This window comes from Solanum dulcamara, chromosome 11, assembly GCF_947179165.1.
Source record: "Solanum dulcamara chromosome 11, daSolDulc1.2, whole genome shotgun sequence".
Classification (NCBI taxonomy): domain Eukaryota; kingdom Viridiplantae; phylum Streptophyta; class Magnoliopsida; order Solanales; family Solanaceae; genus Solanum; species Solanum dulcamara.
The window spans coordinates 30,832,933-30,905,021 of NC_077247.1; the positions used below are offsets into that span (position 1 = coordinate 30,832,933).

Below are 72,089 nucleotides of genomic sequence, written 5' to 3' on the forward strand. Positions count from 1 at the left end.
TACAATATATCATCTACAAACTAGTGGGCAGGTCGAGGTATCCAATAAATAGGTGAAGCAGATATTACAAAAAATTGTGAATGCATAAAGGAAAGATTGGTCAAAGAAGTTAGATGAAGCAATTTAGGAATACCGAACGACATACAAAACACCTATTGGAACCTCTCCATATTATATGGTATTTGGTAAATCATGTTACTTACAGTTGAGTTAGAGCACCAAGTCTATTGGACAATCAAGAAGCTGAATCTTGAGCCAGAGTTAGTAGAGAGAAAGTGGTTGGACCAATTGCATGAGTTGGAAGAGTTTAGGCTCCATGCCTATGAAAATTCCAAGCTTTACAAGGAGAAAACAAAGCTATGGCAAGATAAGCACATTATTAATCTCACTTTCGAACCAGGGAAAAAGTACTTCTTTTTAACTTTAGACTCATACTTTTTTCAAGGAAGTTAAGATCCAAGTGGAGTGGCCCTTTTGAAGTGATATGTGTGACACCTCATGGAGTTGTGGAACTGTGAAATGCATCAAAAACGTCCATATTTCTAGTTAATGAGAAAAGAGTCAAGCACTACTTTGGTAATGATATGGACCGTGAAGAGAAAGCTATAGATTTTGAGGACGAATGATGGAGGCGTTGAGTCATGCCACGACGGTAAATAAGGTGCTACACAGGAGGCAACCCAGGATTTATATTTTAACATAGACTTAAAGTTTCTAATTTTTTTTTAAAAATAAATTTTAATTGTGTGAATATTTTTTTTAAACATAGGTAAAACGTCGTACCATGACCAAAAATAAGGCGCTAGGTGGGAGGCAACCCACCGTGTTGCTTATATAACATTGTGAAGTTAATTCACAGAATGACGGGTTGCAAGGCAGAGCAAGCAAAAGCGACATGAAACGTAAAGAATAAAAATATTGGAGGAAAATCAGGTTGGCGCTATAGTGGCGCGCCGCGCCAATGTCCAAATTTTAGAAGATCTCTACAGGGGCTATAGTGGTACGCCGCGCCAGGTACTAAACTACTGAAGCTTAATCCAAGCGCTATAGTGGTTCCCCTATCCTTTATAGTGCCATGAAGAAATGCAAAATTTCAGTGAGGCGCTATACTGGCGCCTCCGTGCCACTACAGCGCTAGTAGTGGGTTCAGGCTAAAAATCATAAATTGAAGTAAAACCCCCCAAAACCCTCCAACTACCCCATTATCTCAACCTAAACTCTACCACTACCCGACCCCCACTCTCCCACAACCTTTCCCCTTCATATTCCCACTCTAATTTCTACTATAAAAAAAACCTTCCCCAACACCTACATTTTCCCACACAACATTTAAAAATCCAAAGCACCACTTAATCTTCCTTCTCTAGTCATTCACCATTTTTAAACCACCACCATTGTAAGAATTCGATTGTCTTTCTTCAAACTCTTCCTTCTTCTCTCTAATGGCACCAAAGGGAAAGCAAGTAGATAGAGAGGTGGGTAGCAAAAGGTCTCAAAAAATAGAGCTTCTACATCGGTGGAACAAGCAAGTTCAAGACTACCACCGCATTGGTTCGGCAAACTGGCGGTAGAGCAATATGGGTTAGAATGGTTTGAATCCCAAAAGGAAGCAAAGTACATGGAAGATGAGTATGTCAATAAGAGTAGGCTGTAGTCGGAATTCCCCTGAATTCATGAGATGGTATACAATCAAGGTCTTCAGTTCATCTTTGAAGACTAAGGTGAGTGAAATTTAACTCTTGTCCATGAATTTTATGCTAATTAGAAAACTGACCAGTCTAGTAGCAATAAGTTAGAGGTTAGGGGTAAGACTATACATTTTACCACTAGAGCATTGAATGAATTTTTGGGGACACCCCAGTGTGATTATTTTGAATACTTGGAAATGAAAAAACAACCACCTTATAGAGATATTCATCATACATTGTGCGGTGTTAATTCTGTTGCACGATGGGATAGGGAAAAGGACACTGGAAGTCACACTACACTTCAATATGCACATTTTAATAGTGAGGCTAAGGTGTGGTTGAAAATTGTTTATAGTGTATTCTTGCCGAGTAAGCATATGTATGATGTAACTCGAGGCAGGGTTGTCTTGGTTTACCGCTTGATGAGAGGTTTTTTGGTAAATGCTGGATCTGTAATACATCTCAATATGATGAAATTTCAAAAAAATAAGAGATGGCATTTCTATAATGGTAGTATGATAACCCAATTTTTGCGGGCTGAAGGAGTTAAAGAAGAAGTTCATGATCTAAGTGCACTGAGGGTGCCATATTTGGTTTGTAATATGGTTGATGTGACTAAAAATAGAAGCCATGATACAGCCCAAGGACAGGTGTTGTCTGCCGTAGACCGACAAGCTCACGATGAAAGTTGGATAAGTCGCATATTTGGTATGACAGAGTTGCAGCTGTGAATTAATGGTCGTCCTGTAATGGATAACGAGATGGCTGATTTGGCAGATCAATATCCTCTTATGAATAGTACTATGCATATATGCCGGATGGGGTCAGCTTTTCAAGAGCTTTTGGATGATGATGAACCCATGATAGAGGAGATGGGAGATAATGAGGAAGTTGAAGAGACAGAGGATACCGCTACGACTGCTCTTATGGTGGTAGATAACACTGCCTCCACTGTTGGCGGAGATGATGATAGAGCATTTTAGGGAGTTCCTTCTTTCAGTCTTAGAATGTGCATTATAATGGTGCATTGGGGACAGTGCTTTATTTAAGTGTGAGGTGGGAGTTGGAATTCTTATTGTATTTTTGTATAGATTCTATTTAGTGCATTTTTATTTTGGTTCTTTAGCCAAGGATAGTTCCTTTTGAACCGTACAAAAAAAATTGTCTTAGGTCTAAGTTTGTGTCTGTTTGTATATAAAGTGACTAGGCTGCGCACGTGAATGAAAGAATGGTATGAAATAAAATGACTAGTTTAAGAAAACTAAGCTCTTGTATTTGACTCAAATGATGCATGTTTAATATTGAATTCATATGATTGTGTAGTTGGTAACCATTAGTTATCATTCTTTAGTTATACATGTGCCATGTGTGTGTGAGGATTTGATGTATTCTGTGCGTACACATTAATAGCTAGAACTTTCTTGGTGTGTATGCGAAAAGAAATGAAGATTGTAGAATTTAGAAAATGAAGTAGGCATTTCTTTAATAGCTTTATTTGTGTTTCCCCTTGTTTTTTGCCTTACTCGAATGCTTAATCCCTAGTTAGCCCTGTTGAGCCTTGAAATTTTCTTTGGTAGCCTCATTATGCATCTTATTCCTATATTATCTGGAGCCATTAATCTGATCCAAAACCCTAAGCGCTTTGAAAAGAGATAAATGTGGAACAAAGGGATAAGAGAATATGAAGCTTATGAAATGGGGTATCGGTGTTTGAAATAGACTTACATCTTGTAATAAATATAAAAGAGAAAAATTTTGAGAGACAAAGTAAGAAGGGATAAGCAAGAAGGAGGGGTAAGCTTAAATAGGTGGTTGAAGTTGAGCAATTGAGAAGTGTATTGTATTGAAGAGTTTGGGAATGTTACCAGATAATAGTTCCTACCCGTCCATCATCCTACATTACAACCTATGAAGACCTAGTGATCCCAAACTATTATATTCTTGTATTGGTAGAGAAAAACACTATGGGAAAGTCTATGACAATTCTTGTGTTGCACATGAAATCGTTTGAGAGAGTGAGTGACTTTGTTGCTATATACCCACTAAGGTTAAAAATGCTAATTGGGTGCTTGTGGGTGATTTAACTATAGTGGGAGGCACATGTTCAATTGTAAGGATTTGATAATTTATATGATGTCCAACTGAATGATATATATGAGTTTGATGTGTCATAGAGTCAATCCTTAAGGTTAGGGGTGTTGAACTAGTCATGAGGATGTGAACATGCTTAGCTAGGAGCCCATTGTATGTTCGAGAAGGACTACCTTATGTTCATGTTGGGTCATGTCTATGCCTAAGTCAGGTGTTCAATCGAGGACGAACAAAAGTCTAAGTGTGGGATGGGATCTTAGGCACATTTATGAGCCCATGCGCCATGTTTGCCCATATTTGTTAGGGGTTTTGAGAAGATGTTGGAGCTAAATGGTGTGTTTTGAATGAAATACCAATCAAATGTGCACTAAGGTATGTGTTTAAGTAAATTTAGAAAGTTTGGAGAAGCACAAGACATAAGGGAGAAATTTGGACTGCAGATGCTATAGTGGCGCGCCGCGCTAGGAGGAAAACAATAAATTTCTCTGCATGCGCTATAATAGCGCGCCGCGCCACTGCAGCTCCAAGAACTTTTTATTTGTTTATTGTTCTGGGTTCGACAATAATTGAAGGAGGGCATTTAAATAGATTTTTAGGGCTTGTGAAAAAGGAGTAGCTGCATTTTGGAGCAGAAAAAAAAGAGCAAGAAGTTCACAAGCATTTTAGGTTCCTTTTCTTCTTCTTTTTCTTGTACGCATTGATTTTTATAAAATTAAATACTTGTTTTATCATTTGAATATGAGTAGCTAAGCACCCAAACTATGGGGCTATAGATACAAATGCATGGTTTAATATTATTTGAGCTTGGTTGATAATGGGTTATTGATTTTAATTACTCTTGCATTCTTGGGGTTATGATTTTAATATTTGACCAGAATTAGAATATATGTGTTGTCTACTTTGAATTCGGAAGAGGACAAGTAGATAGATCAAAGAATGGAAGAAATGTGTTCATACTAGAATAACCTAGGATGATTCGTATATAGGATGCTCGTGACACACACCTATATACCACGTTTGGTCATGATAAAGGATGATAGTTTAAATACGTCTTTATTGTTTTATGTCTATCCCTGCTCAATGATGTAGTTAGGTTGACGATAAAGATAAACAATTATAAGTCGGGAGACCATGATTGGATTAATAACCCTTTTTGACCAGTAATTAAATAATCCATCAAAGACTGAGATCGAAGAGTAGTAAGCTTGACTTCACGTTATGTTATAGCCTCAGAATTTTTCGTAATCTGATTAATATACGTAACTACTGCATTGCCTTTATTCGTAGAAAATTTTCTTACATCCAAAATTATTAACAAATTATCTCAAATCCATCACACAATCGCAATTAGTGTAGTTTGTTGAAAAGAAATAATTTACCTCATTAAGGTCCCTGTGGGTTCGACATCTGGCTTGAACGAGCGGCTTTACTACTTGAGAGACTACGTGCACTTGCGTGTGTAATTGTAGCCACAATAGAAAGCTAAACTATACTCACTACATCTTTAGTCAAAGTCAAAGGTACTTGACTTCTAACCCTATTGCTTATCTTATAGATATTTAACTCTAGGTACATGCCTCAAACAACCACCATTCTCACTATTTGGTTTCTACTTCTCTAACTCCATCTTTCTAGCTCTAGGATCATTCTAAGAATCATAGTTTACCATGCCTCAAATCATATTTCATCAGATGGCGACACTAATCATTTAGAGACATAACATTCCTCTGAAGGATAACATCTGAAGTAAGTTTTTAGAGAAGAGAATATGAAAATACATCTTGCTTTGGCTCAACGCACGATTCATATGAATGAGGGTACAACAATAAACTTAAGCACACTAATCGACTCCTCTCGAGCCTGGTGTCGTCTCTTTACTCTCTGAATATTTTATTTGAAAGTAACTCATCAATAAGAATTTGAGCTTTACTATTCCAACCATCTTGAGTATGAGGGATAGTCGGACAAATTTTAGTAACGCACAAATTAGAAGGAAAATTTTATAGAGTTAAACTTTATTGCACGAACTCAGAATATGAAAGAAGTGAAACAATTTCTAATGTCTTATAGTCTCCTGATTATAAGTGTGGTGCACAACACACCCATAAGTAAGACTATACTATACACGACTTCATAGACTACATAGTACTTTTGAACTCTGTGCTCGAATACCAAGTTTGTCACACCCCGAGAGAGTACCCTAGGTGTGGCTAGCACTCGAAGACCATTGCTAGTCCCCAAGAGAACAACTTGGTCCAATCACACATTTATTCATTCATTCAAGCACTCAGCGGAAGACTCAATATAAATTTAAAAGAAATTCAAGTGGGATAACCAAATCAATATTTCAAGAGGAATAATGTATTTAAAACAAATCTCAAATCAACTCCATATCATAAGGATAGTTTTGAAAACAAAGATATCTACTCGACATTATCATCTATTATTCTATGAAGCCTTTATCACTATCAAGAAGGTGCCAATGACAAGCTCACGGCTATCCCAAAAAATACTCAAAATAAAAGATAATAACTCAAGATTGCCTCCGGATGCAAGGAGGACTCACCAAAAGCCGAGAGTAGAAATGATCTTCAACAATGCGCCTGCTGAGGATCTCTAATACCTGTATCTGGATCATTAAAACGATGCAGGCCAAATGGCGTCAGTATATGAAATATATGAGTATTTAATATAGTTGAATGAAACTTACTCAAAGATATTCAACTCAACTCTGAAAATAACTTAACTCAATAAAGACGCAAGTTTAAAAATATGCAATGTCTTTCAATCGACTCAATCATAGTTTTTCAAATCGACTCAATCGTATGCAATCTCAATCAAATTAAATTAATCATTTTGTATTATTATTAGGGAGTTTCTCTAACTGACAACCATCACCATATGAGCGAGTGATGTACAATGAAGCAGTGTCTTTGCCACACCCATCCAATACTTTTTCAAGTTAAGGGATGAATCACTATCGTTGGATCCATAATCAATCAAAGTCCAACTTTTTGAGATTTAAGAGTTTTAACCTTCCATCCTACACTGGCTACATAGTTAATAGGATTTGAGTTGTAACTATACTCTTACCCAAATTGGTTCTCAATGCTCCTCTCAAGACTCAATATGCTCATATCTATCAGGTAAAATACTCAAATCATCTCATTTGGTCTCATTGGACCCTTTTCAAAACGTAATCTCATCTCAAATCATCATGCTTTTTCATTTAAAAAGAGTCTTTCAAACTCAATCAGATCTCCTCAAAACTCTATCTCAAACAATCATTTATACTAAAAATACTCTTGTTCAAAATAATAAAATTTAAGAACTTCTCAAACTCAACTCATTTCAAATATATGTTTTAAAAGAACATATCTAAATTTTCAACTCTTTCATACTCAAAATGGTAGTTATGGGACTCCTCAAAACTCAATTCATTCTCATCTCATGCTTATTTAAGACTTTACAAATCATGTTTTAAGACTCATTAAAATCATGAATGACGCAAGAACTCAATTCATAAGAAAACTCAAACTCATTTGAAATCAATGCTCATGCTCAAATCATCAAGTTCTTTCTGGAAAATATGCTTTCAAAATCATTCACATCCCGTCAAAACTCTTCCTCGATTTCAATCAATCATGTTCGATCTTCATACTCATCAATGCATAAAAGCCATTATTTTTACATTAAAATATGTTTGTAAAAGTTATAATTATCAAATAAATTAGGATTCATGGGAAAGTAGCCATATATTTTCTCATTTCTTTTTCGTAGTAAGAAGACGTTTGTATCTTTCTATGACCCCCAGAATACGAAGTAGGAAGAAAGCGATCGTTCACGTCAGGAATAGAGTTCGTGGGTTCCTTCATTTCTATGGTTACTTCTTAAACGAACAACAATTCCAATCAATTGAGAGATAGAAAATAAAAATAACCTCAATACATCATTATACGGAACTCAATAGGAGAAGAATTAACTCATTCCGAATTCAAGAAATTATGTTAGACTCAACTCATTCTCAGTAATCAATAAAATTAGATGTAGGGCACATGTATGAACTCAATCTAACGTTGTGGTTAACCTTACATACCTGCAGATCGAAGGAACAATCGAAACTTTGAAGGAATGGCTTGAAAACTTTGAACCCTACCTTTCTTTCTTCTCTCCAATTCTCTTCTATCAACGTTTTAAGTGTTAAATGAGAGACAATACCCTTAGGGTATTGATAAAGGAAGAATTTTAGTCCCAAAATGGTTTGGGTTAAGTTTGAAAAGGTGGAGAAAGTTCGAAATGCCCTTCCTTGAGAAAAAAATCTGAAAAATGGGGTCGGTCGCACTGCTGGCACACCGCCCAGGCCTCAAACTACTTCAGCATTAGGCTCCGATAAAATGGTCATAACATTTTACTCCGAACTTGAAATGAGGAAAATTGATGGAGTTGGAAAGAGGACTCAAAGACCTTTAATTTGATAGTTCATGAGCCACCTAACTCTTAATATTCGGAGAGTTATGATCGTTTGAAGTTGACCCATATATGATCTTATACAAAAACCCAATCGGTAAAGGATCTTTGAACTCGACTTAGTACTAGAGGTTCCCCATGACCCTAATTCACCTCTAATACACTTCAAAATCTTAGGAATTGATCCTAAAATATATATACAATTATAATTCATTGGGCTCGGGCCTATACGCGTAAGAAGAATTGCTTGGATCTTAGCTAAAAAAAATTGGGGTATAACATAAATTATCACAAAGCTATTCTAAAAAATATACGTGACATTTATTAATCAAACTTCAGTTCAATAAAAAAGTAAAATTGAACATGAATAATATTTATCTACCAACAAAAATGACATTTTTTTGTAAGGAATTACTAAAGAGACATGTGATGGAAATGATAGTTTTGTGTAACAAACAATATTTATGTTGCTGACAGTAATAGAAATATCTTATATAAATGGCTTAAATATTGGTATGAGTAATAATATTAGCTGTGACTTTTGTTTATATATGAAATAAATGGTCGGTAGATATAAAGTGGTTGATTTTTTACAAAATATAAATTTGTGGGTCAATTTTTGTATTTGAAAAGTGTAAAATCTTGATATGAAAATTCTCAAATCAAACTTTTTCGGAGAATTAGGAATTTCAAATGATGAGATGAAATCACATGTCCAAACACTTATTTCATTTCATGAGTTCAAATCACAAAATGAAATCACATGTCTAAACACTAATTTCTTTTCATGAGTTCAAATCACGAAATGAAATCGCATGTCGCCTGGTAAATTTGCAGTTGTTGTGCGTGTGTTGAAAAGTCCATAATATGAAAAAAAGTGTTTCTAAGACAGATTTTGTGCAGAGTATCTTTGATAATGGAGGAATATCATTGGCGTGTATCGAACTAACATCTTTCCTCTCGTATTTTTTCGTTCATGAATGGTCAACACTCAACTTTTTTGTTCCACATAGTTGGCAAAAATTGCGTTCAATTAGTGACACTCTGGTTCGAGCTGTAATGGTCTTTTGGTTCTTGAATTGTCTCTTTTGGGACACTTGCATCACTATTGAAAAGTGTTGTCAAAATTATTTTACAACTTTACACACCACTTCTTTTTTTACAGGAATTTATTTGATAAGAAGAATTTGAGGCAATGTATTTAATAGTAATGGATCACTTTTTTCCATAAATGTTATCCTCACTGCTAGAGTGTTTAATCTTTTGCAGATCTCCAAATTAACATCAAATTTCATTATTTTCCAGAAGGAAAAATAAGAACACTTACAGCCTATTACTTTTTGTTTACACCATAAGGTGTTTATCTCTTTTTGTCATTTGCTTACTTCAATGTTGGCAAACTTTGAAAGTGGATATAGCAAACAAGAGCCAAAAAAAATAAAAAAAAATTACAATTGAGATGATGAGATGAATGTAACAGAGTTTAAACAAAAAACAAAAATTAGCAAATGGAGAAAGGGACATGACCTTTATAGATATGAAATATTAGTGACACTCAAATGGTTGATTTGGGGCAATTGTGCAGCATGTCACTTTGCCATTGTCAATAATCAATAAGGGAAACCCAATATCTTGATAAAATGTTCCAAGAGCATGTGGATATTAATGGCATACCTTTGTTAAATGCCCATATAAAATCAATCAATAGGTAGGATATTCCTATACATATCTTGACAAAAATCATCATGTGAATTTGTCCCAAGTTGTCTCTATATAAATAGGCAGATGATCTCGTATGATTTCATTCCATAATGAGGCCTAGATGCTAACCTAGTTCTCTTCCATAGGTTGTGAAACATGTTGAGTGCAAGACCAGACCTTTGAGTGTCATAGAAAATGAAAATAATTGATTTTTGTAACGAAATATATTATGCATGTGGATATTTGCTAAGTATTGTAATTTCTCCACTACTTTTTACCATTATATTTCACCTCCTCCGTGATCTCAAATCCTTGATGCTATGTATCTCACCTCCTTTGTGATCTTTCTTCTAATGTCATGTTTATAACTACCTTTTGTATGTTTTTATGTAACACTACAAATAGAGTCATAAGAACTCATATTGTACATACTTGAAGGCACTTCGTTACTTGGAAGAAAATAAGAAAAGCTCTAATCTCTTGTCTTTACTTTATATGGTGAAAACAGTTTTGAGACATAGGTGGATATGACTAATGTGGTAACACATGGCAAGAGTGATCGGTCAAAGTATTTCAACAAAGATAGCACTGAATTACATCTTTGGTAAAAGATTGGTAAGGGCAACCCAGTTAATTTAGGAAGGATCTAGAATTGATATTGTTGTGACTCGTATTATTATGCCGATAAGGACCATCTAGCTCTGAAGACACAAGATTGGATGCCAAACCATAGCTAAATAAGATAAGGATGAGATAAAGCTTGCAAGTCCGTCTACCATGGAAGAGGTCGAGATTCTCATCATCCATTATAAAACAACTGAGGATTTCGTGATTGAGTAGAGATCTTAGGGAGGCGAGTTTGTCGAAGGATGCTCTCTAGGATTATTTCACTATAAATAGTCATGTAGTCATTTGTAATAGGGGCAATTTATGAGAAAGACCTAACATTTACTATTACTGAGGCTTAACTACAAAAGCTTCATATGACACATGCTCGTTGTTAACATATAATACATTGTTCTACTTGTTATTGTTCTTTTATTCATTCGTCATTCACTTGTTGTTATCTATTTTCTTACTATTTCATTATAAGATCAATTTAACCTGCGTGCCCTTAAATCACACTTAGAATTGGGTATTTCAAATTGTGGATGAGTCGTTTGATTTTGAGTTTTTCATGTGTACGTTCATCAAAATTAATAGAAAATTTGTGTCCAAGTATAATGGAAGAAGTATATTTAGATCAAAAATATAAACATGGAATATATTTAGATCGAAACTATATAAAAGGGTCTATTTAAGCTTCTTCTTTTTTTATAATACAAGAATATATTTGACCCTTAAATTATTTTATTTTATTTCTTTTCTCAACTTAAATGAACCCCATAAGAAATGTGAACTCACCGTCGGCTGATTTTAAGTTAATTAAAGAGACTGAGAATTAGCTAACGTTGCAACAGATCTATTTATTGCAGCCAGACTTGGATTACGAATAGGATTTCCTAAGATACCACATTACTTCAGTTTAAATAAAGGAAACCTACATAAATTCCACTAGTTTAGGAGATAATTATTTAGATATATTCTATTTTGCAATATTATGTATCTTACTAGATTTTAGTGCATCCAAATACGTTCAAATACGTCCAGATATATGTATTTCGGATAGAGGCGAATTCAGGATTTTGAATCTCGGTGCCACGCTGCTTTGAACAGTAACCTATGGGAAAAACTCCAGCATAGAGCAAGATAATACTTGATATTTTTTAGCAAATTTGCATACAAAATTTAGACTTGTTCAATTGGTTTAGTTAAAATTTTACTTACAAGAAGTCTAGGGTTCTAATCTACTTATTCACAATTCTTTTTATAATAAATTCGCTACCGTTATCTTGCATGATAAAAAGAGTCTTAAGAAAATACACCCCCACAACAAGGCTCGAAACTTGCATCACCACAAGACTTATTATTTCTAAGGGTGTCACGTTTAATTTTTATACTTTTCTTATAAATATATATATACAAATATACATGTATATACAGATTTTCAATTGAGATCACGAAGTGACGTGGCACCCCCTCCGTGCAACATAAATCTAACACTGTTCTAGATACATTGTATCCAAGTAGATTCGCATGTATCTAGGATACATACAAATCTCCCTCTGCTCTTTCCCATCTTGCTCGCTACTCTCCTATATATCTGGTATCCTAAATACATGTGAATCATATCAGATACATACAGATATATGTATCGAGTGTGTATTTAGTGATTTGCATGTATCTGAGATACATAACAAATCTCGTTCGCCTCCTCCCAATCTCGCTCGCCCCTCTCTCTATTTTAATGTATCTGATAGTAAAAATACATGTATCTAAGTGTGTTTTCTTCAATATATGGTAGAAAGCTTTTAATTAGTGATAAGATATATAATATTTTGAAAGTATAGATAATAATAATATATATACCAGTGAATTATGTATACTTATGTAGCTTTTTCTTTAATAAAACAACACATGTTTTAAAGATAAAAGGTCCAAGACCTTGAAGGATAGTTGAGCTTCTCACAATTGATTTGAGCCCAATGTATATTATACAAATTGTAGCCAAATGTAAATTGAATTGATTTCAAATTAACTTAAAATCCATATATTATATCAAGATGAAATCAAGACCATATATATAACCGCAAGTATGGTTTCACTGTTTTACGAAAATAAGCAATCGAGATATGCAAGTAGTAACACTTAACAAATTTAGCCACCATTATAAGTTAATTCATGAGTTGGATTAACGAAATAATTATGTGCTAAAATAAAATCATTAACTTCCATTTTCAAGTGAATTATATTATTTTAGCAATAAATATTCAAATTTGTCAATAATTGTAGTTGCGATTTTTAAAGGTGTCTAACATCTTCCCGGAGAATCATCAGAATCGTACCCCTATCCTTTTATATGGTTTTCAAAATAAGGTTTCCTAAACCTTTTCAAATTGATTTTATAATTTTTAAAATAATTAGGCGGTGATTCTATTTTTTATACAAATAGCCAAGTTATAGACTACTTTTAACTGAGTGTAAAAGTGGATCATAAAAAATAAAATGCAACCCTTATAGTTAGAACATTCGACATTTTTTTAAAGGAGACTGAAAATATCAAGAGATGAATATGAAAATTAAATGCAATGTTCTTTTGAATTGAGGAGTTGGATGAGTTTTTACCCCATACAAAGTCTGACTTAGAGTCTATTTGACATTCCTGCTAAAACTGCTTATTTTTAGGAGCTTTTTTTAAAAAAATAAAATAAAATAGCTTTTCATAAAGATGTTTTTGAAAAAAATAACAATTTGTGTTTGACTTATTCATTTGAAAAGTGATTTTGATAAGCAAATTGTGTTTGGTTAATCTTTTTTAAAAAGTTCTTTTGAGAGTCACATTACAAAAAACGACAAGTAACAATACATTTTTAATATTAATTATAGAGAAAAGTTATTTTAAATATCCATTATCAAATTTTTAATTAAAATTTTATTTTTATTAAATTAAAATGTACATATTTAAATTTCAAACAATATTATATATAGATAGATAGATAGATAAAAAAAATTTAGATATTGATATAATATTAACATGATGATTTTAATATATTAAGCAAAATAAATTAAAAAACCATCCCCACAAATAATCATGACATACGAAAATTCACCACAAAAATAAATAAAGTCCTTCGTATATTCCAAAAATTCTCAATGATATATCCCTAATTTTTATCACCAAATTCATAATAGTAGAAAATCTGTCTTGTATTTCTAAAGACTCCCTTTTTTAGGAACTTAAATAACCTATGTGCTGGTAAACTCCACCTAGACGGAGATTCATCAGTTGGTATACCTAAAGGTCCATCTTCTTTTTTGATCTTTGTGGTAATGTCTTCATTAGCATAATAGTTAATGTTTTATCTTGCAAAAGTATTGTTGTTAGCTTTGTTTCTAATCCTGCAAATAATACGTAAAATAATATATAAAACATAAAATATAAAATAATAATATATAAACACAAAATAATATAAAAAATTATTATATAAAAATAAAAACTAACATTTTTCAAAGAAACTTAATCAAACTTATGAGATATGCTAATTAATTAATAAGTGGTAGATATGCATATAGGGGGGGGGGGGGGATATTTTGATTTTGATTTTTTTATTTTATGTTTGTGATTTTTTAAGAAGCAGAAATTTTTAGGTTCTTCCAACCACAGAAAAACTACTTCTTCTTCTATTTAAAAGTAGTTTTATTGATTGGTCAAACACCTTAATTTTTCAAACAAAAAAGATAAAAAAAAATATCCTTAAATTATGTGAAATGAATAAAAATATTCTCAGTTGATAGTTTGGTCCATGCATTTAAACTAGTAAAATAGAAAATATTTTTAATCTTAATCTTTTCCGAATTGAACTAGGATATATGTTTTCTAATTTAAAAAATCACCATTAAAAAAATAATGTGTTTAAAAGAAAAAAAAACTTTGGGAAAGGGCATTTTTAACCAATTAAGAAAAACTAAGGGCATAATATGATCAATTTTTTTACCGCAAAGATATTTTTAGACCAAACTATCAACCGAGAACACTTTTATTTTCATTTCAGATAGTTTAAAAGCATATTTATCTCTTTTCCGTTTTCCAAAAAAAAGTTCTTTTTTCTAAGCTCTTAGATAGACCTTACATGACAATTGAACACTATGCACTTTTAGGTCAAATTTAATAGGAATTAATAGTAGAATCATTTAAAAAAAAATAAAGGGTACAGTGTACCAATTTTTGACCCATATAGTACAGTAATTTTATGCATTATAAAGGGGCCAAGGGAACCCTAACGACCATTAGGCCTAGGATGTTAGTCTGGCCCCTATACCACATGAAATTATTGTGTTAATAGGTAGATTGAATACAATTTTTCTTTTGTCCATTTGATTATTTTTTACCATTATTTAGACTCGAGGAGGCTCCTCTTTATAAAACTAAATAAATAGAGAAGAAAAAACTTTCTCCAACAATATAAAGAAAGTAAAAGGAAAGACATGCAATATATATCAACCATTTCTAGTTTCTAGAAAGAAAGGAAATAAGTATCAACTGAACTTAATTTGGGGGAAATGAATATATATTGAATCAAGGATTCGTGATTTTGAATTTCAAAGTTTTAAAATATTGATTTTTTTCCTTCCTGTTTAGTAATTATATATCTTAACATATAATTGACCAAATCCACAAAAACAAGAAGAAAAAAAAAGGAAGAAGAAGATGTTGAATCTATTCTTGAAGTAAGGGTAAAAGGAAAAAATATTTCTTGGATTTTGCTTGAGTTAAAAAAGAGACGAGTTTGCATGATTTGAGGAAAAACTAAAAAAGAAAAATAGTGATAAAAATAACGAAAAAAGGAAAAGGGATATCATATCATGTGTTTATAAAGAATGCATGTATTTATGGAAAATGTATCACAATTCTCTCTCTCTGCAGCTTGGCCCAAGAAGACTAGGAACTTTTTAGAGTATAGAATTTTTTTTCATTTTATACTAAGGTTTATAATTCTTAGTTGTGGATACCTTGTTGTTGTGTTACATTTGAAAATGGGTGAGGAACATTTAGCAATTGTCCCTTCTGATAGAGCTATTGAACAGGTTTCTACTTTTTCTCTTTAAACATATAAGTTTTTTTATCTTAGCAATGCATACATTATATATGTCTCGTATCTTTCGACATACTGCAATAACGAAAAATCCTTTCGGAGAGTTATGGTGAAGTTTACCAATATATCATGTAATCAGTGTGCTTAGCTTGCTGATTGCCTCCATCACTATTTCGTCTATCTTCTAGGGAAGTTTGAAATCTTGCAAAATGTACATGTTTGTGTGTATAAAGAAATTGCATTTTTCTTGTGTCACGTTTTTTTATTACAGGCAATAATTGCATTGAAGAAGGGCGCCCTATTGAAGTATGGTAAAAGAGGGAAGCCCAAATTCTGTCCTTTGAGGTTATCCGCGGTAAATCATTACATGAAACTTGTCAACTATTAAAGTAATGTCGTATATGGAATATACATATCCATAATAATAATTGAACAACTTGCCATTAATCTATAGGAACTTGTCATATTCCTATATGTATAGATTTAGTATGTGAGAAGACACTGGGATTATTGACAGGATGAAAAGTTTTTGATTTGGTACTCTGGTGAGAAGGAAAACCAACTGAGCTTAAGCGCAGTCACAGATATCATCCGTGGCCAAAACACTGTAAGTAGTGGAGCTGAACATTAATTCTAATCAAGATCATCCATAGTTAACATTATATGATTTCCTTCTGGTTTTTAAATCAACAGAAACAACTTAAGGCAGAGATGGATAGTCAATGCATTTCTCTAATATATGGAAATGACGACCAAACTCTTGATCTGGTAAGTTATTTCATTAGTCTCAAAGTTAATTGTGAAGGATACTGTACATGGATGTATATTCTCTTAGTCATAATTCATCGGATCAATGCAGATATGCAAGGACAAAATTCAGGCTGCGACGTGGTTTCTAGGCTTGAGAGCTGTAATATCTCGGAGTAGACATGGACTGGTGGACCATATAAAAAGCAAAAGAGGAGTGCAAAGTTGCATTAGTAGTCCAGTAGGTTATTTGCGGAGGAAACATAATCTTGGATTTTCAGTGAAGAAAAACAGATTTTCTCAGGTTCTTCATCTCCTTTGATATATCAATTTCTGAATGTTTCACCTTATTATTAAGCGCTACTTTTCCCTGTGCAATCGATCAAATTGTATTGTAGACAAGTGGACAATACCTAGTCTAGTACATATATCTTAAGTTAATTCAATTCTTCACATTTCCCCGATTGCTTGAACAAAATTATACTTTTTTCTCCTCCCTCCCTCTTATCAACAAAATTATACTTGCATCTTGTATTAATCTCCTAATTGATAAACTAAGGAAAAATTCATGTACTGTATATGGATGAATCTGGTATAATAATCCAACATCTCTTTCAAGCTAGATTTGTCATTCCAAAAGACGTTTTGGAAGACATCAATCTTTAATGGCTTGGTGAAGATATCTGTTGTCTTGTGAGCTCCAACTCCTTTATTGAATATTCCTCTACCTTGTTCACCTTCACGGCCTTTTTGATGTGTGTCACATTTTTCATTTTTGTTTCACGAGAAAGCCTTTGCTTCCAAAGTTTGTTCAATCCATTTTTTTTTCAGCTTCAGTAGGCTTTTGTCATGGAATAGCAATGATCCAGTTAGGTCTTCTATAGTCATGGAGTGCAGATCCTTGGACTCTTCAATAGTGACAATTACATGATTAATTCTTGAATATAGGGGTCTTGCAAGGTTTTCAATGACACGTTCAATCTTTATGTCTTCTCTATATCTCATTCTTCTCCTGAACCTTGTCTGTGGTGCTATCACACCATCATTATCTGTTGTCACTTTGTAAAAAAAAAGCCTTCTTTAACATCTCGTCATCCAGTATTTAGAGTCAAATGAGGATTTTTTCATCTACTTTGGCAGATGTGTCATTCAGTCCCTCTTCACTCAAGACTCCTATTTGTACATCTGCACCATAAACATGATGTAACTGTACGTAATATTACTTGATTCACTTGAATAAAGCAACTATACGTATTTTTTAATATATACCTAGTGTAGTACATGTAGCTTAAAATATTTACGCAAGTGCACCAACAAAACCATATACATCCATAAATTAATCTCCTAATTCATGACTAAGAAAAATTCATGTATCAGGGATGACTGCAGTCTATGATATCCAACACTAGTATATGCTAATGGATGATTTTCATCATTTTTGATCTCTTCCAGCTTGAGAATTATAGAAAGTAATGCATAACCTAACACCTTCACAAACTCATGTTAATCGGACCTTTTCTGTGTAATGTGTTTGTATGCTCTATTTTGTCCATATGTTTCTATTGAGTAGGAGACTTATTCCTTGAAACGGGGATTTCTATTCCCTTTGTCTCATTATATGTGGCACAGTTCGGATTTCGAGAGTCAAACCTTTTAATTTTGCTGGTGTTGTATCTTGTTATAATGTGATCTGAACTGTCTTTGTTATTTGATAGAAATGAAAAAAAATGTATAGGTGCCTTTTCGATTACTCTAAAAATGACATAGGCTTATTTGTTAGGTTCGAAGCTTCTCAAGGAGTCCCGCTCAATCATTTTCAGAAAAGCGTTACGCAGATGGCTTATCATGTTCCTCTGACATCTTTCTTCCTCTATCAAATGTGTACAACAGAAAGGATATTGTTATCGCAAATTCTTCATCAAATGATCTAAGCCGAAAAAGAGAATCTTGTGATGGCACTGCTATCCAATATGTTTTAAGGGATGTTTTTATTTGGGGAGAAGGAGCAGAAGGAGGATGCTTGGGTGATGCAGGGGAAGTAAAGATGGATGCTTTATTACCCAAACTTCTGGAGTCAACTACAACGCTTGATATACAAACAATATCATTTGGGAGTAGTCATGCTGCCTTAGTAACCAAACAAGGTGAAGTTTTTTGCTGGGGTGAAGGAAAGAATGGAAGGCTTGGACATAAACTTGATATAGACACTTCAAGTCCAAAAATCGTCCACTCCCTTAACAGGGTTCATGTAAAATCTGTCAGTTGTGGTGAATACCATACATGTGCCTTGACAACTTCAGGTGAATTATATACATGGGGAGACAATTTAGTTGGAGAAAAAAAGACGAGAAGCTATTGGCTGCCAAGCAGAGTTTGTGGTTCTTTGGATGGTGTGAAAATATCTTACGTCGCTTGTGGAGCATGGCACACAGGAATTGTGTCAACATCTGGACAACTGTTTACTTATGGAGATGGAGCTTTTGGTGTTCTTGGTCATGGAAATCTCCAATGTGTGGCTCACCCGAAAGAAGTTGAATCCCTTAGAGGTTTGCGTGTGAAATCTGTTGCTTGTGGACCGTGGCATACAGCTGCATTAGTCAAAATATCTGTTCATGATCACCTTAAATCCAATCATCACGGTGTGAAGCTTTTTACATGGGGTAATGGGGATAAAGGAAACCTTGGTCACTCCGATAATGATACAAAGCTTTTACCAACATGTGTAGCTCAACTTGTGGATCATGATTTCGTTCAAGTTACATGTGCAAGCACCTTAACCGTTGGGCTGTCAAACACCGGAGAGGTTTATACAATAGGAAGTTTGGTGGATGGGCAGGCCAAAGATAAATCAGTAGTCACGGTGCAAGAGAAACTTAAAGACAAGTTTGTTACACAGATCTCCTCAGGATCTAATCATGTTGCTGTGCTTACATCTAAGGGAAATGTCTACACGTGGGGTAAAGGTTCAAACGGACAGTTGGGACTAGGCGATACGAAAAATAGAAATTGTCCAACCTTAGTTGAGGCTCTAAGAGACAGGCAAGTGGAACATATTGCTTGTGGATCAAATTCAACATCAGCAATATGTTTGCACAAATCTATATCAAGTACTGATCAATCAGTTTGCAGGGGATGCGGCACGGCTTTTCGGATTACAAGAAAGAAGCATAATTGTTACAATTGTGGTCTTTTATTTTGCCGTGCATGCTGCAGAAAGAAAACCACAAATGCATCTCTTAGTTCAGACAAAACTAAAGCTTTTCGGGTATGTGATTCATGTTTCTGCCAACTGCAAAAGGTTGCTCAATCAAGCAGAGCTTTGAAGACGGAAAAGCATAGCCCGAGACAAGCTATTGATAACTCAGAAGAGTCTAATAGTATATCAAGTCGAATGATGTCAACAAGAAAGTATTCTAATGAGAAGAGTCAATGCTTAGATCCCATTGAATCTTTGTTGGATAATTTTCCAAGATGGGGACAAGTTCCTTGTCCTGAATTCCTCAGAAGAGGAAGAGGACACACGAGAAATTCACACGGTTCGGCTTCCCCAACCACGCTAATTATGCAGGAAAAATTGCCAGGATCAAATAAGTTCCTACTTGAAGAAGTTTCCAAGCTAAGAACTCAGGTACATTTCCCAATATTTGGTTTTCTTAAATCATAATTCTACTAGTCGCAGCAACGAGAAGTTTTCCTCTGCTGGAAAGCAGTCCTTCACGGAGCCAACCTTGTCCAAGGTCGCTAGAAAACTACAGTATATATTGTTATTGTAGGAATCATAAAATACAATGCCCTTATTAGCTTGTTTTTGATTATTATTGCAGCTCCAGACAATGTCAGAGAGTCTTTATTTTGCTACTAAGAATGAGTCTGTGGAAGATAGAAAAGTCGATAGCCTATTGGCTTCTCCAATTATATTTTCCAATAAGTTAAGATCCACATATAACAAAAAACAAAACTATGTTGATGATGATTTGGAAGTGGAATGGGTCGAAGAGTACAAGCGCGGTGTCTTCATCACTCTCACAATATCACCTACTGGAAAAAAGGGAATCAAGCAAGTCAATTTCAGGTAAATTCTTATTATGTGACACAATTGCAATTTCAAGAGTAAATCAAAATTTTCTTATCGTTGAATTCTTATAACTATTCCCTTTGGTCCCAATTTTATGGGAAATTTACCTAGCTATGCCACTCTTGAAGCTTAATTACAAGTAATAGCAATATTTGTACTTGATTACAAAAATAGCATCCCCTTGATTTTAGGCTCCAATCTTTTCTCTCTCGTGCCTCTCTTTCAACTTGGATTTTTATTTTATTTTTAATCCAATAATTTTTATCCAAAATCTGAGAGGGTAATTTAGATTTTTTATTATAAAGTATTTTTGAATTTTTTTTTTGATTGGTTATGTCGTTGTCTATTGTTCTTTTGCATTAGAGCATTGCAAGGCTATACGTTGTATAAATATATATTCATGAAATTTGTATAATGTGGTATATATATCGGGTATGTATTTTGGATATATGTTCAATACATCAGCAGACATGCAATGATATACATATAAAATACATTATAAACAATATACAACTTACATACAACATAATTTAATGTAATTGTGGAATTATTTTTTTTACCAAATTATATATTTATTGTAAAAGGAGTAATGTTACTTTTTGAAAAATAGTTTTTTCTGCGTAATATTAATTCATGTATATTTTACAATTTCGATTAATGTTTTATTTGGGTTGCATTATGCAGTAAGGAAAAGTTCACTGCGAAGGTAGCAAAAAAGTGGTGGGAAAAGAACAAGCTATTGGTCTATCGAAAATATGATGTTGAAGAATATATGAATATGAACCAAGACATGACAAATTAGAAGTTCCCTTTTCTTCGAAATGTATAATAAGTTATACCTTGATGAATAATAGTTCATGTTCATTAAAATCATTAATCCATCAGTCAAAAATTTAGATGTGTTGTGTGTACGAAGGAGGTAACTTAATCTTGTCAACAACTTCACCCATTTTATATGATGCCTTTTAAGTCTCTATTTAAAGAACTATATTTTTTTAGCTCAAAAATATTTATGAGTCGTTATAGATCATAAATTACAATTTTTTCCCCTTCAATTCTATATTAGTCAAGCATCATCACAAAAATTTGGTAACGAATAATAGTTAATTAATTACATGGTCTATATATAATCATCTTTGTACTGGGCAAATAATAACTTGCAAACATGGCAGAATAAAGAGTGGACATGTGGCGCCAACGAAATATGTTCGAGAATATTAGTTCAGTGGCATGGCTGGTTCCAAAGATGTGTTCGAAAAGGATCAATCTTGAGTCTTGACTTATTAGCGAGATTGTGGGATGATCATTTGAAAAAAGATAAGAACTTGGGGGCTCAGAGGATACATTAGATATGATCGTACAAATATCTTGTCCGCAATAGAGCTAGCACAACTAGTGATACCACATTTCACTACGTCTTTTCTTCATAGTGCCTAATATCATTGAATCTAGTGCAATTAAACACTTGTCGTCGGAGATCTACTACTCCATCCGGAAACACTCATGGAAAACGAGAACCTTCAGGAGAGTCATGCTTCGATCATAGGAAACACTTATGCTCAACTACTAGTTTGAGAATAAGAACAACTGAAAAGGTTTCTAACTTAACTATACAAAAACATAAAAGATTCTACTTTTCTGATTTGGAAAGGGTTCAATCCATCATCCATGCTATTTAATACGGGTGACAAATGAGTCATTTGGATAGTATTTGTGAGGGTCAAGATGGATTGAAGCAATAAATAAGTCATTGTCTAACTCTGTCTAAAATTATAATGGGCTAAAATTGATTGGGATAAAATGGGCTCAACAATGAGTTATAACTCAATCCGCTCACGTTGATCCATCATTTTTATATTTTTCAAACTTACATTTCATCTAATATAAAATAGGGTAAATTACCCTTTTACACATATTCCCCTAATATATTTACTTTTATTCTCATATACATCAAAAAATTTCCAAATTCCCTCTTTTTCCTTTCTCTCTCTATACCTCACTGATACATCCGCTTCTTCCTTCATCCTTGCCCTAATTTGCTCTAGTTAATTTGTTATTCTTCAACTGTTAATCAATTTCAAGGTTCCAAATAAGGTATATTTCAATCTTCCCTTATATGGAATTTTACTTCATCCTCATTCAATCTGATTTCTCCTAAAATTTGTATATTTTGATTTCTTCTGAAAATCTTTGAAAAATCTTCTAAATTTTTATCATTTGCTTTCTTCTGTAAATCTTTCTATTTTTGTTTCTCATACCTTCAATGATACATATGGAATCCGTTCATGGTCTCAAACAGTCCAATAAAAATCAACGAATTCTTGTTTCTCCTGGTTCTGATTCGTCTTGGGAAGGTTACGACGAAGTTAGATCCAAACATCGTAACGATCCAGCAGTGATGAATAAGCTACGTGAGAAATTGAAGTCGAAAGCTACAGTTAAACATGCACCCAAAGAAATAGACAACAAGATTGAAGGGGTTACAACATGCCCTAATCTCCCAAAGGTATGTGTTCAATTAAGTTTTTGTTTTAGAATGAAAATTTTGTGAAGGTTTTAATGATTCTGATACATATCATTTATGTATCAGATACATAATGTCTTTTTAAAAGGAATTTTTTTTGAAGATTTTCTATTTCTGATACATCATGTTTAAGTGTCAGTTTCTGTTGTTTTAATTTTTAATGATTCTGATACATATACATTTATGTATCAGATACATAATGTCTTTTTCAAATGTAATTTTTTGGAGATTTACTATTTCTGATACATCATATTTAAGTGTCATTTTATGTTGTTTCAAGTTTTAATGAAGCTGATACATATCATTTATGTATCAGATACATAATGTCTTTTTCAAATGCAATTATTTGAGATTTACTATTTCTGATACATTATGTTTAAGTCTCAGTTTCTGTTATTTCAAGTTTAATGATTCTGATACATCTACATTTATGTATCAGATACATAATGTCTGTTTCAAATGCAATTTTTTGAGAATTACTATTTCTGATACATCATCTTTAAGTCTCAGTATTTGTTATTTCAAGTTTTAATGATTCTGATACATATACATTTATGTATCAGATACATAATATTTTTTCAAATACAATTTTTTGGAGATTTACCATTTCTGATACATCATGTGTAAGTGTCATTTTTTGATGTTTCAAGTTTTAATGATTCTGATACTTCTACATTTATGTATCAGAATATAATATATAACTGTTTCTGATACATCTTCTGTATGTATCAGAATCTCATCTCATGGATCAGATATTTTAATGCATATGATACATCGTATTTATGTATAAAGTTCAAGTTGTATTTAACCATTTTCATGCCAATGCAGGGAATGAAATACGTCATCAAGAAGATCCCGTCCCACCCATTGAGATTCGGAACGGCATATAGGGCTAATTTTCTTGATGATTTTGAATCATCAATAGGTGAAGAAGGTATAAAGTTATTTAAGATGGAATTTCTATTCCAAATACTGGACTACATGTCGAATTCTTCCGTTCAAGATATGTCACACTATTGTGGAATTTTGGTTGTCGAAAGGCCAAGGATGGTTATGTTAGCGATACCGAAGATCCTAAAAAATCTAAGAGAGATTTCATATCTTCTAGTCAAGGAGAACCGATGGACGTCGAGTAGTTTTTTTTTTTTTGAATTTTGTATTAGAAGAATGTACAATTACCAGACTTTTAAGTTTTTCTCATGTATGAAACTCTAATATAAGATGAAAGTTTATATATCATATTATCAAGCATCAAACTTGACTGCTTCTTGATTCTGATACATACTATTAATGTATCATATTCTAATGTATAAAACTTGACTGCTTCTGATACATATTGTTAATGTATCATATTCTAATGTATAAAACTTGACTGCTTCTGATATATACTGTTAATGTATCATATTCTAATTTATCAAACTTGATTGTTTCTGATACATACTGTTAATGTATCAGATTCTAATTTATCAAACTTGAATTCTTCTGATATTGTATATGTATCAGCATCTCATGTATCAAGATTTAGTGATTCTGATACATCTTATTTATGTATCAGAATCTCATTTATCAGCTTTAATGAATCTGATTCATCTTGATTATATATCAGATTATCATGTATCAATATTTAATGTTTCTGATACATCTTGTCTATGTATCAACACCTCACGTATCAACCTTTAATGTGTCTGATACATCTTGTTTATGTATTAAAATTCTCATGTATCAAAATATAATGATTCTGATACATCATGTTTATGTATCAGATTCTGATACATCTCATGATTCTGATTGAATTGTTTTTCGCACTGATGCTCTGTTTTTAGAATTTTCCTTGATCTTCATAACTATTTTATTCTTAAAAGGATTCTTTACCTTATTTAGCACTTTAATTGATTGAAACAATCAATCATAACTTAAATTACGTTACTATCCATAAATAACTCACAAACATTAATTATTTTACACCCAAAAACTGATGTATCAGGAAGGTGAGTAATGTATCAGAAATTTGAAAAAAAAAAGGGAAATCGGGTAATTTAAGAAAAATGAGGGATGCATTGTAATTGAGCTTTTTCACTATGGGATTTAGGTAAAGTTTACTATAAAATAATGAAGTGACCATTCAAATTTTACTATTCCTTATGTAATTTTGTTGTTGCTCACAATGTTTCACTTTAAAAAATAAATATATTTACACTTTGTTAATTTTCCATCTAATGTTCAATGTCCTGCATTAAGATATTAACTTTTAAATTCGCATCTCATAACATTTACTACCATGACATTTTTTCATATTCAAAATTGAAATTCAAGACCTGATCAGCTATCTAAAACTAGAAAGAACATAAAAAAAATACCCATATGAATATTGTTCCATGGGTGAAAAAATATATATAAAGAACGGGATATTGTTACATTCTATAAAAGATCAATAATTTATGTTATCTGTAGATGATTTTTATGTTGTAGTTTTATCAACACAAACTTTGTACCTAAGTCGTCCTTTTAAATTTGTAAAAAAATTTACATTATTTTTTTCTACAAAAAGTAAGAAATAATGATATTTCACAAATAATAATTATTATAGTAACCTATATTTATAGCAGTCTATGATAATAACAAAGAAAAAATTATTCATATGAAAAAAATCGTAATCAAGAGTTGAACTTTAGAAGCTAAAATAAGCATTTTCATGAGCCAAAATTAAACATCATGATAAATTTATCTGTACGATTAATTCATGATGGATCAAGTACTTGGGCTAACCTAAATCAACTATCATTAAAATTACTTCTAACCCAATTCCATTAAAATTTGGACGAGTTAAAGCGAATTATATGAATTTGAGCTAATTTTATCTGCTACTCAAATTTAATTTCATGCGAAACTTAGAACACATTGATCCCTTTTTCACATTCCAATGCAAAATCTAGTCAAATTCTGCCCTTTATAATAACTTTTTTAATAAGAAGAGACCATATCCATTATCATAAATAATTAAAAAAAATCAGTCGAACTTTCACTTTATCAAATTGATGATACGTCCAAATTAAACCCCAAATCAGTCAATATTGATATTCTTTATCAATGATTATTACCCATTTTAAGATGAGTTGGAGAAAGTGATACTATGTAGCTTTATGCATGGGGAGATATAATAATTAATCTTTCTTAACCCCTAATACGCCTCGTTTATGCAAATCATTAATATAATACTCAAATACCTTAAAAAGAAAAGCACAAAATGCTTTGATGATTAGAAGGAAACAAGTGAATGCTTTTTTGCCTTTTTATTATAATAATAATCTCAAAACAATTCTTAAAGTACTTCTTTTTGTAACGTCCATTGTGTGCATTCAGACTAGAAAAAAGAAGAAATGTGGGGAGACATCCTTTCTAGTTGGCAAGGGAAATTAAAGTAGTATTAATTATTTTGAATACATTATTAGGAAATTAAAGCAGTATTAATTATTTTGAATACATTATTAATTAGGAGAATATCATCACGCCACTTTAAACAATGTTACAACTTACAACTCTTTTTTAATCCTTCTTTTGCTTTAGAGTTTCCAATGAGACAAAATTCAGATGTTGAGAAAAAATAAAGTGTTTAGTTCCTCAAATGTTTTAGTTAAATATGAATAATTGGGCAGAGATACCAACATGAGTCTTAATAACTATAGATATAGTGTTCATTTTTTTGGGGGTCATGATAGAGTAAGGTTTGAATGCTGGGGTATTTAATTTCCCTCCACCCGTACACTCCCAGCTGATTTATTTTCAATGACCACTATAAATAAAATAGGTATTAGTAATACTCCTTTAATTGTTCACTTTTATTTGTACGTCTCTTAATTAAAAAATAATTATTGTCATGATTTTATTTTATCACAATACTCATATTAATTGACATATAATCGCAGGTCATCAAAAATGATTTGGAGAATAAGTTATTGCTTAGAGTAAAACATAAAAAGGAAAGTTTTATCTTAGTATGCTAAAAGTGACATGAAAAATAAAAATATATTTTTTAATATAGTGAACAAATAATTCATCTGAAATAATAAACTAGGACCTAACTATCTCAGCAATCCTTAAGGAACTGGGTTCTTTACGTGCAACTAAAATAGTGAAATAAATAACACACAAGTTTATCTTGAAAAACATTCTTGATCAAGGGAATAAAAATCACAATTTATATATTGAGTAGAATTTTCAATCAAAACTTCACTAACCTTAAAAAGCGATTTCAAATTACAAATTTATAATTTAAGGAACTAATTGTAATACCTCAACGCAACAGTTGACTCTAAGGGCCCTTTCAAAGAATATAAACTCTAATCTCTGAAATTGACATGTTTTACTTACACAATCACTAGTACCTATACTAGTAAAATAAGTAACAATTAGAACAGCAACTTACAAATCAAACAAGAGAGCACACCCATTTAAATCTAGTTCTTTTCTTCCAGCACTTACTTCAATGAACAACTTCCTTGCCTTGATACCTATTGCTATGCGGAAACCTCCTTTGTATTGGATGCAGTAACGGCCTCAACTGTACCTTGTAGCTAATGGCGTACATGATCGGGTTAGTTCAGATTTTTTAAATATCAAATTAAATTATTTATGTTGGGTCTTCAAATCTATAAATCAAAGCAAACTTATTAAATTCAGGTTTTTCAACCTCGGATTTTTCGGGTTTCTCGAATTTTTGGATTTTTCCGGTAAAGTATTCCAACATATAATTAACTTGTGCTTCAAATATTTTTTCCGTCCTATCAAAATATAACTATCTAAAGTGTTTCTTCAGAAAAAAATAACACAAAATATGAGATGAATGATGACACAAAAACTTTCAACAAAAAATAATAATGAAATCGGATAAAATAGATGTTGCAAATTAATATGTCATAATGAAAATGATCATAATTTAAAAGTACTAAATCATGCTAAAATAAGTCTAATAAGTATTAATTATATGACTAAACATTAAAAAAAATATTAATTTATATATTTTAATTGTCTAAACTGATGTAACTAAAGAACAAATATTCAACATTATTATCATTCATAGTGTTGAAAAAATATTTTTTTTGTTAGCATTAGTATTGCTTTGATTTTGATTTGAGCTTTATTAGAATTAGAATATTTATAATATCACGGGCCTATCTTTCGAAGGCGTGCGGGAAAGCCTACCAAGCTAACAACGCTTCACAAAAGGCTTCAGTCCTAAAACACACAAGCAAAACAAGTGCTAGAACAAGGCAGTCACGCGACAAAACGCAAGACAAACAAGCAAGAACTTTGAAAGAAAAGAACAAGAGTTTTAGGAGGCAAGTACCAATTTTCTGACGATCACTACCAAAAAAATAGATTTTACCCACGGTTATTTAGCCACGGTTTAATAAACCGTGGCAAATTTCACACAAAAATGTAAACTTCTCTACGAATTAAGAACTGACGCTAAAATACCGTGGCAAAATCAGACGGGAACTGTAAATTTCACTCTCTCCCTTATTTTTTCATTTCCCCCCACTTATTTACATTGTCAATTTTTCCTTTTGATTTTTACTCATGTCTCTTTCAATAGGAAAAAAACAATACCCAGCAACCAAGACTCTCTACAACCAATTGCTCCATCGTCTCCTCAATGTCCCTGAAACAATTGCTTCGTCGTCTCCTCCTTCGCTCTAGCTTCAAATAGTAGCAAAAGTGGTAAATTTACTTCTTCTCAGGTAATAAATCTTTGCAATTTAGAGTTTTTAAAGTCAAAATTGAAATAAGGGTTCTATAGTTTTTTATATATTGAAGTTATGAGCATATAAAATCTGCAATTTGATGTGTTTTGGTGGGTTTTCTAGTCGTTAAGAATATGACTTTTTATGGGTTTTCTTAAATCAGTAAGACTAGTTAATTACTAATGTTTCTTATATAGATCTCATGGTGGGTTTTCTTTAAATGATTGTATTTTTTTTTAGATGGGTGATGGTCATTTTCATGGTGCCAAAGTTAAAAAAAGGGTGTAGTTTGTGCTAGCAAAGCAGTTCCGCAAAGAGGAAAAATGTTATTGGTGGTTTCCTAGTTGTTAACAGCTAGAAATTGTATGTGGATTAAATTAATTAAGTCAACTTAATCTCCCTAATGCACAATAGTCATCCAACAAATTGTGTCTTGTTTATGCATAGTGACCCCAATATTAGGTGGGAAGAAAGAAAAAGAATAGTTACCCCAAATAATTTCAAGAAATATGCTGAAAAAGTATTGTTTGCTAAATGGTTTCTGCTTTGAGTGCCCTCTGGCCTATGCCTTTGTTTTTTTTGTTTTGATAAGATCAACTATGTATGTGCACTTCACCAACTCTTTCATTTCATTGTGTTCAAGTGGCTCCATATTTTTCTATAGTTGCTTTTGGTCATACAGAGCATACTAAAATATATATTTATTTTAAGAGGTTGAGATGAGCTTAAATTTAACGATATGGATAACGTGAATTAAGGGTGTTGGGGTGCTTGTTATTGTATGTTTATATGTTATTTTTGCCTATTTAGCATCTATATTTACATGGACAATTGCTTGAATCAATACCCAACTCTACCACAGAGAGGCCTTATTGGTACGAGAATATCTCATTTCTTTTATTGTACTTGTAGGATAAAATATTGGAGCATCTTCCTAAAGATCAGGAACTTGCTGCAAGTTCAGGTGTTCTTTTGAAGATACTAGTCCATCCTAATGATACCATTGGAAAAGTGTATGGAGTTGATCATTCTGGTCGTGTGCGTGGTTCAGGTGGTAATGTTTGCCTTTCGAATGCTTTTGGAATGCCTAGACATTGAACAAGTCATGTGAATCTTGATATCTCTAGTAATGTTTCATCAACGTGTTGAAGACTTATAGAAACATGTAAAAACCTTGGAAGAAAAGTTGATCGAATATGAAAAGACCAAAGAACAACTTGATGAGACCAAGATGAGTTACATGCTATACTTTTGTTGGATACTTTGAGGCACGCTGTTGCTGTATTTTTTTAGCCAAAATTGATGCTCAATTAATGTATTTGTACCAGAATATTGCATGAAAATAATTATAATTTTTTTTAAAAAACCTTTGTAGTTTTGCCACGGTTCAACCGTGGCTAATACACACACAAGACCGTGGCTAATTAAATGTTACCACAGACGTTAAAACTGTGGCTAATTTACTGGCGACGCTCGTTATAGGCATGCTGACAACCGTGGCTAAGGTACCGTGGCGAAGTTGTGTTAGCCACGATTTTGTTAACATTTAGCCACGGTTTTACGCGTGGCTAATAGCCGTGTTTTTTGTAGTGGATATTCAAGAGTGAAAAATACAAGTCTGACTGTCCCAAGGACTAATACAGCCTATCTAAATTAAATACAAGTAAATGGGTTTGAATTCCCAAGGAAACAGACTACAACAACTGCCAATACTAAAGCAGGAAAGGGTTGGTGAGAAATAGTCAAACATGTTTTCAGAAGTGGCAAAATGTCATCTCAAAAGGCAGCTTTACTTGGCCCCTTGGTAAATTGCTGGACAAAAGGCCTTTCCATGAGCATTGGTTGACTCCTATGCTGAGTTAAATAATCTTCTAAGGCTGAAAACAAATTGACACAAACACTTAGGCTCGTTGAAGCCAAGGGCGAATTCGTCCCGCCCTCGGAACTACGGAAATTTAATGTGGACACTTGCGGGGCGGTACACTCTCCCCCACCTGAATTGGCGATGAACGTGGTACCACACACCTGTAAATAATTATGGACTTGTTCCCGGAACTACCACAAATCTTCATCTCTCCCACGACTCCTCCTCCGGTAGTGCTCCTTTCCAATGGACAAGGAACTTGACACTTGAATTCTTCCAACCTTTGCCTCGAACTAGATGGTTATCGATGATGGCCTCGATCGCTTGTCCACCACTGGCGGAGTAATAAAAATCAAAGCTCGACTAGGCTGCCCCCCCATCCTTGTCTTCCACGTCCTCAAAATATGGCTTCAACTGACTGTGTGGAAAACATGATATAATTTCAAGTGGTGTGGCATGTCTAACCGATATGAAATCTTGCCAATCTTGGCAGTGATCTCAAAAGAACCTTCATAGCGCCTAAGCTTTGATTGATGTTCCGCAGTGACTTAAACTGTCAGGGATTGAGTTTCACCATGACTCGATCTCCAATACAATAATTGACCGGATGCCTCTTTCGATTAGTGAACTTCTTCATTTTTGGGGCTGCTTTATCAATATATGATCATGCTAAGTAAACTTGCTCCTCCCAAGCCTTGGCCATGTGATAAGCACCCAGGTTCTTTAATCCTGCATTGATGGGCAGGACTGAGGGGTGTTTAGATGCTGCTCAGTTGCTAACTCAAATGGACCCCTCCCTGTAGCCTTGCTCCGCTGCAAATTATAAGAGAATTGGGCGGTATCTAGCAACTTCAACACATCCTTCTGATTGGCACTAACATAGTGCCTCAAATAACACTTCAAGAGCCCATTGATCTGCTTTATTTGTCCATCCATTTGAGGATAGAAACTTAGACCCAAGGAAACCAAATAATTCTTTCCAAAAGGCTCCGGTGAATTGAGGATTGCGATCACTGATAATATGCTTGTGTATACCCAATGCTTGACAATATCCCTTAAGAATAAACGGGTAACCTCCTTTGCCTTGCAACTGGCCATTGTGGAAGTGAACGTTGCATATTTAGAGAATTGATCAACAACGACCTTAATATTGCCAAATTCATTGAAATTCGATAAGCAAGTGATAAAATCCATATTGACATTATCCCATGATTTCTCTGCAACTGGTAGCGGCTCAAGCAATCCATCGGGCGCCTTATTCTCGACTTTGTCTTATTGACAAATGAGACAAGTGTGCACATAAACTTCAATATCATCCTGCGTATAGAGCCAATAATAAGAGGACTCCAATAACGTCAATATTCGCTTCTTCCCTAGATAACCTGCCCATGCAGTTTCGTGTCCCTCTTTGATCAATGTGTGCCTAAGGTTAGCCCAGTTAGGCACGTATACGCGTCTTCCGGTAGTATACAACATACCATATTCCTCCTAAAACTTTTTTGTCTGGCCAAGTCAAGAAGTTGTTTTGCTACTGGATCAACTTGCATGCCTTCTTTAATCGACTCAACAATGCTGCTAGTTGTTGAGCTCACAAAAGTTGCCAACACTGCCTTGCGACTAAACACATCGGCTACAACATTAGCCTTCTCCAATTTATACTCGATGGTGTAATCAAATTTAGTCAAGAAGTCTTGCCAATGGGCTTGTTTGGCAGTTAACTTCTTTTGAGATTGGAAATAACTTATCGCCACATTATCCATCTTGGTAATAAAATGAGCTCCCAATAAATAATGACGCGAAAACCTAAGGCAATGAAATACGACAATCATCTCCTTCTCATGCACTGTATAACGCATCTCGGCATCGTTCAACTTTTTGCTCTCAAAATCTATAAGGTGGCCTTCTTGCAATAGAACACCACCGATAGCAAAATCAGACGCATCGGTATGCACATCGAACACCTTGGTGAAATCAAGGAGAGCCAAGACAAACTTCTTTCTAATAACATCTTTGAGATTTTCAAATGCTTCTCTGCACTTATTACCCCATTCCCACTCACGATCCTTTTTTCAGCAGGTCGGTAAGAGGGGTAACAATATGTGAATAAGCAAGAATAAATCATTGATAGTAATTGGCAAGGCCAAGAAATGACCAAAGCTTGAGTACTTTTGTTGGAGCCTCCCAATACTAGATAGCCTTTACATTGCCATCATCCATACTTATCTCACCATGGTTTATGGTGTGCCCAAGGAATTGCATAATCAGTTGTGCAAAGCTGCACTTTTGATGCTTCACGCACAACTCATTGTCCCTCAATACTTAGAACACCTTGTGCAAGTGCTCCATATGCTCCTCCATGTTGTTGTTATATACCATAATATTATCCAAATAAATTACCACAAACTAGTCCAAGAATGGATAAAAGAGTTTGTTCATCAACGTACAAAATGTCGCAGGAGCATTTGTCAAGCCAAATGGCATGACCAGCCACTCGAAGGCCCTATAATGAGTGACACAAGTCATCTTGGGTTCATCTTCTTGGAAATTCGTACTTGTTAATAACCCTTCCTCAAGTCCATTTTGGTGAACACTTTGGTCTGGCTCAAACGATCAAACCGATTTGTAATCAAAGGGATCGAATATTTATTTTTCACCGCAACTTTGTTAAGAGCACGGTAGTCAATGCATAAATGAAGAGTCCCTTCCTTCTTTTAGAATAAAACACGAGCCCAAAATGTGCTTTCGATAAATGGATATGGACAACATCTAGCAACTCTTTAAGGTGCTTCCTCAATTCCTCCAATTCTAGTGGCTCTATGCGATAAGCCTATATGGTAGGCAGCTTCGCCCCGGGAATAAGTTCAATCTGATGATCGACTTTCCTTCATGGTGGCAACCTTTAAGGAAGTTCATCCTATATTATGTCCTTATTTCATCAAGGACTTGCTCAATACATAATGGTAGAGTTACTGCCTTAAGGTAGTTCTCAACCACTCCGATTAAGGCGGCAAGAAAGATTGGCTCACCTCTCTTGAAACCTTTCACAAGTTGCATAGTGGACAAATGCATTCCATTTTGTGGCACCCAAATAAGGGGTACCACACACGAACCTCCAGGATCATTTATATGAAGCTAATTAATACACTACGAAATAAACACGTTGATCTCATACCAAAAGTCCAGTTTCAATACAATGTCAAATACATCCATTGGAACGACAGTGAAATCCGTTAACCCCTTCCACTCTACCAAAGCAAGTTGTACTCTAGGAGCAAAGTCCTAAACAATCGTGAAAGGGCATTGACGATCTTCAATAGTGTGTCTCTGGACACAAATACAAGTTCCAAATCTTTGGCTCATTCCTTTATCAAAAAATTATGTGTCACACCTGTGTCAACTATGATGCGGATGTCTTTGTCATTCAACTTGACATTGACAACTAAGGATTCACGTGGCCTCACACGAGGCGGCTGATCAACAATTAGTTCCAAACACATATGATAGAAGAGGGACATTTGGTTGAACAAACCAATAACTTTGTTCTTTCCCCTATCCACTTTGTCAACCTGTCTTCCATGCTCGTCGGGTTGTCCATTGCCTTGTGTCATTTTCTGATCTTGCTGCTTATGGGCAGTAATCATCACCCCAAATTTACTCAATATGGGAAAATACTGGTTAGTGTAAGTAGTTTGACCACAAAGATAATAGCCTTCGCGATTTGGAAATCTCTTCTTTTGTTCCTAGTTCTTGCGGAAGCTTAAAAGTTGGTTACGATTTCCTCGATACTCATTGCTCGATCGAGAAAAAAACTTGCCTTTTTCCTATTGTTTTCCACTTCGGGAGGAATAGTTTTTCTCTTATGTTCCCTCCCTTCGTTGAATCACTTCAATAATCAGTCAATGATTCAGCCACAATAATCGCCTCATCTACATCGTTGACATATCACTTTTGAAATTCTTATTTGGTCCAGTTTTAGAGACCATCTAAGAAATAGAACAAAAGGTCTTCACTGGTCAAGTTCGGGATCTGGAGTGTAAGCTTTATGAATTTCTTAACGTAGTCACGAATGGATGAAGTTTGTTTCAGCTCTCTTAACTTCCTATGCGCTTCGTGCACTATATTTTGAGGATAAAACTGTCATTTTAACTCTACCTTGAACTCCTACCAATCGCCAATGGAATAAGTTCCTTTCTTTATGTCCGCCTTTTTTCTATGCCACCAGAACATGGCAGTCTATCAAATACATTGTAACAGTTCTAATCTTGGCAGCTTCACTAGCAATGTTAACATGTACAAAATATGCATCCATTTTCCACAAGAAGTTCTCAACATCTTAAGCACTTCTTTCACCATGAAACTCTTTTGTCTTAGGAGCTTCAATACAAATTTCTCTAACAGTCACTAGACCACACCCACCCGTGAGCATATTTTCCTTCTCCTACTGCCTCAACTCCTTAAGCTCTTAGTGTAAAACGGTCAGAACTTTCGTGAGCTAGAGCTCAAGGTTGGTCAGTCTTTTCTTGTGCTTTTCTCCTTGTTCAATAAGATTTCCTTTAACTTCATCAAGCCCTTAAAGGACAACTAAATCAAGAGAATTGAAGTTGTTTTTAACAAAAACAATACGCCTATTCAAGGCTACCAACTAGCTTCGACGCCAATGATCTTCTCGTCAAGGTGGCCGGCTATCAAACCGTCTTCTTCCTTAACAATGTGGCTCTTGCCGCTTATTGGGGATTGAGAAGTGTCTCTCACTCTACTCTTTTCACATTTCTTGGCAGTACCTTTTCAAACCTCTTGGTTTTTCTCATGAGTTACTTATTTATTGCGTTGTGACTTCGATGCCATATTTGGAACCAATGCTCTGATACCACTTGTCACGATCTATTTTTTAAAGGTGCGCGGGACAACCTGGCAAGCTAACAACTTGTGTGATGTGTGTATCCTGTATATCTTACATAAATATATACTTATTTATGTACGGTGTTAAGTATCAATTCATGTATCTAGTATAAAAATGAATTTATGTATCCAGTGTATCTGTGAATAGATACAAATTAATTCTAAGAAGACACTCATATTTCAGTGCATGTAGTTGTGATTGCGTATAGGAAAATATACCATATATATATATATATATATATATATATATATATATATATTTGGCATCAAATATGTGATTTCAGTGTGATTTATCTCACCACTCTGCAATCTTCTCCATAAAGTCACAATCTCAATCACAATTGATATTAGTGTGATTTTTCTCACCACTCTGCAATCTTTTTTCCGACAGCCATGATATCTTCTCTTCCTCTATCTGAATATATAGAGGAATTTTGTTGTCTCTCAAAGTTTTTATTTCAAATTTGTCAATTTCTTTCAAGACTATTTCAAAGAAGCGGGAGAGAGAGAAAGAGGAAGATTTAGAAAGAGAAGATGGGAGAGAGACGAGTGAAAAATGGTTGGTGAAATCACCATGTAATTGTGTAATTTTGTAAACTATTGTGTGGTTGAGTAGTTATACTATGTATGTTTACTTAGTTATGTATTTTTTCAAATTGATTTATGTTGGTTCTTCTTAAATTAATCCCAAATCAATCCATCCGCAAAATCACTTAAACTCAAACTCATTAAAACTTAAATGGATTGAGCGGATCATATGCTTTGAAATAATTTTGTCACCCTTATTTCCACCTAATAAATGTTCTCTCCCTTTATATATATGCATTGACAATATCATCATAGCAACATAGGTGTGTTAAATAATTTAAATGATTTTCTTAAAATATAAGTCGATTAATTTTAGAATTAATCAAAAGTAGGAAGGTTGTTACAGCTAAAAAAATATTTTCTTTCATTTCAAATTATGTGGTCCTTCCGCGTCTCAAGAGTCAATTCAGCTAATTTTTGAAGTCAAATTATTAGATTAGATCAGCTTAATATTTTAAAAGTAAAATTTAGATTTAAAAATTATATAAAAAAATACTATGAATTATAATTTTTCTCATATCAATATCATCAAAAATACACTATAAAATATCGATCAAAATTTAAAAGTAACACATAAATTGAAAAAAAGGGAGTATTGATTTAACCAACATGAATTGTAGTGTGATGATTATAATTCCTCCATAATTAACTATATATCTAGAATTCGAGCCCTGAGAATGATAAAAATTTCTTATAAAATAAAAATTTAAATTTTATCGGATTCTAATACAAATATGGAAGAAGAAAAAAGGAACATTGTTTTGCAATTTAGTGAATCTTGAAGAGTAGCTTGAATGGGACCCACTTAGATATATTCTCCTCCTTCTCTTGCCAGGAAGGGAAGAGGAACATAAGAGAAGCTAGATTTTAATATTTTATTATATATGTTGGGTATTATATAAGAAGAAAGAACATTAAACCTCAAAAAGGGGAAAAGCACCAAAAGATAGATTGATCAAAAGGAAAAGCACACATGAGAGAGAATTTTGGTATCCATTGTGATAGAGAAATGACAATGACAAAGACAAAAGCTGCCCAAAATGATCCTTGCTCCCCCACTTTGCCATGTCGGATCATCACGTTCCAATAGTAGGACCCATCACGACACCCTACCTTATTAAGAACAAGATTTAAAAGTTTAAGATCACATCAATATTAAAGATGAAATCGTTTTCATGAATTTAAATAAAGAGTTTTGGAAAACTTAGTGATGTATCAATATGACATTATTTGTGAAATATGAATAACAGATATAAATTCTCTAACAGTATGAATCACCATTACAATTTTAATTATTTTTTAAGCCACTTTGGTACTTTGTTTATATCTTTTTTAAGTTATGCAAAAGAAGGGGGGCTTGCACCACCCACGACCTTGACTTTTTAGAGAATCTCGATAAAACAGTTCATGAAGCGAAGTTTTCTGGATAGAAGGTCATCCTCGACTCTTCAATCGAAAAAAAGACAGTCGTGTGCGAGTCGGAGCATACATACAACGATCTTCATGCGTGAATAGTCGGGAGATCCCGCATCCAACCTAGTCTTTGACTAGGGAACGGGAGAATTTCCACTACTGCAGCCGGAAACACTAAATAAATGTTAAATCCTCCACTGAAATTATATTTAGAATTTTAAAATGTATAAAAACCCTCATTAATTAGAGAATTTTTTTTTTCTTAGATGAGTTTGATCGGAAAATCATTATTTTTGAAAAATATATAGCTAATTATAACTTGTTTTGTGTAAAACTAAACATTAAATAATTAACTGAGCCGGCGATAAAATGCCGAGTATTCAATTTTGCATCGCATGTGAAAGGAACATCTATGGGAGATTGACAGTTAAGAAAAGCCGCCAATTCGTTTCCATACAGACAGTTTCTCGTAAACGTAGTTGTAGAGGGACAAAGATCCTCTCCCCCTCCTTCTAAACAAATGAAACAATTCTTTATTTATTTACCAATTTACATATATAAATATATATATATGATTGCCCACTAGCTAGCTAGGGTCGGTAATGCAACAAATCAGATACCACCACGTGTACAAGGAAGCTCAGATTCCAAGAAAGGACAACTTCCAAGCATAGAATTTTGCTAAGAAAAATACTCTATATATGTTGCCCTCTGTATGTATGTATAACAAAATTAGACCAAGTGGTTATTTAGAGAAGAAAAAGTGTTTGCTAGAGCAATATTTGGCTTTGAGCTTGAGAAGAAAGATTTATTAAAGTGAGAAAACAAAAACAATTTAAAAGACAAAAGTAAGGCAAGAGGGGGGGGCGGGGGAGCTAGGCAACTTTCATTTCCTTTTTAGACTTGGTTCCTCTCTTTTTGTCTTGTTATCAAAATCACAAATCCTAACAACAACTTCATCATCATTTTTCTCTCTTCTTTGGAACTTCTCTCTTCTCTATCTCAAGAAAATTTATAAAGAGAAGTTCCAAAGAAAAAAGTATATATGGCACCAGTTTCATTGCCTCCGGGTTTCAGGTTTCATCCAACTGATGAAGAACTTGTTGCTTATTATTTGAAAAGAAAGATCAATGGCAGGAAAATTGAACTTGAAGTCATTCCTGAAGTTGACCTCTACAAATGTGAGCCATGGGATTTACCAGGTATATATACATATATATAATTCATTATATAATTATACTCTTTAAGAGAAAATTACATAGTATATAATAATAATCATGGGTTTAATTTTCGTCCCATCATCATCTCTAAATCATCATGGCTAGCTCTGGGATGTATAATTGCTTAGACAAATAAAAACAAACATTATCTAGCTAGCTTGATATTTTCCAAAGTGATTATCAAGAAAGGTATATAAGTAACAAAGACGACATAATACAAGGCAAGCTATATATACTACTATTTCCTCCTCCCTTTTTTTTTTTTATATAAAAAAATAAACTTTGATACATAAATTTAGAGACTCTGTGTAAAAATGGGAAGTCGTATAGAACAAGCTTTATTGTATTTCGTAGGTGTTTTATGCAAATTGAAGTAATATGTTGTGTGATTCTGAATACTTTGAACAGACTTTAGTTATTCAAAGATCATATGCCAGGTATAAAATTTCTTAAATTGTATGATGATTTCATGCATGTTCCAATTGCTTTAAAGGAAGTTATTAGTTGGATGGTCCCTAAAAATGAAAAGTCTTATAAAACAAGCTTTGATAATCATTGCATTAGGGAAATCATGAGTTCCAGCTCTGAACTAGTCTTTTTTGCCTTTTTCATTTCATAATTTATTTAATCCACTTCATTGTAAATTTACAGATAAGTCCCTATTGCCTAGTAAAGATATGGAATGGTACTTCTTCAGTCCTCGTGATCGTAAATATCCTAATGGAACGAGAACAAATCGTGCAACGAAAGCTGGTTACTGGAAGGCTACCGGTAAGGATAGGAAAGTAAATTCACAAATGAGGCCAATTGGAATGAAGAAAACCCTTGTGTATTATAGAGGAAGAGCACCTCATGGAACTCGAACCGGTTGGGTTATGCATGAATATCGTTTGGAAGAAAGAGAATGTGAAGTTGCTAATGGCTTCCAGGTACGTACAAATACATAATAACGATTTAACTTATACGTCCTTACAACTTCAAAACATTTATACTATTAATGAATTAAAAACTTATACATGTCTAATTTTCTTGTAGGATGCTTATGCACTTTGTCGTGTATTCAAGAAGAGTTTGAATGCTCCAAAAATTGGAGATCATTATGGTAGTGATCGATCAGGTTGTAGCATCAATGATCAATTGTATACTGAAGGAGGAAGAGGTGAAGATTCTGATTATGGAATAATGCCTACAACAACCTCATCATCTATGGTTCTCCATGGTTCATCAACATTAATGAATGTTGCACCTAGTCCAAGCAATGATGATAATAAATGGATGCAATACTTGTCAGATGAAGCTAATTTCTCTTTCAATAACAATCCATCATTTCACACTAATGGACCTTTTCCATACAATCACCCATCTAAGGTAATTAATAATCATGTTATAATTAACTGTCATATGGTTAGGCCTTTTCCCAAAGCTTTAATATGCATCGAGTTATCCTTTTATATATCACGTGTGTGTTTGGTCTCAAGAAAATATACATTTTGAAATAATATTTTTTAATTTGTTCATGTTTGATTGGTCATGAATTATTTAAGAAAATCAAGTTTTTTAAAAATTACAAAAATAATATTTTTATGAGTTATTTTTATGAGTGTATGAAAAACGAAGTTCCATGACAGCATTCCATACTAATTGTCTTTTCCTCACCCCCAAATGCTCCACCTCCATACTCATATTACTGTAATTTGTCCAAAATATATATATATGTTTGTAGGACGATGTTTTTTGCTTGCTTATTAAATGTCATAAGAAAATACTTTACTTTTGAAGAGAACATTTTTAAAAATTTATTTTTTGTGAAAAATATTTTTCCTCGTAGCGTATAAGTAAAAAAAAGAAAACGATTCTCTTTTATGTCATTGTGTTTAATTATTATTTTTATTTCTTATCTTTAATTTTATTATTTTGAAGGTTGATATAGCATTAGAGTGTGCAAGGTTGCAGCATAGATTTGCATTGCCTCCATTGGAAGTGCAAGATTTTCCCCAAGTAGGATATGTGATGTCTCAATCAAATGATGTTATGTATGATCATCAGAGTACAACAAATCAAACAGACATTGTACAGGAAATCCTATCTGTAGCCCAAGCTTCACATGACTTTACAAATCAAGAATATTCATGGGATGGAAATTATAATAATATTAATTATGGAGATGACTTCTCTTTTCTTCCTCATAATAATAACAACCAAATCCATCATGACTTGGGTAATTCCTTCAATTTTATGGACCAATTAAAGGAAGATGATGATCACAATAATTCCATTGCAATTGGTGATTTTGATGAGGATTTCAAATCTGAGACTATGGTTGAAAGATTGAGATGGGTAGGTATGTCAGAAAAGGATGACAAGGTAATGCCACTAATCTATGCGATCAATTTTAATTATTATTCCTTTCATTCCAATTTATCTAATACAGATTGATTTGATATAAAATTTAAGAAAAAAAAATATACTTTTAAAATTTATAATTAAATTTATCTCATTTTTCTTGAGACAGATTAAAAAGCAGTATTATTATTATTTTGCATTATGTCTTGGAATCCAATATGCTTAGATAAGTATTTAATTTGCTTTATATTGTACATGACAGACCTTTCTTGAGGAGTACGAGACTGTTCCAATAGAACATATTTCAGGTCCCCATAAAGAGGAACAAGATCAGCTCCAAGGTATTTCAGAATGTATACACAAGTTTTTCTTTCTTTTAAATTTTTATATGTATTTCAGAATGTATACATAAGTCTTTCTTTTTTAAAAATCTTTACACAAACAGTCAGATAGATTTATTATTTATATTTTTTTAATTGATATACATTGATTATACACAATCATACATATATTATAAATACAATATCTATCTATCTATCTATCTATCTATCTATCTATATATATATATATATATATATATATATATATTAATTGGGTGTAGACTATTTAAATTAATTCTCTTTTTTGTTTTACTACACTCCTTTTCTTTATGTATTTAATTTATATGAACTTATAGCGTAACATTTTTAAAATATGTGTGTTCAGCATATTGTAATAGATAGCGTATCATGTTTTTTAGGTTACTAATTGACTATATGTAATGATTGAGTTTTACTTGTGCAACAGTGATAATAGTAGTATAAAATAACTTTCACATTATCAGAAAAGAGAGATCATTATCCTGAAAAGGACACACTATCAATGTAGTTTTATATGTGTGGTAGAAAATTTGCCATCATTGGCTAATCCATGTAATATTATAAGTGCATAAAATTTATTTAAGTTTTCTTTAAAAATAAAAAAGGTTATCTGCTATCACACTCATACCGTAAAAATTCATTATTAGAAAATATAATTAAACTTGTACTTTTTTCCTCTACTTTTGCCTATTTGTTTTCTTTGTTGATCAATATATTTTTTATTACAGGAGAAGCAAACAATTTTTCATTAGGATTTGGTAATGATGAGAAGTTGTTGGATGATGAAGAAACTGATGGTTTTTCAAGTTCTCCAAGCTTTGAAGTTTATGAGAAAATTGAAGTGAACCAAGGGATGTTTATTGCCACAAGGCAAGCAGCTAATACATTCTATCATCAAGTGGCACCTTCAAAAACAGTTACAATCCATAGAGACCTAGTCAAAGTGCATGATTTTCCCATAACTAAAATAACAAAAAGTGCAACATTTCTTGACACATTTATGGCATTTTCAAGGAAAACTCTAGTTATGAGAGTCAATTGGAAGGGAACAATGAGCACTTTGGTACAACTGATTGCACCTTTACATACATTTTGGAGTATTTTGGGGAATGCTTAAACAATCAAGACAGGAAGAAGCAATCAAAAAATGTTTACCATATTAACTGTTCCTTCAATTCTTTCTTAGTACCATTTTTTTCTTCTTTTGCTTTTGTTTGCTATAGATTAGCTTGTTGTAATGCTAACCACAATTAATTGTTATTAAGGAAAAGCTTAACTTAAGCCCCCCCCTGAAAATTGACACAGCTGATGTAAGCTCTTGATATAGATTGTATTTGTTCTTTTTCAATATCTAATCAATACTTTCATTTTATTATAGCGACTTATTATTTATTTATTGAGCCTATCAACAAAGTATTCGTCTGGAACACGTTTTGTGATTCTTTTTTGTTACAGTAATTTGGTTCTTAGTTGTATCAGGGAAAATAGTCGGGAGAGTTGGCAAAATAGCCTCTCTAAGACTTAATTGAACAGTAAGACACAAGTCTTAAAAAATTTGTTGTATAGACATCATTTATGATATCATCAATTTGACTCCAAAAGTGTGCAACACCAACATTCAAGTCTTTGAAAATATACTTTGGTCCCTCCCTCATTCTTTTCCAATAAAATGGGAATTCTTTGTTATTATTCATTAACAAATATTTCCAAAAAGTGAACAAAATTTTTTCAGCAAGAAACCCCAAAAAGGTCTCCCGTTTTGTAGCTGATTTCGTCGATTCTGGCAACTTTTACGATCACATTTTTGTTATCACAAGTGAATTCATCATCTTCTTACTCATTGCTTCCATTTTAGGCCATTTTCTTTCAAGAATCTTGAAGAAATAATTTTTCCGCCATTTTGTAGAAGCTTGAGAAGCCCTCCAAATCACCCTTCAAAATCACTCCATTACTGATTAGGAGATAACTTTCAGTAGTTTAGAAGCATTATATGTAGCATTCCGCTATTGCATGAGCTCGATTTAAGCTTATCTTGTTCATTCACGTTTCTGTACGGATTGGTACCAGTCATCGATTGTTAAAGACTTCTATCTAACTCTAGCATCGATTAGTGTAGTTTATAATAGCAGTAGCTGAATTTGTTGTTGGTGGTGGTGATTATATGGGAATATGAGAGGAGACTCCCAAAAACTGAATTTGAAAATCTTTTAGTAAGACGACGATGCCCATTGCTTTGTGTCGCAATGGTTCATACGATGATATGATTGCTAGCGTAACTGAGGCTGGTGAGTTAGCTTGCGAACCAAATGACTTGGTGATTAGCTATCAAATGAATAGGAGTGGAAAAAGTACATCCCACATTTATAAAGAATGATAGGAGTGTAGTATTGTACACGTTGGATATTGTTGTTGATGGCTTTAGGCCTACATTGAGGATAAATGTCACTGCTAGGCCTTCGATTGAACCACCGAATTTATTTAACGAAGACGATGATAATTCGGTTGAAGATGAGAGCATGGGTGATCATCCAAAGGAGAGCTTGGGTAACTTTTCAAATGAGAGCTTGTGTGATGATTCAACAAATATGTGTGATCATCCAATAGATATGGGACAACAACAAATAGATGCAGAATATATCAAAAATTTTGAAGACTTGGACAGAGAGAAGGCATTGGGATCACAACCCATCCATTTCTTTTTGGATGAAACTAATTTTTATATAAATCAAACATTCAGTAGCAAGAGTGAGCTGATATTGTTATTATCCGAAGTGGCGACGAAGAAGTCTTTTGATTTTGTTACGGTGAAGAGTTGTATTAAATATTTAAAGATCAAATGGGTATCTCGTATTTGTGGGTGGATGTTGCGGGCGAAGAAGTACGAGTGCTCGGACAGATTTTGTATCTACAAGTACATTGGCGATCACAGTTACAGTGTTGAGCATGCTAATAAAATCCATAGAAAAATTTTGTTCAAAGTCATCGCATCGCTTTGTATTAACCTGTATTGCAATGACAAGGGTCCAAATGTTAAGGAGATTCAGAGGGTTATTTTTAACTCTTTTTGCTGCAGTCCAAGCTACTGAAAATGTTGGAAGAGAGGTGTGATTGCAAAGGAAATGGTTTGAGGGACAACGGAGCATGGGTATTCGTGCTTATCAACTTTTTTCTACATTTTCGACACTCTTAATGTTGGTTCTAGCTATTCTATCATGGCAAACAGAGAAAGTCATAGATTTATATATTACTTCTTAGCCTTCAGTGCTTACATTAGGGGATTCACCCACATAAAAAAGGTAATTACGGGCGACGATACTCATTTACATGGTAAATATAAGGGCGTGCTATTGAGCGTCGTTGCACAAGATACGTAGAATCATTTCTATCCAATTGCATTTATGTTCTGGACTAAGAGAACGATGCATCTTGGATGTTCTTCTTTGAGAAGTTGAAGAAGATTGTGGTCGATGAATCAAATTTGTGCTTTATCTGCGATAGACACAAGAGAATCGCCAATGGTATTGCAAAAGTTTACAATCATGCTCATCAAGGATATTGCATGAGGCATCTTGGTGAAAATCTCTAAGTAAATCATCACTATGGAGATTCCCTTTATCTATACTACAATGCAACAAAGTCATATTCTATAAATAAATTTAATGATCATTTTTTAGAATTCAAGAACAATAGCCCCGAGGCAGCCAATGTTCTTGAGCATGAAGTTGGTTTTGAGAAGTGAAGCAGGACACATTTTCCAGGCAATAGGTATGATGTGATGACCACAAATATTGTCGAGTCACTCAACACTATGTTGATAAAGGAAAGAGAATATCCCGTGGCATCCATATTCAATTCGATTGCTAAGAGGTTTGGAGAATTGTTCAAGGAGAGACATGCATATTTTCTCATATCTAAAAATAATAAAATGGTGTCGGCTATCGAAAAGATTGCAAGAGAAAAAATGATCGAGGGAGACTCCTTGTACGTGGAGAATGTAAGGAGGGCAGCAATCAATTCACCGTATTCGGGGCAGGTTCTATTGCCAAAGTGAACCTACTTGAAAAACCTTGTTCTTGCAAGGAGTATGATCGAGGGAGACTCCTTGTACGTGGAGAATGTAAGGAGGGCAGCAATCAATTCACCGTATTCGGGGCAGGTTCTATTGCCAAAGTGAACCTACTTGAAAAACCTTGTTCTTGCAAGAAGTATGACTTGGTCAAGATGCCGTGCGCTCATGCGATGGCCGCTTTGCAATTGAGGCATGGCAATGAATATGACATGAGTATCTATAAGTACTCTTCGCATTTGTATAATGCTGAAGCATACCTCCTTGCTTTCTCTGAATCTATTATTGTTGTCCCTCTCGAGTCAGAATGATGTGGTTGCAGGAATTGCTAAATGTGAAGATTCTTTCACCCCTTGTGGATACCGGGCTTGGGAGGAAGAAAAGAAAATGTGTCAAGGGCGTCGGTGAGAATTTTAAGTGAAAGAGGAGGAATAAATATTTAATTTGCAAGAGATCCGGCCACAATAGAACCACATGTATGAACAATAACAAATCTTAGATAGACTTGAGTCACTTTATTTTTGTAATGAAGCTACTGGATATGCCACTTTGATTTTTTTAACAATGCTACTTTATTTATGGACCCCTGCATTTTTATCAATTTAGTGTCAGTTATTATCGACAGAAATCACTATCTATTATCGATCGATGAAAAGATGGCATATGTGTGTAACCAAGCTACTGAATATTTGGACCTATATATTTTACTTATATAATCCTATTGATCAAAAAAAAATTATGTATTCATGCACACTTATCTTTATAATATATATATATATATATATATATATATATATATATAGTTATTCTATTGATCAAAAATGACTTATGTACCATGCATACTTATCTAATATATATAGATATATAGTCATTCTATTGATAAAAATAATTATGTATATATATAATCATTTTATTGACCCAAGAAAAATAATTTAAACATAACTAATACAAGTATTACTTGGATATACGCTTACCAAACGACCCCTTAAAAAATTGTCAAAAAATAAGATGTTATCACTGGTGATCATAATATATAGATCATTCATACAGTCGATACATGAAAAGAAACTTGAAAAACTATTTAAGAACGATTAACATACCTGAGAGGTTAAACTTGACGATGACAACTTTGAACTCTAAAAAACTTGCGGATGAGAGTGACGAATCCAGAAAACTTGACAATGAGAGTGACGAACTCTAGAAAGGACTTCATTGTTGGAGAATGTTGTGAGTTATGGGAGAGGCGGTTGATGGTTTCAAGAGGAAGATGAAGAGGTGTGAGGTGTGAGGTCTGAGAAGTAAGAAGTGAGAAGTTGAGAATGGAATTTTCGTTCTAGAAAAGTTCTAGAATATATTTGAATCCCGAGGGTTTTCTCCACTTAGTTTTAGGATGTAATTTTTTAATATTAAAATATATATAATATTTTAAGTATTGGTAAAATATATTTTTATAAAAGTTGTATTTTATCTCAAAGCTTTTGTTATGTTAAAGAAAATCCATAACCCCACAACTCAAGTCTTTAAAATATTAAAGAGGTCTATGACCCACAAATCAAGTTTTAAAAATGTTAAATAAGTCCTTGGCCCCACAACCCAACCCCACTTTTCTTTTTTTTCTTAACCTAATCCTAAAAAATAAATAAAAAAGAAATAAAATAGCTATTTTGTGAATTAAGATTGGAGGGTGTCCTCCAATCCAATTAATCTCAAAATAGTTTGTGTATATGTGGCACAACAAAAGGTGAACACGTAGTACATGATGGTAAATGTGTTCAACCAAAATAATAGAAGAATAAAGAAAAATTGAAAAATAGAAAATACTAAACGTATTAAATAAAAATATTGTAGATCACAGAATTTATTGTGTATTATTAAGGAATTTAATCCCTCGCTATATCTGATACTGTGAATTATTTCCTCTCATGATTAAATGGATATACTTGTTAAAAAAAGTAGTAGCACCTCAAACTTCATTAGCTTCAGTGAATTCAAAAGTCAGCAACGCAATTACACAAAGACTTAACTTTGTTACTAAGAGATTATATATAGAAGAAAGAAAATTTGATGCTTGAAAAGTGAGATAATCCTCTCTATTTATAGCCAATGATATGAATTGAATAGGTGAGAACTCACCTGTTCAGAACAAGAATGGTATCTTTTAGAAAAGAAAATATCTGCTCCGAAGGAGCTGGTCCCTTTTGAAAATATTTCGCTAATTAATTAATAAATAATTCTACGAATTAATATTAGTAAAAAGGAAATTAATTAATAAGAATAATAAATAAATTTTACCTAAAAAATTATCATTCAATCATTTGTCGCCAAAGCCGAGCCGAACAAGCAACGATCACAGTGGAGCGAGGAGGCACTATCTTCTTAACCCTTTAAGAGCTAAAGGAAGTATTTCTTAATATAATGACAATATATTTTCTCTATTTTACCAATGAGGGAGAAATGACTTTTTATTTTTTTCTCTTTACGAATTCGCTCATCTTTCCTAATTCATACCTTACTCAAACCCATCATTTCCTAGGTTAGCAAATCATACCAGCATACACATGGAGATTCCTTTGTTAGAAAGCTTGGTTCAGGATATGTTCGATGAGCTCAACCTCGGCTCATTACCTAAGTGACGAGGAGATTGATACAGGGAAAGAGGAAGTATATTAGGTCACATAGATAACAGTATTCCCATATGGAATATAGTCATTGGGCATAATACTTTAGGGCTCAAGTGGAGATTTTTAATTGATTGATGTATTGTCTTTATTATCTACAAATAGCAGTTTTAACACAGTAATAAAAGTGTAATGACATTGAGGGTCATTTTCAGAAATTGGCATAAAATTATCATTTTATCCCTATCATTAGTACTCCCGAGTATTAGTTATTTAGTTTGTGTGGTTGAATATGTTAAAGTCTTAATAGATAGTAAGCATGCCTAAGTATTAAGATATTGTTGAAAATGGGTAAACACTTAATTTGATGTATTTCCTTCTCATTACTGTCTATTGAGGATAAATATCATGCTTAGGTTAAGTTCTGAGAACTTTGAACCTTGTACTACATGTTGAGTTGAATATTGACTCTATGCCTTATACATCATGATTTCTTTCATCCTCATTCATATTATTATTGATCTTTGGAAAGTTGTGAACTGTGGAAACTCTTTTGAGAAAAGAAAATATGACATCTTTTGTATCCTTAACCACGAGATAGGTGGCAAGAAAATGAGACATTAGTATTATGAGTCCTTGGCCATGCGTCGGGTGGAGAGGTAGTTGATGCATTGATATTGTGATGAGGTATATGGTTTGCGAGACCCCATGGGTCCTTCTTGGTAGCACAGCTCAGCAGGTTTATACGATAGATTGTGCGGCAGCCTTGATCCCACCGTATTATTATATCATTGCATTCATCATATTGCATTGCATTGCATTAATACCTGTGATACTTGACCTATCTGTTTAACTGTGATATTAAATTGTATTTATGTGTTTACTTTAATCTTGTCGTTCAATATAAATTGGTGGCAGCATAGGCAAAGTGGGACTTTTTGCGTGCAGATGGAAGCGTTCATTAATTTATTTCATAGTGTTTGATTAATTTCTTATACTCAGTCAATTGAACCTACTGAGTACATGTTGATTGTACTCATCCCTACTTCAGTGTCACGTTTTGATGCAGATACTAGTCAAGGTACCCAGGCGGTAGTTGATTCTCGTAGATTCATCATCATCAGAATAGTGGTGAGATCTTGAAATCCATATCGCCACTTGTCCATTTCATTTGTAGTCTTCTCTATATTCAGAGACTTAAACTGTGTATTTCAGATTCAGACTTATAGTTAGATGCTTTTAAAACTTATAACACTAGGTTTTGGGTAATTTTGTTGTTGTTTTTTATTTTGCGTTTATTTGTGGCCTGACTTTTCTTTGGGAGTCTTATATGGTTTGACTTTTTGGCTTACATATCGGAATGAGATTTGGGATGTGTGTCATCATGACCTCAATTTTTGGATCATAAAAAATTTGTATTAGAGTATTATATTCACCGATCTCATAAGTTAAAGAGAAGGATGTCTAGTAGAGTCTTGCAGATCGGTACGTAAACGTCCGTACTTATCTTTGAGTGGCTACAAGATACTTGTTAGGATAAATTCCCTCTTTTGATTCCTTTTGTGCAAGTTATTCATATCAAGTATTATATACCTCTAATCTATTCCTTCTGCCCAAATGGTGAGGACTAAAGCCGGAGTCGCTGAGAGTAAGGTTGCACCTGCTGCTCGAGCCCTAGTTCGTAGGTGAGGTAGTGGATGTGGTAGAGTTAGGGGATGAGGCCGAGCTAGGGGAGAAACACCTGCTTGTTGCCAAGCTAGAGATCTATTGCTTGAGCTGGTGTATGAGCACAAGGATGATTATGAGCAGCGGGCTGAGGAGCAGATGCTAGCCCATCCTCTAGCGGTCCCCGATAATGCTCTGATGCTTCAGAAGTTATTAATCAGATTATTGGCTAGATTGGATGGTTCTCCGACTTCTGGTGTTCTTTTAAGTACTTCAGGCTCTCCTATCGTAGTTGGTACTACACCACTAGTTCAGGGGCCTAGTATTGAGTTTTAGATTCTAGGATCTTCTTCTGTGCTTTCTATCATACCCATGAGATTTGAAGCTCTGCCCATTTCTACTAGTGATGCCATGTCGGTAGCTGAGCAAAAAAGCTTTGAGAGATTTGTTCGGTTGGCACCTCTCAAATTTGATAATATAGTGAGGAGAAGGCTTATGATTTTCTGACTGAGTGTCAGGACAGGTTGTTCAAGATGGGCATTGTTGAGACTCATGGAGTAGCCTACACTTCGTATCAGTTCACAAGGGTGGCCAATGAGTGGTGGAGATCGGTTATTGCGTGTAGACCTATCAATTCCCCAATGATGAGCTGGGAGCAGTTTTTAAAGGTGATCCTTGAGAGGTTTGTACCTTATAGCCTCCATGACCAGCTGAGATTAGTTAGATAGATTGGAGTAGGGATCTTTATCTGTATTTGAGTACGAGGCTCTCTTTCATGAGTTATCTTGTTATTTCATATCTAGTATTCCTACTAAATTTGAGTAGATCCGCAAGCTGGTGAAGGGATTCGAGGGTTATTTCTAGGAGGCTACAGATTCCCTTGTGTTATCTGGTGGTACCTTCCAGAGTGTTATTGACCACGCCAGGATGATTGAAAGGATCCGACATGCTAGACAGGGCAGGGCCAAGAGGTTTCTTCGGTAGGGTCAGTTTGGTGGTCACTCCTCTAAAGACAAGGATTATTCAGGTTCAGATACCCATGGCTATTAGGGCAGACCAGTCTGAGAAGCTATTTAGGGCTCAGATGGTACAGGTGGATCTAGGGTGGGTCAGATAGGTTATAGTGGTTTTTCGGGCTACGGAGGCCGTATTCAGACTTTTGGTTTTCTGGGTGGCTTGAGACACTGGCTGTTTTTCCTACTCCCGCTCCAGCTGTCTGAGGTACTACACAGGGCACTAGAGGTAGCACCAAGGGTGCCAAGGGTGGAGCTAGGGGTAGTGCTCGTGGTAGTTCACAGGCCAGAGAGGACCGTCAACTGTGCAATGTCATACCAGGTAGGTCTGAGCCAGAGGCCTCTAATGCAGTTATGATAGGTATTGTTCCAGTTTGCCAGCATTCTGCTTCAGTATTATTTGACCCAAGGTCTACCTATTCTTATTTTTTGACATATTTTGATATGGGTAGTGATTATGTGTGTGAGCCTATTACTATGCCTATTACTGTTTCTACCTCAGTAGGTGAGTCCTTGGTGATGGATCGGGTATATCGAGGGTGTTTGGTGATAATTTTGGGTAGAAAGACCCGTGCAGACTTGATTTTATTAGACATTCTTGATTTTGATGTGATATTGGGTATGGACTAGTTATCTCCTTATCATACTATATTAGATTATTATGCAAAGACCATGACCTTAGCTTATCCCGGTTTGCCTAGCTTGGTATGGAAAGGTAATTTGAGTTCGTATCCAAAGAGGGTGATATCTTATATTCATGCTCATCTTCTGATGGATAAGGGTTGTTTGTCTTATTTGGCTCATGTACGTGATTTCACTAAAGAGTCACCTACTTTAGAGACTATGAGGGTAGTGAGAGTGTTTATGAATGTATTTCCCACAGACTTCCTGGGTGTTCCTCCTGACCATGATATCGATTTTGTGATTGATTTGGAGTAGGGCACCAAGCCCATCTCTATTTTACCTTATCGGATATCTCCGACGGAGTTGAAGGAGTTAAAAGAAAAATTAGAAAATTTGTTGAAGAAGGGGTTTATTCGACCTAGTGTATTGCCGTAGGGTGCACCAGTCTTATTTATGAAGGAGAAGGACAGTACTATGAGGATGTGTATTGACTATAGACAGTTGAACAAAGTCACTATCAAGAACAAGTACCCTCTTCCTCACATCGATGATTTATTTGACCAGCTTCAGGGTGCATCAATGTTTTTAAATATTGATTTGAGGTCAGGTTATCATCAGTTGAGAGTTCGAAATCCGATATCCCATAAACTGCCTTCAAGACCTATTATGATCATTATGAGTTTGTGGTTATGTCCTTCAGATTGATTAATACCCCAACTGCTTTTATAGAGTTGATGAACCGGGTATTCTGGCCTTGTTTGGACTCATTTGTGATCGTGCTTATTGATGACATCTTGGTTTATTCTAAGAATGAGGCAAACCATGTTAGGCATTTGAGGATAATCCTTCAGAGATTGAGAGAGGAGAAATTGTATGCAAAATTCTCCAAATGTGAGTTTTGCTCGAGTCTTTGGCGTTCTTGGGTCATTTGGTGACCAATTATGGTGTTATGGTCGATCCTACTAAGATTGCAGCGGTTCATGATTAGGTTAGGCCTGCTTCAGCTTTCTATATTCGGAGTTTTATTAGATTGGCAGGCTATTATCGTTGGTTTGTCCAGCGTTTCTTTTTTATTGTATGCCCATTGAATAGGCTAATTCAAAAGACCATGGCATTTCCATGGACCGATAAGTGTGAGACGAGCTTCAAAAGCTCAAGGAGTTATTTACTTCGGCACCTATTCTAGCCTTACCCGAGAAGGGTGTGGCCTTCATTGTGTTTTGTGATGCTTTGAGAGTCGGCTTAGGTGGTGTTTTGATGCAAAAGGGTAGAGTTATAGCTTATGATTCTCAACAGTTGAAGGTACATGATAAGAACTATCCTACCCATTACCTAGAGTTGGCGGCGGTGATGTTTGTTCTGATATTATGGAGGCACTATCTCTATGGTGTGCATTGTGAGGTCTTTACTAACCACCATAGCCTTAAGTATATCATTTCCCAACTGAATCTGAACATGAGGCAGCGTAGGTCGTTGGAGTTATTGAAAGACTATGACATCACCATTCTTTATCATTCGAGCAAAGATAATGTGGTAGCGGATGCTTTGAGTCGCAAAGCACCTAATCTGGGTAGATTGGCCTTCCATAAGGTGGATGAGAGGCTTTTAGCTTTAGAGGTTCAGTCATTGGCTAGGCAGTTGGCCTAACTTGATATTTCTACACATCCTAGCATTTTGGCCTTTGTGGAGGCTAGGTCTACCTTGATGGACCAGATTCGGGCACACCAATTTGAGGATGGCAAGTTGAGTAGCATTTGAGAAAAAGTATTGAGTGGTGAAGCAAAATCATCCTTTCTTGATTCGGAGGAAGTTTTGAGGATTAATGGTCGTATTTGTATGCCCAAGGTTGGTGATTGGGTACGTATGATATTAGAGAGGGCTCATTGTTCCAAGTATTCAATTTACCTGGGAGTAGAAAAGATGTTTCATGACTTGAAACAATGTTATTGGTGGTGTGGAATAAAGAGGGACATTGTTGATTTTGTGGCTAAGTGTCTGAATTGCCAACAAGTGAAGTATGAGCATCAGAAATCAAGTGGTTCTATGCAAAGAATGCCCATTCCCCAGTGAAAGTGGGAGCGTATTACTATGGACTTTGTTTCTAGATTACCCATGGCATTGGGTAAGTATGATTCTGTTTGGGTAATTGTGAACTGATTGACCAAATTGGCCCATTTTCTTTCGGTGAAGACTAGCTACAATGTGGAGCAGTTAGCTAGGATCTATCTTTGGGAGATTATTAGGTTGCATGGGGTGCCTATCTCTATTATGTTAGATCGGGGTTCAGTATTCACCTCTCACTTTTGGGAGGCCTTGCAACGTGGTATGGGTATGCGACTAGAGAAGAGTTTAGCATTTCATCCCTAGACCGATGGTCAGTCCGAGCGGACTATTCAGGTGTTGGAGAATATACTTAGGGCCTGTGTGATTGATTTTGGTACCCAATGGGACTAACACTTGCCCTTAGCGGAGTTTGCCTATAATAACAGTTATCACTCCAATATTTAGATGGTACCATTTGAGGCATTGTATGGTCGTAGGAGCCGGTCACCCATTGGGTGGTTTGATTTAATTGCGATTGATACATTGGATACTGACTTACACAGAGATGCTATGGAGCAGATACGTTTGATTCAGAGTCAACTATTGACAGCTTAGAGTCGTCAAAAGAGCTATATTGACAGAAGGGTTCGACCCTTAGAGTTCGTTGTGGGTAATTGTGTGTGGCTTAAAATATCGCCCATGAAGGGTGAGATGAGGTTTGGAAAGAAGGTCAAGCTTAGCTCGCGGTTTGTTATCCCATTCAAGATTCTGAGGAGAGTAGGTGGGGTGGCTTATGAGTTGGCCTTACCCCCTAGACTGTCAATTGTCCATCCGGTGTTTCATGTCTCCATGCTTCGCTAGTAGATACCAGACGAGTCCCAAATGACCTCTCATAATGCAGTAAAGTTAGGTCCGGATTTGACTTATGAGGAGGAGCCGGTAGCTATCCTAGACAAACAGATTCGTAGGCTCAGAATCACAGAGATCCCTTTGGTCAAGGTGCAGTGGAGGCATCAGTCTGTTGAGAAGGTGACGTGGGAGTTAGAGTCTGACATGCGGGCTCGGTACCCTCATCTTTATGAGACTCCAGGTATCCCCCTTTATCTTATGTTCGAGGACGAACATCCTTTTTAATGGTGGATGTTGTAATGACCTTGAGGGTCATTTTCAGAAATTGGTGCAAAATTACCATTTTACCCCTACTTTCAAGTATTATTTATTTATTTTGTATGATTGAATGTGTTAAAGTTTTAATAGATAGTGAATTGGGCAAATTCTTGAGTTCTATAGAGTTAAGTTGTGAAAAAGTGGTTTTCTGGATTAAATGGAGCTATGGGTCTTGAAACAGGATTCCATCAGTTCCATCAGCTCTGAAATGTGGAACTTAATCTAGGAGAGTCATCGGAAATAGATTTGGGGTTGATATGTGAATTTGAGGTCTTAAGTTGAAAAGTGAAGTTTTAAATGAGTTTGTTTGACTTTGGTCAACAAATTGAGTTCGGAGACTCGGATTGGATTTGTGATTATTCCAATGGTTTTGGGGAGTAATCCTAACGCTACAAATGGCTTCGTTATAATTTTTAGAGGTTTCGAGCGTATTTTGGGTATTTCAAGTGTCGAAACTAGTTTAATTGTGACTTATCGTAATTCGAATCAATGATATTTCAAATTCTAAATCCAATGGTTCCATTGAGTTTGGAACGTCGAATTTAGTAGGAGTGCATATAAGGTTTGTGTTTAGAGAATTCCAAATGATTTTTTAGGGTCCAACTAAGAGCGTTTTAGACTTGGCAAAAACTGTAGAGTCTGATCTTCTAGTTTAGGCATTTTGTTCATCGCTGTTGCGACCTCAGGTCACGCGATCACGATGAGTCAAAAATGTGGTCTTCGCGATCGCGAGGGGGTAATTCGTGATCGCGATGTTCAATTCTCGCTTGAATAGTGTTCAATTTCGGGAGAAACCCCATTTTCATCATTTTTGAGTTCTTGAGCTTCTTGGAGAGATTTTGAGAAGAGGTGTTCGAGTAAAATGGTTGGGTAAGTGATTTTTAACCTAAAACCTTCCTTTTTATCATTTAATGATTTTAACTACTAAATTTTAGTTTCAAACTCCAAAACCTCTTGTTCTTCCCTAATTCGAAGTTATGAAAAAATGGCTAACTCGTTTTGAACTCTATTTTTATGGGGTTTTCAACCATGAATTTCTTATTATGAGTAGAACGTGATTCTTCAATAAAGTTTTAGATTTGACCCTTTTCAAAAATGATCAATTTTTGGACTGTTTTATCCCCAGTTCTGAAACCTATCAATATGGGTGTCATTGGATTCCTTATGACACATATATTTCATTCTTGATAGTGGGTTATTATTTCGAGCGTTGAACTCACAGGTCGTTTATCCAGTAGAGTGCCGTTTCGTCAATTGAGGTAGGTTTGATTATCCTTCTTGGAGCTGAGTTGGGGTGATTAGTCAAATTCTATGATGTAGGCTTTAGGATAGGGTCGTAGTATTGTGGGATTGATAATTGATATTGTGATACCCGTGTAGGGGCTTATATATGTTGTGTAGCCTGTGTGGGGCCTTATGTGATATTTTATCTATGATTAAGACTGTATAATCTATGACTTAACTGAGTGGACCTGAAAAGAGGTTAATTGACTTGTAATGCCCGTCTGAAGGGTAGGGTTGGGGGTTCTGAGCATGCCTGAGTATTAAGATATTTTTGAAAAAGGGGTAAATATTTAATTTGATGTATTTCTTTTCCATTACTATCTATTGAGGATGAATATCATGCTTATGTCAAGTTCTGAGAACTTTGAACCTTGTACTACATATTGAGTTGAATATTACCTCCATACCTTTTACATCGTGATTGCATTCATTCTCATTCATACTATTATTGATCTTTGGGAAGTTGAGAACTGTGGAAACCCTTTTTGAGAAAGACAATTTGACATCTTTTGTATCCTTGACCACGAGATAGGTGGCAAGCGAATGAGGCATTAGTATCATGAGTCTTTGGCCATGAGTTGGGTGGCGAGGTAGTTTATAAATTGAGATTGTGACGAGGTACATTGTCACGACCCAAAAACTGAGGTCATAATGGCACACATCTCAAAATCCAATCTGATGTGTAACCCTAAAAATAAAACTCATACAAGACTCCCAAAGGGGAAAGTGATGCCACAATTTAAATAAAAAGAAAAAAAACAATGAAGAAATTATCCCAAAACCTGGTGTCATAAGTATAAAGAGCATCTAATACAAGGTTCGAATCTGAAGATACAACAAAAGTCTTTGAATGATACAAAAGACTGAAAAATAAAGATAGACTAGTGACGATCCGAATTCTGAGACCTCACCACTAATTTGAGAATACATAATCCGCTAGAATATTAACAGCCACGTGGGGTACCCCGACTAGTATCTGCATCAAAAAGGGACACAGAAGTAGGGGTGAGTACAATTTACATGTACTCAGTAGGTTTTAGCTGACTGAGTATAAGAAATTAATCAAACCTATGAAATAAACTAAGGAACGCTTCCACCTGCATACAGAAAAGTCCCACTTCGGCATCGGTGCCGCCAGTTTATATATATAGTGGCACGAGTAAAGTAAACCCATAATAACAACTCATAATCACAATTAATCGAATAATTCAAGCAACACAAATATCAATGCAATGCAATGCAATATGATGATGCAATGATGTGGTGGTACGGTGGAATCAAGACTGTCGCACAGCCTGTCGTATACACCTGCTGAGCTGTGCTACCAAGCAGGACCCATGGGGGTCTCGCAGACCATATACCTCAATCACAATATCTCATTATCCTTGCCACCTCCTCGTGGTCAAGGGATCACAATGCATCCACTACCCTGCCGGAAAACTGCCTCGGTCAAGGATTCAAGATACAAAGGTTAGGATCACAATGCATCCACTACCCTGTCGGAAAACTGCCTCGGTCAGGGACTCAAGATACAAAGGTTGTGATCACAATGCATCCACTATCCTGCTGGAAAACTGTCTCGGTCAGGGACTCAAGATACAAAGGTTTAAAGGTGTTTCATTTTCTTTCTCAAAAAGAATTTCCATATTTCTCAACTTCCCATGTTTCATGATATGATGAATGAGGATGAATGCATCAAAACACATATGCATGGAAGTAATAATCAACTCACATGTGGTATAAGGTTCAAAGTTCTCAAAACTTAACCTACACATGATATTCACCCTCAATAAATAGTAACGGGAAGAACACACTTTCATTTAAATATTCACCCCTTTCTCAACAATATTTCAATACTCAAGTATGCTCAAAACCCCCAACTCAATCTCTCAGGCGGCATCACAAGTCAAATAATATACTCAAGCCTCTCTCTTAGGCAAATCATAATTCACATGCTCTCTAAGCAAATAAGATAACAAATAAGGCCCCCACACGGGCTATGTAATACAAATAAACCCCACACTGCAACATATTAATAAATAAGCCCCCACACGGGCATCACAATATGTATAACATTCTCAACTCATACTACAACCCCATCCCAAAGTCTATAACATATGAATGACTAATTACCCCATCTCAATCTCAAAGAAAGATAGCCAAACCTACCTCAATTGCCGAAACCGCACTCGAATACCTCCACCGGACAAGCAACTCTCGAATTCAGCACCCGGAATGACAACCCACTATCAACAATGAAACATACACGTCACAAGGAGTCCAATAACACCCATATTGATAGGTTTCAGAACCGGGGGTAAAATGGTCCAAAAATTAACTATTTTCGAAAAGGGTCAAATCTGGAAATTTATTGAACAATCCCATTCTATTGGTAATAAGGAACTCATGGTTGAAAAATCCATAAAAATAGAGCTCAAAACGAGTTGGAAATCACAATTTTCCTTAAATTCGGATTAGGGAAGAAACAAAGATTTTTGGGGTTTGAAACTAAAATTTAAGAGTTAAAATCATCAAAAACTTAATGAAAAAGGAAGGTTTTAGGTCAAAAATCACTTACCCAACACTTTGCCTCGAAAATCTCTTCTCAAATCACCTCAAGGAGTTCAAGAACTCAAACAAATGATGAAAAATATTGAAATGGGAAGAAAGGGGCATTTTCTGCCCAAAAAGTTACTGTTCATGCGTGTTACTGTTCACGCGTGTTTTGTACAAATTTTCGAAAATCACCTTCAAGGTCATTACAATATCCACCACTAAAAAGGATGTTCGTCCTCGAACATAAGATAAAATAAAGTACCTGGGGTCTCAAAAAGCTGAGGGTATCGAGCCTGCATATCAGACTCTAACTCCCAAGTCGCCTCCTCAGCAGGACGATGCTGCCACTGCACCTTGACCGAAGCGACCTCCTTGGTCCTGAGTCTACGAAGCCGCCTATCTAGAATAACTGTCGGCTCCTCCTCATAAGTCAAATCCGGACTCAACTCTACCGCATCATAAGAAATCACATGAGACTCATCCGGTATGTACTTGCGAAGCATGGAAACATGAAACACCGGATGGACAGATGACAATTTAGGGGGTAAGGACAACTTATACGCCACTCCACCTACTCTCCTCAGGATTTCAAACGGGCCAACAAACCTTGGGCTAAGCTTGCCCTTCTTTCCGAACCTCATCACACCCTTCATGGGCGATATTTTAAGCCACACGCAATCACCCACCATGAACTCTAAGGGACGAACCCTCCTATCAGCATAACTCTTCTGACGACTCTGAGCTGTCAATAGTCGACCCTGAATCAAACGTACCCGCTCCACAGCATCCCTAAGTAAGTCAGTATCCAATGCATCAACCGCAACAGAATCAAACCATCCAATGGGTGATCGACACCTACGACCATACAATGCCTCAAATGGTGCCATTTGAATGCTGGAGTGATAACTGTTATTATAGGCAAACTCTGCTAAGGGCAAGTGTTGGTCCCATCGGGCACCAAAATCAATCACACAGGCCCTAAGCATATCCTCCAACACCTGAATAGTCCGCTCGGACTGACCATCGGTTTGGGGATAAAATGCTGAACTCATCTCTAGCCGCGTACCCAAACCACGCTGTAATGCCTTCCAAAAGTGAGAGGTGAACACTGAACCCCGATCCGATACAATAGAGATAGGCACCCCATGCAGCCTAACAATCTCACGAAGATAGATCCTAGCTAACTGATCCGCATTGTAGCTAGTCTTCACCGGAAGGAAATGGGCTGATTTGGTCAATCGATCCACAATCATCCAGACAGAGTCATACTTACCCAATGCCATGGGTAATCCAGACACGAAGTCCATAGTGATACGCTCCCATTTCCACTCAGGAATGGGCATCCTTTGCATAGGACCACCCGGTTTCTGATGCTCATACTTCACTTGTTGGCAATTTAGATACTTAGCCACAAAATCAATAATGTCTCTCTTCATGCCACACCACCAATAGTGTTGTTTCAAGTCATGAAACATCTTTGCCACTCCCGGGTGAATCGAATACTTGGAACAATGAGCCTCCTCTAATATCATACGTACCCATTCACTAACCTTGGGCACACAAATGCGACCATTAATCCTCAAAACTCCTTCCTGATCAAGAGAGGCTGATTTTGCTTCACCACTCAACACTTTGTCTCGAATGGCCCTCAACTTTTCATCTTCAAACTGGTGTGTACGAATCTGGTCCATCAAAGTAGACCTAGCCTCCACAAAGGCCAAAATACCATGATGTGTAGAAATATCAAGTCGGACCAACTGTCTAGCCAATGACTGAACCTCCAACGCCAAAGGCCTCTCCACAGCCTTAAGAAAGGCCAAACTACCCATGCTATATGCTTTGCGACTCAAGGCATCCGCTACCATATTAGCTTTGCCCGGATGATAAAGTATGGTAATGTCATAGTCTTTCAATAACTCTAACCACCTACGCTGCCGCATGTTCAGATTCGGCTGAGAAAAGATATACTTAAGGCTACGGTGGTCAGTATAGACCTCGCAATGCACTCCATAGAGATAATGCCTCCACAACTTCAGAACAAACACCACCGCTGCTAACTCTAAGTCGTGGGTAGGATAGTTCTTCTCATGTACCTTCAACTGTCGAGAAGCATAAGCTATAACTCTACCTTTTTGCATCAATGCACCACCCAAGCCGACTCCCAAAGCATCACAAAACACAATAAATGCCACGCCCTCCTCGGGTAAGGCTAGAATAGGTGCTGAAGTCAGTAACTCCTTGAGCTTTTGAAAGCTCGCCTCACACTCATCAGTCCACTGAAATGCCACGGTCTTTTGAGTTAGCCTAGTCAATGGGGCTGCAATAGAAGAGAATCCTTGAACAAACCGACGATAGTAGCCTGCCAACCCAATAAAACTCTGAATCTCGATAACCGAAGTAGGCCTAACCCAATCACGAACCGCTGCAACTTTGGCTGGATCAACCATAATATCATCCTTGGTCACTATATGACCCAAGAATGTCACGGACTCAAGCCAAAACTCACATTTGGAGAATTTTGCATACAACTTCTCCTCTCTCAATCTCTGAAGGACTGTCCTCAGGTGCCTAACATGATCCGCCTCATTCTTGGAATAAACCAAGATGTCATCAATAAATACGATCACAAACGAGTCCAAATAAGGTCGAAATACCCGGTTCATCAACTCCATAAAAGCAGCCGGGGCATTAGTCAACCCGAAGGACATAACCACAAACTCATAATGCCCATAACGAGTCCTGAATGCAGTCTTTGGGATATCAGATTCCCGAACTCTCAACTGATGGTAACCCGACCTCAAATCAATCTTTGAGAACACCGATGCACCTTGAAGCTGTTCAAATAAATCATCAATGCGAGGAAGAGGATACTTGTTCTTGATAGTGACTTTGTTCAACTGTCGATAGTCAATACACATCCTCATAGTACCATCTTTCTTCTTCACAAATAAAACTGGTGCACCCCACGGTGATACACTAGGTCTAATAAACTCTTTCTTCAACAAATCTTCCAATTGTTCTTTCAGCTCTTTCAATTCTGCCGGAGCCATCCGATAAGGAGAAATAGAGATGGGTTTAGTGTCATGCTCCAAATCAATCACAAAATCGATATCACAGTCAGGAGGAACTCCCGGCAAGTCTGTAGGAAATACATCCATAAACTCTCTCACCACCCTCGTAGTCTCTATATGAGATGACTCCGTGGTGAGATCACGTACATGAGCCAAATAAGACAAACAACCCTTATCCATCAAGCGACGAGCACGAATATAAGATATCACCCCCTTAGGATACGAACTCGGATTACCCTTCCATACTAAGCTAGGTAAACCGGGATAAGCTAAGGTCACGGTCTTTGCATAACAATCTAATATAGCATGATAAGGAGATAACCAGTCCATACCCAGTATCACATCAAAATCAAGCATGTCTAATAAAATCAAGTCTGCACGGGTCTCTCTACCCGAAAATATCACCAAACATCCCTTGTATACCCGATCCACTACTAAAGATTCACCTATTGGGGTAGAAATAGTAATAGGCATAATAAGAGACTCACTCACATAATCAATACCCACATCGAAATAAGTCGACACATAAGAATAGGTAGACCCTGGGTCAAATAATACTGAAGCAGAATGATGGCAAACTGGAACAATACATGTAATAACTGCATCAGAGGCTTCTGCCTCATATCTACCCGGTATAGCATAGCATAACTGACGGTCACCCTTAGCCTGCGAACCACCACGAGCACCACCTCGTACTCTACCCCTAGCACCATGGGTGCCACCTCTAGTATTCTGCGAAGAACCTCGAACAGTTGGAGCATCTATAGAACGAACAACTGGTGCCCCAGGCCATCCATTAGAAGGAGCACGTTTGGGGCAATCTTGGGCCTTATGCCCAAACTCATCACACACATAACAACCTTGAGGACCTGAACTCTGTGGGGAATAACTAGAAGTGTCAAAACGACCTCCGAAGCTCGAAGAACCCTGAATAGCTGCCTGGACTGGTCTGCCCTGATAACCATGGGTTTCTGAACCCGAATATTCTCTACCCTTGGAGGAATGATCGCTGAATTGACCCTGCCGACGGAACCTCTTGGCCCCGCCCTGTCTAGAACGTCGGATACTCTCTATCATCCTGGCATGATCAATAATACTCTGAAACGTACCCCCAGACAATACAAGAGAGGCTGTAGCCTCCTGGAGATAACCGGCGAATCCCTTCACTAGTTTGCGAATCCGCTCGAACTTGGTGGGAATACTCGACATAGCATAACGAGATAACTTATGGAAGCGAGTCTCGTACTCAGATACAGATAGGGAGCCCTGCTCCAGTCTATCAAACTCATCCCTACGCTGATCACGAAGGCTATAAGGCACAAATCTCTCAAAAAACACCTCAGTAAACTGTTCCCAACTCATCATAGGAGAACCAATAGGTCTACGAGCAAGAACTGACCTCCACCATTCTTTGGCCACTCCCGCAAATTGATATGAAGTGTAAGTAACTCCATGTGCCTCTAAAATGCCTAGGTTGAACAACCTGTCTTGGCACTCAGTTAAAAAGTCATAGGCTTTCTCTCCGGCTTTACCATCAAACCTTGGAGGTGCCAATCGAACGAACCTCTCGAAACTCTTCTGCTCAGCTACCGATATGGCAGCATTAGCAAAAACTGGCGGAGCTGCAAATCTCAGAGGTGCAATAGAAGGCATTGAAGATGAACCAAGAGTCTGAAATCCTACACTAGGCCCCTGAACTGGCGGTGTTGCACCAACTATGATAGGAGAACCTACAGCACCTAAAATAATACCAGAGGTAGGAGCACCATCCAGTCTAGCCAATAATCGAACCAGTAGCTCCTGAAGAATCGGAGCACTATCGGGAACCACAGGAGGCTGGGATGGCCTCTGCTCCTCAGTCTTCTGCTCTAAGTCATCCTCATGCTCATACATGGGCTCAGGTGATAGCTCTCTAGCTCGTCCACGAGCAGGCGCCGCCCCCTAGCTCGGCTTCGTCCCCTGACTCCACCACGTCCTCTACCTCGCCCGCGTACTGGGGCTCGAGCAGCAGGTGCAGCCTCACCCTCAGTAATTGTGGCTCTAGTCCTCACCATCTGCGCAGAAGGAATAGATCAGAGGTATACAACACTTGATATGAATAAATCGCACGAAGGGAGTAAAAAGAAAGAAATTCTCCTATTAAGTATCTTGTAGCCTCTCAAAGATAAGTACGGACGTCTACGTACTGATCCGCAAGACTCTACTAGACACTCTGCTCTTTAACTTATAAGACCGGTGAACCTAGTGCTCTGATACCAATTGTCACGACCCAAAAACTGAGGTCATGATGGCACACATCTCAAAATCCAATCTGATGTGTAACCCTAAAAATAAAACTCATACAAGACTCCCAAAGGGGAAAGTGATGCCACAATTTAAATAAAAAGAAAAAAAAACAATGAAGAAATTATCCCAAAACCTGGTGTCATAAGTATAAAGAGCATCTAATACAAGGTTCGAATCTGAAGATACAACATAAGTCTTTGAATGATACAAAAGACTGAAAAATAAAGATAGACTAGTGACGATCCGAATTCTGAGACCTCACCACTAATTTGAGAATACACAATCCGCTAGAATATTAACTGCCGCGTGGGGTACCCCGACTAGTATCTGCATCAAAAAGGGACACAGAAGTAGGGGTGAGTACAATTTACATGTACTCAGTAGGTTTTAGCTGACTGAGTATAAGAAATTAATCAAACCTATTAAATAAACTAAGGAACGCTTCCACCTGCATACAAAAAAGTCCCACTTCGGCATCGGTGCCGCTAGTTTATATATATAGTGGCACGAGTAAAGTAAACCCATAATAACAACTCATAATCACAATTAATCGAATAATTCAAGCAACACAAATATCAATGCAATGCAATGCAATATGATGATGCAATGATATGGTGGTACGGTGGAATCAAGACTGTCGCACAGCCTGTCGTATACACCTGCTGAGCTGTGCTACCAAGCAGGACCCATGGGGGTCTCACAGACCATATACCTCAATCACAATATCTCATTATCCTTGCCACCTCCTCGTGGTCAAGGGATCACAATGCATCCACTACCCTGCCAGAAAACTGCCTCGGTCAGGGACTCAAGATACAAAGGTTAGGATCACAATGCATCCACTACCCTGTCGGAAAACTGCCTCGGTCAGGGACTCAAGATACAAAGGTTGGGATCACAATGCATCCACTACCCTGCTGGAAAACTGCCTCGGTCAGGGACTCAAGATATAAAGGTTTAAAGGTGTTTCATTTTCTTTCTCAAAAAGAATTTCCATATTTCTCAACTTCCCATGTTTCATGATATGATGAATGAGGATGAATGCATCAAAACACATATGCATGGAAGTAATAATCAACTCACATGTGGTATAAGGTTCAAAGTTTTCAAAACTTAACCTACACATGATATTCACCCTCAATAAATAGTAACGGGAAGAACACACTTTCATTTAAATATTCACCCCTTTCTCAACAATATTTCAATACTCAAGTATGCTCAAAACCCCCAACTCAATCTCTCAAGCGGCATCACAAGTCAAATAATATACTCAAGCCTCTCTCTTAGGCAAATCATAATTCACATGCTCTCTAAGCAAATAAGATAACAAATAAGGCCCCCACACGGGCTATGTAATACAAATAAACCCCACACTGCAACATATTAATAAATAAGCCCCCACACGGGCATCACAATATGTATAACATTCTCAACTCATACTACAACCCCATCCCAAAGTCTATAACATATGAATGACTAATTACCCCATCTCAATCTCAAAGAAAGATAGTCAAACCTACCTCAATTGCCGAAACCGCACTCGAATACCTCCACCGGACAAGCAACTCTCGAATTCAGCGCCCGGAATGACAACCCACTATCAACAATGAAACATACACGTCACAAGGAGTCCAATGACACCCATATTGATAGGTTTCGGAACCGGGGGTAAAATGGTCCAAAAATTAACTATTTTCAAAAAGGGTCAAATCTGGAAATTTATTGAACAATCCCATTCTATTGGTAATAAGGAACTCATGGTTGAAAAACCCATAAAAATAGAGCTCAAAACGAGTTGGAAATCACAATTTTCCTTAAATTCGGATTAGGGAAGAAACAAAGATTTTTGGGGTTTGAAACTAAAATTTAAGAGTTAAAATCGTCAAAAACTTAATGAAAAAGGAAGGTTTTAGGTCAAAAATCACTTACCCAACACTTTGCCTCGAAAATCTCTTCTCAAATCACCTCAAGGAGTTCAAGAACTCAAACAAATGATGAAAAATATTGAAATGGGAAGAAAGGGGCATTTTCTGCCCAAAAAGTTACTGTTCACACGTGTTACTGTTCACGCGTGTTACTGTTCACGCGTGTTTTGTAAAAATTTTCAAAAATCACCCTCAAGGTCATTACATACATGGTTTGCAAGACCCCAAGGGTCTTGCTTGGTAGCACTATTCAGCAGGTGTATACGATTGGTTGTGCGACATGCTTAATCTCACCGTATTATTATATCATTGCATTTATCATATTGCATTGCATTGCATTGATACCTGTGATTTTGACCTATCTTTTTAACTGTGATATTGAAATGTATTTATCTGTTTACTTTAATTGCGCAGTTCGATATAAATTGACGGCAATGTAGTCGGAGTGGATTTTTCTGAGTGTGCAGGTGGAAGCGTTCCTTAGTTTATTTCATAGTTTTTTATTAATTTCTTATACTCAGTCGGTTGAACCTACTGAGTACATATGGATTGTACTCACCCCTACTTCTGTGTCTCTTTTTGATGTTGCTACTAGTCAGGGTACCCATCGCGGTAGTTGATTCTCGCAGATTCATCATCATCGGATCAATGGTGAAATCTTGGGATCCGGATCGCCGCTAGTCCATCTTTCATTTGTAGTCTTCTCTATATTCAAAGACTTAAACTTTGTATTTCATATTCAGACTTGGAGATAGATGCTCTTAAAACTTATGACACCAGGTTTTCGGTAATTTCGTTGTTGTTCTTTATTTTGCGTTTATTTGTGGCCTGACTTTCCTTTGGGAGTCTCATATGGCTTTGCTTTTCGACTTACACATCAGGATGGGATTTGGGATGTGTGTCATCATGACCTTGGTTGTTTGATCGTGACAAATAGGTTGGTTCCTAAGCAATACAAAAGCAATATACTGATATGTGCATCTATCTTCTAAATTTTAAGAATAGCATAGACATCTTTGCTCAGCCACAAAATAATTCAGAGTGTAATCACAGGATTTCTTTTTTTCTAATTAGAAACAAGTGTTGTCTGCTCAAATATAACAATGAATTTCAGTATTCAGTCCTATTCTGATCAGTAAATGAAAAAAAAGTATACAACAAGCATTTTGTTTTGATACAATTTCGTTGTCCAGAAATATTGTCCCACCACAATAAATGTAATCAAAGAATGAAGCTGCAAAGCAAAGGTTTTGATGGTTAATAGGATATGTATAGTGAAATGACAATAGAGTTGAATGCCTAAATCACAAGATGCTGTAACTGGTCTAGAAGTTGCAAGTATCGAATATACTTAGCGTTAACAACTAAACCAGCTAAAACTCTTCTGCAGGAAAAATTTGGAGAGAAGAGCATGACGGATGACAATTCAGACATCATCAGTTCCCTGTAGGATTCAAGTTCCATGACAAATAGGCTGGATCACCGAATGGCCTGCACGGTCACAATTCCACAATAAACATCAACGGTATATACTTATGGGTACCTGATCATACATGTTAGAGACATGGTCATCTTAATACATGGGTGTGTACGACACACCCCCATTATATATTAAATCTGATACCAATTTCAATTATGTCTATCCAATTAATTATATCAAAGAAAGAACTTTCATAAGGGACGACCATCAACAAACACAGAACCAAGACTTGCATTTTCGAAGAAGCTTCTTAAACCTGCTTTTAAAACAATGCTTATCACTAACTCCTTTATAATTTACAGGTGTCTGAATACTATCAGATTTAAGTGCTGTGATAGAACCTGGCACAATTGCATATGATCAGTAAAAGATATTCAATACAAATGTGTGTTTTTAACCATATATTCTCAAGATAAAAACGTTTCTTCATAACTACTAGTATGTCCACATGACATGATTGTGCAATGAAGAAGTATTCACTCTTTATCAGAAATGTATAATAGTCAAATTCCAAATAAGTTCATAAACTGAAAATAACAGCCTCCGACTTTTCATCCCCCGTCTGTTCACATGATCATTTCATCTTCTGTTGATATCTTCAAATAAAAACAGATTATCTTGCTTTTACTAACTATATATTTTCAAAAAAACAATTGGACATATGAAAAGGAATCTAGCTACTAGTTTGCATTGTATCAACTGCTGAAGAAAATCCAAATTCACTAGTTATTTGACTCGATTATCCTGCTAATAACAACTTTTTCTTAAAAAATGGAAATTGAAATACATAGCAGGAAATTGGGAGGACCTGAAAAGCAAGACCTAACATATTGTTTCCTTGAAATTTTCAATTTAAAATGCAATAAAATTTACATTATCCCAGATCTCATCTGAAAAATACTAGTGCTCCTGGTACTATAAATGACTATCAAGACATGATGAAAATGAGATTTATAGAGTTTAAGTTTTAGCCCTTCATGAGTTCATGTCGATTCTTAAATGCAACATAAAGTTCTTTTTCCTTTTATAGAACTTCAAACAGTTGAAACCATAAGCGTGCTATCCAGCAAATCTATTCCTCGTATCCAACTTTGGTTTTCTTAACTAAAAATATATGATTTGCTGCAGTTATAAATATATTAGGATTAAGGAATCAAAACGGGAAGACGTTCTTACCTTGGTTTGATGACATACATAAGTATGAAAATTATTGCCACGAATAAGCAAATTCCACCAACAGTCAAGTATGCAATGCCTAGGAACTTATTCTTTCCACCAATCCATGTTGTGGTCGAAAGAACCAAGGACTTTTTACCCTCAAACGTATATGTGTTGTAATTGTTTTGTATTACTACAGTAATGTTTTCATTAGCTTCAAGATCATGCTCCAGCTTCCCATATAACTTTCTGAATACTGGTAATGCCGCAGTTCGCAACCAAACCTGAAGATCCTCTTGCTCACTCATCTGCATGTAAAATACCCAAAATAGTTAAAATAAAGATGAAATGTGGAAAAAGGATAATGATAATAAGATGGAAAAGAAGGCAAAAGTCTGCACTAACAGGTATGCTCTCGTTAAGTGTTCCACCCCCAATTAAACTTCCTTTCTGGAAATTTTTAGGGAAAACTTTTGATCCAAATTTGTGATTTCTATCACTTGGCCATGAAATGTTCTTCCTATTGATTGGTAAAGCTTTGTCCTTAATTGAAAAACTATATGTATCATTGAACAAACTCCAAGCGATAAGCCCACAGGGAATCACAGGTCCATTTCCATTCATGTCTTCAGGAGCACAAGTCTTTTTTAAGTCGCCCTTAAAATTTGGGTCACGCAATTGCTCGTCGTTTCTGCTTTTTACATATCTGTGAAAACATAGGAAGCTTTCAATACCATTTGAGTGGATATCATTTACTGAAAAAATGAAGTGATTCTCCTTCAAGCATGTCCACTCTCGATGCAAGAGTCTATCTGTTATTAAAAAAATACTACTACAGAGTAAGAAAAGGAAAAACAGGCAACTTGCACGATCTCTTTCAGAGTCAGGCTCCGTCTCATTAAATTTCAGTATTGTGAGATGGGAACGGAATTTCTACATTAACATAATTTCCCCGGGCCTCCTTGGCCAGGATATCTTTTAGACACACTGATGGAGGACTTCAAAATAGAAAATTTATTCCTTCCTGAGCAGACGTACTACTAGAAAGAATTCGTTGGTGGAAACAAAAACTATGAACTGGACAAAATTAAAGCTCATAAACTTCATCCAGTTCCTGTTATCCGTATATCAATTTATTTTTATCTCTATCATTATACATCAAAATATTACGAAAGAGTATGTTCTAAACTTCTTTTATTAAGGTGTATATGGGAATGCATGACAAAATTTGCCAGCAGTTATGATCTAAATTCTCCTCAATAACGACCTAGAAGTTTTAATTCGTCAGTTAGTTACATATCTAGTGACTTTTCCATAACTTCCTCAATTTTATAAAAAGCTATCATCTTTAACTTCTTGATTTGTTATCTGTTTCCCATTTCATTTTTATTGATAAATTGAACTTTATTTATGTTCTTACTTTTATAGTTCCAGTTGAAAAGTAGAATGCTTATTAATGAAATAAATATGGCACAAGAAGCCTGTAGCCCAATGATTAGTATATCGATAAATATTCCTAGCTTAAATCACAATATAGCTTAGTCTATTAAAAGTTCACTCTGTGCATTTCTTTTTGTCTCTTTAGTCTTTTTGTTTGCTTCTTCTTGGGGGGTGAAGGGAACAGTCATTTGGAACAACATAATACCACAACTTAGAGAAAAGAACATACTTCAATTATATCAGAAACGTTATTCACTAGTTACACACACAAATTGTCATTTTATGAATTTAAAACATCAATTCATTTTTATACTCATAATATATAACAGAGCTTTAACTTAAATCAAACAAAATCTTGGACATACCGGCGATGATTCTGGTAGAAGTTATCAAGCTGATAATAAACATAGATAGGATGCTTCATTTTCTTAGGAACCTAAAAACATTCAGCAAATGAATTATTAAGGATTAGGCAACACAATGTTAAAATTTTGGAACAAAAAAAAAGAAGAAAAAACCAATGTATTTGGAACACGGAAGTAACTGTCAAGGTTCTGATACAGGTTTTATTTGACTTATCATTTTTGATAAATGCAATCCTATCATGATATGAAAGGTCTGATTGTGTATAATTTGTAGGAACACAATGCTCATCATAACGGTGTACAATTTCCACTACCTGCATAAAACGAAAGATATTTCATGTTAAAATACCATTTAGCGGTGAAAAAGAAACTCCTAAAAATCATAAAGAGATGGATATTCGAGTACTCTTTCTGATGCAGACAATGAGGCAAGGCCTATAGGAATGAAGACGATTCCAAGGAAGATAAACACCGTGACAACCTGAATTGCAGAAAATGAGAAATTTATTTAACAAGCCATTATTAAAACAACAACTTAGAGGTTTTGTCAAATGAGCATACCCATTGAGGAGTTAAAATTGGCTTGCAAGCAGGAAGCTCTTGTTGGGTAAACCTTGAATCTACAACACAAAAATATGCCATCTAAATTTGGTTAGTTTCTGTATATAAAACTGAAAAAATATATAAAATAGTGAAATCTACGTCTTTTAGTTAGGTTCAACAAGAATTGAAAGTAGCATCATAGTTATGAATCATCAGAGATTCAACAAACTAGTTATTCATAACACAGAATAAACATTTAGACAAGAACTAAGCCAGATTAATTGATCATCTACACGATGAGAGACCATAAATCGGAATGATAGGAACTAATTGTTTATGTATATATGGTTATGAAGCAAGGCAAAACTAACACCATTTTAGTTTGAAATGCACCTCACATTTTTTAGTTATGGAAACATCGGAGCCGGACCATATTCTTGGTGATTCTGTTTCACTTTAAACGTTAATGCCAACAATTAAATACAAACTGCTATCTACACTGTGGAAATTGAGAAATACAATGATGTGATTCAGATTTTAAGAAACTATATGACACTCTTTCCTTTTAGTCCGTTAAAAGTAAGAGCACAACTTCTTTTTGTATGAGCCAGAAGACAATCTTGTAAGACTTCTTTTCATCCGAGGAACTTCAAAGTACATTTGGAGTCTGTAAGGTAATTATGATTCTGGATAAACCGTATGTTAATTTCACCATTTAACCAAATATCAAAAGAATTACTAATTAATTCTACCGTTAACTAAGTAGGGTTCATTAAGAAGAATTAATAAAGCAATCTAAATATAAGATCCATACATCTCAGCAATTCAAGGAGTAAATTGAATTTTATAAACGGATCTCTATTTTAATGAAAAATATGCTTTTTCCCTGTTCTTGTTTTTTCTACCAACAAAAGATGTTACGTAAAAAAATTAATTCTAATAGAAACCATAACTTGATGCAGTTTTAAAGAAAATCGACCACTCAAAACATAAAGGAAAAATTGAAAGAAAAAGAAAAGAAGAATTACAATCGGGTTTCCTGGATTTCTTTGAAGAAGATGAGACTCCTTCACCCATTGTTACGTCAATCTATACAAAATTACAAAGGACCTATTAATTAATGTAAAATGGTGAATATTTTTCAGAGGAAAAATAATTAAAAAAAGAGAAGAGAATTAGGGATAAGAAATTTTCCTTCTCCCCCCTTTATTGTCTGTTTGAGAAGGAAAACTTTGCTAAAAAGCGCAATAAAGTTGCATGGCGAAAATTGTTACGTGAGCGGAAGTCACTGCCTTCCATCGCCCCCAACCTCCACACCAAAATATAGGGTAATATGGTAAATGCTCACTCCCATCACTTTTACATATTCATA

The 72,089-nt window shown here is 35.3% G+C and overlaps 3 protein-coding genes across 3 annotated transcripts; 2 read left to right on the plus strand and 1 right to left on the minus strand.

Annotated features, from left to right (window-relative positions):
• The first annotated feature begins 15,581 nt into the window (after positions 1–15,581).
• On the plus strand, positions 15,582–29,825 carry LOC129872493 (PH, RCC1 and FYVE domains-containing protein 1-like). The gene is made up of 9 exons (XM_055947469.1): positions 15,582–15,632; positions 15,912–15,995; positions 16,158–16,247; positions 16,334–16,408; positions 16,500–16,691; positions 18,168–20,015; positions 20,212–20,459; positions 21,147–21,204; positions 29,640–29,825. The coding sequence occupies exons 1-9, from the start codon at positions 15,582–15,584 to the stop codon at positions 29,823–29,825; spliced, it is 2,832 nt and encodes a 943-aa protein (XP_055803444.1).
• An 8,415-nt stretch (positions 29,826–38,240) lies between these two features.
• LOC129873617 (NAC domain-containing protein 54-like) lies at positions 38,241–42,785 on the plus strand. The gene is made up of 6 exons (XM_055948746.1): positions 38,241–38,693; positions 39,363–39,640; positions 39,747–40,079; positions 40,632–41,075; positions 41,317–41,395; positions 42,142–42,785. The coding sequence occupies exons 1-6, from the start codon at positions 38,537–38,539 to the stop codon at positions 42,528–42,530; spliced, it is 1,680 nt and encodes a 559-aa protein (XP_055804721.1). The 5' UTR covers positions 38,241–38,536; the 3' UTR covers positions 42,531–42,785.
• Positions 42,786–67,167: 24,382 nt separating this feature from the next.
• Positions 67,168–71,848, minus strand: LOC129874243 (ALA-interacting subunit 5-like). Its single transcript, XM_055949503.1, has 8 exons — positions 71,746–71,848; positions 70,736–70,794; positions 70,581–70,655; positions 70,354–70,488; positions 70,175–70,245; positions 68,775–69,075; positions 68,388–68,677; positions 67,168–67,222 (listed from the first exon to the last, which is right to left on the minus strand). The coding sequence occupies exons 1-8, from the start codon at positions 71,792–71,794 to the stop codon at positions 67,168–67,170; spliced, it is 1,035 nt and encodes a 344-aa protein (XP_055805478.1). The 5' UTR covers positions 71,795–71,848.
• Between the last annotated feature and the right edge of the window lie 241 nt (positions 71,849–72,089).

Bases quoted from the DNA above. Each gene is read 5' to 3' on its own strand.
- LOC129872493 (XM_055947469.1), top strand. From the start codon at position 15,582: ATGGGTGAGGAACATTTAGCAATTGTCCCTTCTGATAGAGCTATTGAA. The intron at 15,633-15,911 runs GTTTCTACTTTT...TTTTTATTACAG, and splicing joins CTGATAGAGCTATTGAACAG to GCAATAATTGCATTGAAGAA. The intron at 16,248-16,333 runs GTAAGTAGTGGA...TTAAATCAACAG, and splicing joins TCATCCGTGGCCAAAACACT to AAACAACTTAAGGCAGAGAT.
- LOC129873617 (XM_055948746.1), top strand. From the start codon at position 38,537: ATGGCACCAGTTTCATTGCCTCCGGGTTTCAGGTTTCATCCAACTGAT. The intron at 39,641-39,746 runs GTACGTACAAAT...ATTTTCTTGTAG, and splicing joins AAGTTGCTAATGGCTTCCAG to GATGCTTATGCACTTTGTCG. The intron at 41,076-41,316 runs GTAATGCCACTA...TGTACATGACAG, and splicing joins TGTCAGAAAAGGATGACAAG to ACCTTTCTTGAGGAGTACGA.
- LOC129874243 (XM_055949503.1), bottom strand. From the start codon at position 71,794: ATGGGTGAAGGAGTCTCATCTTCTTCAAAGAAATCCAGGAAACCCGAT. The intron at 69,076-70,174 runs GTATGTCCAAGA...ATGTTTTCACAG, and splicing joins TTCTACCAGAATCATCGCCG to ATATGTAAAAAGCAGAAACG. The intron at 68,678-68,774 runs GTTAGTGCAGAC...TTTTACATGCAG, and splicing joins CACTTAACGAGAGCATACCT to ATGAGTGAGCAAGAGGATCT.